A 72,089-nucleotide genomic window follows, 5' to 3' on the forward strand; every position below is an offset into this window, starting at 1 on the left:
TACACAGCCTGAGAGTCCCTGGGGATCTGTCCCGGGCCTGGTACTGCTCAAAATATTTTTTTAATAATTACTTGCATGAATAGAAAATTTGCTTCTTACAGCTGCAAATGATACCAAGCCGGGAGGGACTTCAAGTACTTTGGAGGATGGGCTGGAACTTCAAAACAATCTTGACGCATTAGAGAAATAGCCTGGGAAAAAAAACAAAAAACAAACAAAAAAAACCCCCGGCTGCAATTTAGTAGAAACAAAGGGAAAACTTGCTGCTTGTGTAAGAAAGTTTTGCTGCAGAGCACAGCTCGAGCAGGGAGCGGGTGAGATGGGATGCAGCAGGGGAAGGCAGAGGCGGCAGCGCATCCCTGCCTGGATCGAGCAGCCCTCCTCACCCTGTTGCAAAAGCAGCAACCCATGAGCAGGGACACAGCAACCTTGCCTGCAGGACACACGGAATGATGCTTTAGATCCACATGGCACCAGAAAGCCTTGGCTGGAGTATGTTGTCTGCTTGGGTACGGTGCTTTGGGGAGGTCGGGGGCTGGTGGTAGAGTCCAAGAGATGGTCAGAGCTAAGAAGTTGCAAAAAAAACCCACAAAAAACCCCAACCAACCCAAATACCACCCCAAAAAACACCCCGAAGGACTTGGAGTTATTTAGTCCAGAGACTTGGGCAAGAACTAGCCCAACCCTTCCTCAAATATTTAAGGTAGCCTTTTTCCTTCTACTTAAATATTTAAGTAGGAAGAAATCATTCTCTTCCTGACTGCAACAAGTAGTGATGGGCTTAAGTGGCAGCAAAGGAGCTTTAGTTTAGACATCAGGAAATATATACGTATTATTTCTTTTTATAGTGTGGATAGTTCAGGCAATTTTGGTTTTGGCACTTCGACTACAGAATCTCAGCGCTGGCAATTTTTACAAATAATTTGGATAAGAACTACTGTGACTTATACAGCTAGAGTTGATCCTGCCTCTGAGAGAGGATACTCTGCACAGCTGAAAAGGTCCCTTTCTGCTCCATTCTCTGGCACAACCTTTTTCTGAAAGGCGTTGGTTCAAAGCTGTTGATAGAAATGAAAGATGATCGTGAAATCTGGGCAGCTTCCTGCAGGACGTCCATAGGAAATCCAACACTAAAGCTGGATTTTTCCATCAGTAAGTGGGTTTTGGCCCATAGAGCTATTTTGATAAAAAAATTTGGGGTTTGGCTGTTTCCCCCCCTAGTTTAATGGGAAAAAATTAAGAGAGGTGTATTGCTAAGCTCAGAAGATCGGTAGCAGAGGCACGAGGCAGGCTGTGTTTTACACATCGTTAGCTCATAGTGCCAGGTTCACTGCTGTTGACCAAATTATCCTTAGACAGTTCTGGTTTCTGGGATAGCCGATCCTACCCAGCTCAGCAGGGAATCACATCTTCACAGGATGCTTGAGAGCTCTCCAGAGTGGAGAATTGCCCCAGATGACATGAGGGGGCTTTGGTGGTATGGAGAAACCAGCGTCCATCTCAAAGTCTTAGGTAATGCTCCACTCACCAGACCGTCTTCCCACAGCTGAGAACATCAGGTACTCGGTATCCTCCGCCCCTTGTTTTTTTTTGACTCCTTAAAATGAACAACTGTTTGTCACAGGGGAGAGGTTTAATCCTTGCAGAAGGGAAAAGTAAGGTCCAAGGTCAAGAGCTCATGGGCTCAAGGCTGATGCTCTTCAGCCGGAGCTCAATCACCACGTAGGTCCCAGCAAGCGGAATATAAGATTATCTAGCTTGTTCCCCCCAAATCATGCTGAAACTCTGGTGCCAAATAGCGATGCTGCTTGCTGAGCAGCTGCTGCTCCGTGCCAGTGATGAGGGGTGACAGCAGCAAGCTGTCACATGGAGGGCCCTGAGCAGCCCCATGAACTGGACACAACAGGGACTGACTGGTGCCTGCTGGGAAGACACTGAAAGCATGTGAAATGAAGTGACCAAGGAACCGCTGCTTGCTATGTCTCTTAAAATAGGAGCTGAGAACACTCAATGAAATTAGTAAACTACATATTACAGTAGAAAAAAATGAATTCCTCATCCCCAGTGTTCTTTCTTTAAAAGGTGGAAGCCATCACTAGACGATTCTGCAGACCTCAGCAGCATAAAGGGATTAAAAAAACCCCACCCAACATTCCCAACTGCTTTATACAGCCATTATTAAACACAGTGGTTCACACACAGCCGTTGCAAAAAGCCTGCTAAATTTACTGAGGAAGGATCACGTATTTGTCCTCTTGGTTTTTCTTTTCTTTGTACACCTGCAGCTTGGTTACAGCCACTGCTACACTGCTTTTACTCCAGGACCTCAGCTCGTTCATGCTAGGGAAGCTTTGCAGCTGGCTGCCCCCCACTTCGGGGGCTGCCCCCTGCCTGGGATGTATGTTCTGCACAAAGTGGCAGTGGGTTTGGCCACATCAAGGGGGCTGGGGGCTCCGAGGGCAGAGGTTTGCCAGGGAAGTGCTCACCTCACTGCCCCTTGAAGTTCTGTGACAGAATTTAATAATAATATATATTTACATATTTCATATAAACATAAAATTGACATAGTTACCAATTTAAAAAAGCCCAACGCTTGCTTTATAGCGAATATCTGGCCCTCTCACTGGAATGGGTTTTCTTTTTCATTTCTCCTTAATCATCCCCCTCCAGCCAGCGCTCGGAGCCCCACAAGCCTCCGCTGGCTGATCTCGCTGGTCGCTCCCTAGAGCCAGGTGCTTCTCCTGGACGTGCAGCAAACAGCCCCTTCCCCTCTCCATCCCCGAGCACCTTCCCGTCCCTCCCCTGGCTTTTCCTGGCTCGTTTTCCAAAAGGCCCCAGGAGAAGCTAGGCAGGTGCTGCCCGAGTGTCAGGCTGGGCAGCTGAGGCGCTGGGAGAAGGACTCCTCCTCAGCCGCTGTCGTGCACCATGAGCTGGAAGAAAAAGAAAACCCAAGAGGAAGGGCAGCCTCTTGTTCCTGGCTGAATTAGGGAATTAATTAAGGAATTAACGGAGGAATTTTGCAGCCTAAGGCCAGGACGGGAGCTACAGGTGTTCACAAGCCGCGTTGGGCTCGGCCCTCTCCATGTCAGCCCATCCTTTGGGTAAGGACACTGGTTTTCTTGGGCTGCATCGCGCTCTTTCAAGGACGGATCCACTTCACAGCAGAAATATCAATTAGTATCAAATTAATGCTCACCCCCTCTTTGTGCATCTGCTGTGACTCTGAAATATTACCTTCATTAAAAAAACAAACTCCCAAACTGCCACAGCTGTCTGATTTCACGCGTGCACTCCTATCTGCTTCAGAGGGATTACATGGGCATTAATTAATTCAAGACTGGGTCCCTTTACCAGTTTATATACTTTTTAAACAGTTTTAACTTACCACAGTCAAGCAGCTAAAGCATTTTACAGCCAGGTGGAAAATCATCATTGTTTCACCACCGTATTAAAAAAAAAAAAAAAAGTAAATTATTTATATGGCTGTTAAGTAGGGGTGGAGTATGCAAAGCTTTATCTTGTCATGATTTAAATCCCAGGCAGTGTTCAGTTTGGAAATTACACCAGATGGATTCCAGAGTGCAGCTCAAGGTCATCTAAATACTGTGCTCTGCTCCAAACCGTAAGCATGATCATCACAAACCACACAAAGCCATCAACAGAAATTTAATACACTGTCAGATACTCGGTGATCTTCTGAAAGAGCACTTACATGCTCCTTACCCTCGAGTGCAAGGACACAAATAGCCCTTGTTTAAAAGCAATACGGGAGGAAGGAAATCTCTCCGCGTGTCGGTATCATAGGAAAAGTGCATTTATGCTGTTGCTTTGTAAATAAATGCTTTATAAGAGCTGGTTGTTCGATAGCCAGATGGTTCAGTTAGTGTTGGCTTATTCTAGGCGAGTTAAGTCACTCACCTGCAACTGGAGACAGAGCGCTCACTCTCAGGAGTTACACACAGTATCCTGGGCAGTACGTACGGGGTAATCCATCACCCAAACAACCCAAAACACACAGACCTAACCCTATGGGGAACTTCCCCCTCCCTCTTTTTTTTTTTTGTTTTTTAATGAAACCATTTACACTCAACTAATAACTTTTACCAAACTGCGGGTTTTAAGACTTAATAGAGAGATGTCACTAATGAGTAATAGACGAGTGGGTGTCAGCTGCTCTATTTTTGCCATGGCGCGCCCCAGCACGGCGCCCTGCCTGCAGCCGCCTCCCCGCACGTGCTGCTGAGGCTGCCTCAAGGTGACGGTGCCACCGCTACGGCAGCAGGTCCGCAGCACCCGAGAGCAGCCCCGTGAGCCTCACGTTTAACTTCTGCACAGAATAGGGCGCTTTTTTTTTTTAAGCACAAAAAGCACCATTATGCATTTCAGAGAAAGGTGGTCAATGGCTTCTCTCTAACAAGGCGCTGTTTTACAGAGGCTGGCTAATGCTTCTGAACACTGTTCCACCTGCTGCCTTTGACACAGCCATTCACCCTTCCCCTGCCTTAAATTATCATTTTTACACCTTTCATCATTATAGCTTACATACACCTGGAGTTCCTACTTTTCTTGCCACCTCCTCAAAGGCAGTGCTCCAAAGTTTGGGAAATGCCAGGTTACCCAGATCACGCTAAAGACTAATATCAAACAAGGAAGCACTTCCACTCAGCCTTTTTACCTCCAACCAAGGCAATTCGCCTTTCTATTAGGACAAAGCCGGTATTTCCAACAAAACCCAGTTTTTCTGGAACACAAAGTCTAAAAAACTAATGTATTAGTTCACTGAGCCACTGCATCTGCTGACTCAAACTAATACCGCGTTTACCAATATGCTACGGAAATGATGTGGGAATGTGTACTTGGGGAAGAATATTTAGCAAAGCACTTAAACTCAGCACATTTAGAGATTTCCGTGTAGATCTGTTAAGTGTATCTTTTCACAAAGGATTGGAACCTTTTAAATATCTTGAGGAAATGGCAAGACCTCCAATCACTTTGAAATTTCAAAATATTTGTTCCTCCAATGACTATTATATAAACCCAGTACAAAGTCTTGCTGAGGAATCATTCTCTATGTAGGTCAGGAAAAGGAAAGGCAACTCGTATGTAGTCTTGTAAGGGACAGAAGCGGATACAGAAATCTAAGTGTATTTTTAATTTTCCTGCCCGTTTCCCTCAAGCAGCAACGGATTTTTCCAGATGTAGAGAAAACAGCGTTTGCAGATATGTACAAAAGTTTATTTTACAAACAGCAACTACTTTTGAATAACAAAATTGCAAAAACATAGACCAATATTAGAAAACCAGCTCAGGGGTACATTTTCTATCTGAAGCACAATTTAACAGACTTCACTAAGTAAAAATACTACCCCCCTACTTCTCTCACACCCCTCCCCAGCCATCTACCAGATGGAGTTTCTTTATAAAGCTTTGAGTCAAGATATGGTAACAACATTAGTGACACTGCAGTAATTTTGGACAACTACAATTAATTGATTTACTGTACTTTATTTCCTTTTCCTAGCCTTAGAAATAGAAAGTCAGCTCAGATCTGGAATAAGACTTAAGTCTGATTCTGGAGAAATTTTTTCTCCAGTAAGTGTTGAGCCACAACATTTGTGTTTGATTTTGTTACACCACTAGCCCACTAGTCCTATTTCTCAGTCAGGGAAAAAGCAAGTACTTAAAACTATGAAACTGCAACAAGCATTACCTTGAGTTAGCAATGAAGTATTTGTTCAGGACTCTGAAATGGCTGCTACTGTTAGAAACCTGTTTGTAAATGTATACTGACTTCAGTAATAAAAGTACTTAATGTTAAAAAGCATAAGAAGCTTACAAAATATTGATTCAAAAGGATTACGTGCACACATTTTTTCATTGAACTACAAGAGTAGCAGAGTGTGCAAGTCCAGAATTTTGGGTTCTTCTAGAAAGTGAAAAACCTGTATGACAAATTCAGTTTTAGGAACCTGTGTACAAATGTCTTACTCAGCTGTTCATGGACAGAAATGGAGGGCATCATTACAGTCTTCGAACTTCACTTTGAACTCGCTTTTCATGTTTCAGAAAAGTACCAAGAGCAAATTTGGGATAGCTTAATTCAATCAAAGACAGTATGAATTGACGTCTAAGCAAGAAATTACCACTTTTAATTTTCAAAGCTGTTGGGTCTTGATGAGATTTTTTAAAAAAATCATTTTTAATATTTGAAAACATTAGAGAAAACGAAAGCATCTCAAGATATTACAGAAAGTCAGTAATGAAAGCTATTATAATACAACAGTACTCATTAGCTGTAATAAAGCTGGGTTAGTCCATTTTTCACTATAGACCCCACTTTTCAGGTTACATTATGCCATTAAAAAACTGTTTCTTAGTACACAACTTTCTAAACACTGAAAAACTTTACAAATTGTTTTAAATTAACTCAATCAGAATATTGCAAAAATTTCTCAATGCTCTTCAGCTTAAATTGATGGGATTTTTGCAAACCATTTACCTGTAACATGGAGTAATTTTTGGTATTGAAGTTTACTTTGAAAGTATTGTCCATGCTTTTTATCAGGCATACCAGTATTTTTGTAGTCATATCACTTCAACAATATATAGTTCAATACCTGCAATATCAGTATCTGATATTCCCTATGGCAAATGGGATACATCTACAGACATTTTATAAAGGAACCATTATTGTTTGTTTTCTCAAAAAATCATCATCACATAAGTTTTCTAAAAAGTGTTTTGAACAAACTCATTATATACTCAGTTTACAACATTCAGCTTCAACATGTGTGTTGAAGTGTGCCAAGCACTGTAATACGAGCTGAACTGAAATTCAAAAAGCATTCAGAAACACTTTTTTTAGACTCTTAAGAACATTGCTGTTTATCAGAAAATTCGCTTTTCAGACAAGTCTGATATTACGATCAGAACTCATTCATCACACTTTTGCTCACTGCTTGTCAGTTTGACAATTCCCACCGTGTACAATCTCACCCTTCTCAGCAGACTTCCGTAACGTCACAGTACAGGAAGGATTAAGACAGAGTGGCACTCTTTGTTTTCATCACCTAGCTGTTGTGTATATACTGTATATAATGCAACAGTCAACAAACAAGACAGCATGGAACCCATCTTCCAGCATTAAAAAAGCATTTTAATAAACTAGAAATGGCAGCCTTTTTAAGAAATTTTCTTCACAGTTTTATAATTGCTAGCACATATTTAATAGTGACAGGCAGGAAGCCCCAAGGTGTTGATAAACATACTTGAAGACAGTACTGATTGCTGCATCCAGAAAAGTGGTGGCAGCAAATTCAGCTAAGTGTCATTCATGGCTTGGAAGATCCAATTCAAGGAAATAAAACCTTCCCCCCCACCCATTTGTAAAAGTAGCATTTGACAGAAAAAAGCCAACCCAAAATAATAATACTAATAAAAAAAATATCAGTTGAGTTCAGTACTTCTCTCCATAAGCAGTCAGTTGAATTGGTAAAGTTTCAGCAAACTCAGTAAACATCCTTCAACATCAGTTGTGACGCTGTCAAAAGAGTTTTTTCCTAACAGAATACTGAAAAAAAATTATTAAATACAGTTTCCATCGTCAAAGAAACCTTTTCAGCTATATCTGCTGCTTTCACTAGGACTTCGATTGTTGGAGTAACTGCGATCGCTTTCACTGTCAGAGCCATAAGATCTACAAAGAAAAGATTAAAATGCCTCAAAGTTGTATTTCGAGCTTCAAATTAAAAATCACATCACATAAAAAAAAATTGTCAAGACACATGAGACTAGAAGAAAACATACAGGTAGTCTTTTACAGGATCGTATTTCATATAACCGAAGTATTCATTAATGGACACTTAAAATTAATATAATCATTAACTCTATGCGATGAGAACCCTGTGTAATTCAAGTCAAACTGTTTGTAACGACAGGATTTCTTGCCTTCTCTGATACAGCTAAGAAATCTTCCAAAATAACCATTTTTCTAAATGCCGATAGCTGACTGAAAGTATATTCTAACAATTTATATTGCAAGCATTTCTCAACTAAGGTAACTTCACAAATCCTTGCTTTATATTACTGCTATTTTTTGTTTGAAGAAGGGTCTTAAGAATTAGGCCCTGTAACAAACAACAGGACTGTGTGAGCATCTGCAGAGTGGAAGCTATAGATTAAAATGTTTTGGCTTATCCAGAAGAATTCCAAGCTCAGCACCTGGCCAAACAGCAAGACAGAGTCCAGATGGTTTCAGACAAGCCACAGGACATATTCAAATTACACAGAATAAAATTACACAGAATAAACTTTCATTAGATTTTTCTAGCCTCCTGCCTGTGAGGAAAGCTTTCTAAATGGAAGGTGAGTGTATCCTAATCGAACATTGTTTCTCTGAAGCTTCCCAACATCCTAAACCAATAATTTTACAAGTCTATTTCCACACTCTGGTTAATCTCATTAATTTCTCCTTAAACACAAGATGAAAGTTGTCTACTACTGTCAGAATTAAACAGGGAAATGGGTGAGAGCAAAGTCCATTAAGATGTGGTACAAAGTTGTGGAAAAAATGAGTACGAGGACAGCAGAGGATGAAAATTTACAGTAGTCTTAAGAGATCTGCCAGATTTACCACTGACTAATGTGGGATATAATAAAAGGTACAAAAGAAATCACTGATGTTCACTATATGTAAGTGTGTGTATATATATATGTACACACACACATCCTGTTCCACTTCTGATATTTGTGAAATGTGCTCACTTATACCTATAATTATAATTCCCCCTAGACAGAACAGAATGAAATTTGTTCTAAATTCATCAGAAGCACAGTGGATTTGCAGGTCAAAATGTTCTTTCAAAATATGTTCCAGAAAGTTAAAAATTAATTCTGCATAGCACTGCAATTTTTAATTTCCCTTCCAGATTTTTTTTTTTAAATCCACTTTTGCAGTCTAAGCAAAAAACACTTTATCGGCCAATGGAATTCTTTACATACCAGGTAGCTTTTAATCCATAACAGGGCACTTGAGTCAAATCTTGAGAGCTAGTTCATTATAGTTTTTAAGAAACATTTAAAATTATAAAAAAACCCTCAAACATGCTTATTTTGAATGCATATATACAATGAACTGGACCCTTCTCAGATCTGTCTTACACCAATTTCTTCCCCATCCTCAAATTTAGTATGTCAGAAATTCCAATTTCCTCACTCACACACTTGCTCTAATTATTATTGGTTTTAATTATTACTTTTGGTAACAATGTATTTCATACGCTATGGAGAACCCCCCCACACACATTAGCCTTCATGAACATCATAAACATGTATTTAGCAAATCCTTTTGCATCAATACAGTGTCAAAGCCATGGTAGCAAAAACATACCTGGACCTTCTATCGTAACTTCTAGATCTTCGATAGCTGTCACTCCTTTTACTTCTACTTCTACTTCTGCTATAGTAACTATCATACGTGTATGACCTACTTTAAAGGGAAAAGGAAACTATTGTAAATCTACAATTTCTTGTCTAAAATGCTATTTACTATAAATGTAGGTTCTAAAGACATTTATATGCAGAGATGAGTGGCTACACAGAAATTACTTTGGAAGGATGTGGCAAACAATAATCCTACATTTTACAGAAGTTTAAACACAAGAATCTTCAAACCAACAGTAAAAATCTGAAATTTATCAACCTAGAAAAGACCTACTAAGCATTTCAAGTTAAGTTTAAACGCGCTAAGCTTTGTGTTCCCTCTACAAACTGTAGATGCAGTAAAAAAATCTTGTTTGCTAATACTTCTGAAAACAAGGAGCAAAGTGCTTCTGATACCTCAATTTTATTTTAACAATAAAAAGTAATAGTGAATACATTTCCCATCTCAGATAATCACCTTTAATGCCAGGATGATTTGGTTATTTTCAGCTTTTAAAAGCACCTTATGTTAATTTTGCTTTGATTCAAGTTGCTATCATGATATTATGTTTTTAAGTACCAGTGATAAGGAGTATTCTTATACTAAGTATTTTTACAGTAAGTGTATCTATTGTCAAGTTTGTATAAAACTATAATCCATACCTGGATCGACTGTGATGACCATAAGAACTACTTCTGGATCTACTTCTACTATAGGTTCGACTGACAAAAACAAAAACACAGAGACATTTTAAGTTAATCAGAAACAAGTGCTGAGAAGAACTCAGGGTAGAAGGGCAGTGAGAGGAGAGGAACATATTTTGCTCAGAATTCCTTATCTATACTACAAAATATTAAATGAAATAATTTTTCAGTTACAGAAAACATTGACGTCTGACTATTCTAGTTTGCACATTTCAAGCAGATACTTCAGACTGCAGTATGCATAGCTAAGCACATTTCCAACTTGCCCAGAGCCTGAAGCACTGGAATGCTGTGCCTAATTTACTGGTTTTGTAATACACCCCAAAACTATCTCCACTTATGTAAACCTACCTACGACTCTTGTAACTGTGGTAAGAACTGCTTCGACTTCTTGACCGATCTCTACTATACCATCCTCTGCTTCGGCTTCTTGTATAGCTCCTTGACCTAAAATCAATGAACAACTTTAAAAAGCACAAAATGGAATATAACGGAAGAGAAGAGCAGCAGAAAACAGGAAGCAAAAGTATTCTAAAGCCTTATCTTAAGCTAAACATTTATTGCATACTTGCTAAATGATACAGTGCTGTTTAAAAGAAAAATCTGAGTTGAAAAAGAAACACATGTCTTAAAAATATCAGAAACTCCAAGTTAGCACGGTAGGCTATAGGAGTAGCACAAACTTCTTACCTATATGAATATGTAGAACTTCGGGATCGACTCCTTGAGTGACTGTAAGATACGGACCTTGTTCTGTGTCTGGATTTAGACTCCGATTTACTTCGTGACCTACTGAGACTCCTGGAGGGGCTATTGTCATCTCTACTGGGAGATTCTTCCTCACTGGAACTTTCTTGGTTCCTTGGCCTTCGATTTAGCCGTGCTGTTTTTCTAACTTCATCAAACAGAGATCCAGGTCTTACTTTATTTTTAGCTTTTATTTCAATTCTTAAACCTGCTGGTTTAGGCTCTGATGCTGAAGCTACATTTTTAACTTCTGCAGCAGGACTAATTGTTGCTGGCTGTAAATTACCAACACCTTGCAACGGCTTCCATTTATTATCTGTCATATTGCTTTGCGTATTTTCAGTAACTTCACTTTTTATACTACAGTCCTTAGCACTAGACACAGGAGCAGAGTTATTTTCTTGCCTTCCTGCTTCTTTTTCTTCTTTAATATTAATAAAGTCTATAATATTGTTTCCTAGCTTGACAGTATCTTGTTCAGGGGTCTCAACCTGTAAATCTTTGTTTCTACTAGCACTTAAAGCCTGAGGTTTAGCAGAGAGAATGACAGGAGACAAAACGTCCACATCAACCTTCCCTGGTGAATTACGATCAGGAGTACAAATCTCCATGTTGTCATCTGTCTGAATAACATCTTCCAATCCGTTCTGGTTACTTTCCTCAGCCTGTTTAATCTCATTCTTGCAAGTGATCACATTTATTCCTGAGTTTAAAATACTGGTTGAAGCATTTATTTCAATGCTATCCTTATTGAGGTTACTGCGATCTGGTGAGGCACCACATGTAGTGTTTTTACCTAAAAGGTTTTCATCCGCACAAGCCTTTTCACCATTCCCCATTTTATCTTTGACTATTTCATCCTTTTCATAAACTTGCTTTTTATCCTTTATGTCCCTGGTAGGCTGCCTCTCTTTTTTATCATCACTGGTAAGTGGCTTTTCATTTATCTCATCATCATCTTCTTCACCAAACTCCAGAGGGGGTTGCCAATGAAACATTTCTTTTCTTTTCTGAACTTTGTGTTTCTTCTCCTTTTTCCCTTTTGATTTTTCTTTTGCTTTTTTGGAGTGTGATTTTTTAAGAGATTTTTTCAAGCCCTGTTTGTGTTTTTTTGACTTTCCTCTAATGTTTGTTGAGCTAGAACGAGAACTCTCAGATTCAGAAGATGACAACTGTTTGCTTGTCTTCCATGTACAATCAGAATCCAGAAAGCCTTCTGAAGAATTTGATTGCTTTTTTATCCTTTTGGTGACGCTAAGCTCTGTATCAGATCCTGATGTGGCCTCTCCTTCCTCTTTACTAGAGGAGGGTCTGGAATCTCCCCTATTATGTCTTGCCTCTCCTCTTTCAGAATTTGATTCAGAGTCCCATTTACTACCCGAATAGGATTTTCGTTTAGTTTTTGCACCACCTCTAGGCTGCTCAGAAGATTTCTCCTTAGCTGCTTTCTTTTTAGCATGATCAGAATCCTGCTCACACTTAAATTTCTCCTCCCCTCTCTCAGAACTTAAGCTATTTTTATCCTGCTTCTGAGTATCTCCTTCTAATCGAAAACGGCCTTCTTTTTCTTGGACTACTTTCATTTTGGCAGAACGCTCACTGTCAGTAGAGAAGTCTGAAGATGATAAACTGTCACTCTCTTTCAGTCCTTGAGAAGATTCATCGTAGTCTTTTGTACACTTATAAGGGAGAGTACTTTCAGAGCTCGTTTCTTGCCTCAGTTTAAGAGACCGAGCTTTTTGATCACTTGATATGGATTTTCTTTTGTTTCTGTGTCTATCATCATCACTAAGGGAATAGTAAGATGTTGATTCACTACAACCTGACCTATCACTGTGGTATTTACTCAGTGACGGTGATCTGCCAGAAGAACGAGATTTTGTCCTAGAGCTAGATGGACTTCTGGATCTCGTGTAAGATCTTGAGTATGACCTGCTTCGAGAGGACCTGCTTCTTGATCTCTGCCAACTATCTGAGCTTCTGTCACTACGATATTTGGAATAACCGCTTCGATCGCTATCAGAACTCCTTTGTTGCTTACGATATGAGGAAGAAGTGTTAGCCTCTTTAACAACTACTAAATTGTAATTAGTTTGTGTGGGTATTAAATGGGTTGTTTTAGCTTTCATCTCCTGAATTCTCTCATAAGATGGCTTCCATGGTTTCTGCCCAGGTTTCCACCTTGAAGGCGGTGGACTATCACTTAAGGGTATAACAGGGAGGTTTTCTGGGACAACTGGTGGTACGACAACTTTATCACTTGGGAGTATAACTGCTCTTACAGGCTCAGCAGTCTTGCTCAACTTATTTTCATTTAATCGTACTGAAATGTTTCGTGGAGAATTGGAAACTGTCTTTTGATGCCTAGGGTTAGAACTTGACCTTGACCTACTTCGAGAACGTGACGATTTAGAGGCTGATCTTGATCTAGAACTTCTTCGGGAATAAGATCTTGATTTAGACCTAGATCTGGACCTGTAGTATGACCGAGTCCCTCTGCTTGATAAAGTTGATGAGCTCTGATCTTCCTTATCAGATTTAGACCAGTCTCTTCTGGATGAACGTCTAGAAGACAATGAAGAAGAACGAGATTTCCTCTCATGATCACAAGATGATTTTCTCCTCCTGAGGAAGGAATGAGAAGATTCTACATCTGATGAGGCTGATGTTTTCTTTTTTTTCATTTGCTTGTGCGTCTTGAAATGCTTTTGCTTTTTAGATTTCTTTTTATGTTTCACCTTCTTTTTCTCTTTCCTGTGCTTTTTGTGATGGCTAGAATATCTCACAGTACTTAGATCAGAATAACCGTTATGTGACCAGGATCTTGATCTCCGGGATGCACTTCTTTCATCCCATCTGCTTGTACATGGGTCACTCAACCTAGAAAACAAATAAGCCCCACACTAAGTGAAGAGTCTAAAATTTTCAGATAAGCTAAGTATTTTCCCCACTTTCAATGCAGCTCAGTTTTAAAAAAATTAACATACACGCTCCCCTCCTTTACTACCAGACAACTGTGTTTTGACTGAGCTTGTCAGAGCTACTTACAGAGAGCTACTTCTCTGTAAGAAATGAATCAGCCAACATCAGCAAATTTTGCATATTGTAGAACCTGTGTAAAGAGATTTAGTGTTTTAACTACCTTAGTCCACAGGACTTTGACCTCCGCAACTACAGGATTCTTAAACCACATTTAAATACAAATTTTAAAACATCTTATTTGGTATTCTTTAAGGTGGTACACTGCAATACAGTGATAAACTGAATGCACTCAGGATATAAAAAGAACTATCAGAAACACATGCAATCATTCAATAATGATTTTTCAGTTTTCCTTTTGAGGTTTATCTATCATCATTTGATAGAAGCTCATATTTAGTATCAAGTAACCAGAAATTCCAGAGACCTGGCTTCCATCACAGAATTTGCAATTGTAGGGAGAACATATATATCTAGAACAATACAGGACTGATGGATTTGATTGTCTTGGTATCCAAAGAAGCCATATAACCAAGTTTGAGACTAAAGGAAATCTGACTTGACTAGCTCTATGGAAAGCAACAGGACACTGGACAGATCAGTTAACTACTTATTTAAGAAGTATCCAAGATGGCACCGTCAGAAACAACTCTTCTGATATTTTTCAGTGTGTGTTCATCTGGTGTCACATTAACAAAGTAGAAAGGTTTTAAGAAAGTTTTCCACTTCTAATTTTCAGAATTTAAATGGAATGTGTTAACCACAAAGATATTTACATTTTTTATTCAAACATGGAAGACATGGTATATCTACAAAATCTATTAAGGCTTCTGTAAAAAACCCAAGGTGTTTTAGATTTGTAGTAAGGATCTTACTTATCGCCTTTGCTCCATTTTTCTCCACTAGGTGGTCTGTACGTTCGTAATCTCTGCATTTCCTCTTTCCAGTGAGGAGGGGTCTCACTGCTCTCGTCATCATCTGATTCGGAACACGATCGTGATCGAGGGGGTGTGTGATATCGCTATGCAAGCAAAGACAGACAGTTGCATAATGCATTTTTCTTTAAAAAGAGACCAGTTAATTTAGATAAATATATGGTGCCTCTTAGACAGATTTTGCATGCATCTTGTAACACAGGCCAGTCAACATTATGCACACAGGGTCCACAAAGAAAACACAAGTTCTAGCTTTCCTGACAAAAACACCCTGTTTTGGTATGCATACATCCTTCGTGTGAGAGTGGATTATACAGCTAGCTGCCTTTTCATACTCTGCAAACATTTATCATAACTTGAGAGGGGCCAGCAGTTAACCCATTTTTTCAAAACACAAGAGGAAGAATCAAGGAACAGGTCATGGATTCCCTTCATGTAACCCACTTGGAAAAACACAATTATCGCAGATAACCAAGTGGTTTTTTTTTAGGATACTAAAGCACAGATGTTTCACTTCAGTTAGCAGACACTTAAGTGCTTGTACGAGTAAAGACAAGCCCTATTTCAAAAGTTACTGCTGTTCAGATCTTCAGAAACGAGAACCCAGTTTAAGACACTTCCCAAGGGGAAAAAAAACAACCCCAAAAATTCACAAAAATGAAGTTACATACTTAAATTATGCTTAGGCACAGCATTTAAGTAGGCAATAAGAGCTACTTGTGCAGCAGAGAAAAAAACTCTAATATTGCTAACTCATTATTTTCCATTACCCAGTTGGATATACACTTAGGCAAATTCTGTGAGGAAATTAGATGCTCCTTGACTCAATAAAGGAAAACATCTGGATTTTACCAATTATTCTGAGCCATTTTAAAAGCAACTAATATTTGAAGAAGAATAACATATTGCCCCCCAGAATAAAAAAAACTGAAAGATGCATGTATTGGTTTGTTCAGTTAATTACAGGCAGAAGTCTTTAAGACATTCTGTTTATATTTAAAAAAACCCAACACCACCACCTGCCATGAAATTTGGAGCTTCCCTATCCTTTGAGCTGAAGCAATGACTACTTAAAAACCCCCGAAGATTGTATAGATGAATGGTATACAATAGGTTGTGAAGGTTTTATGGACCTCCCTAATTCTCTCATATTATACTCAGGAGTCTCTCAGAACTTAAGAGGATTCAAAACTACAAATAAGGATTCTAAAAGGCATCAAACGGTTTCACCCTGGATAGAAACTGTTGCTAATCAGACTATTAGAAATGGCAGAAAAATGTTTCTTCAACTAGTTGCTATCCCTAAATTATTTATAGTATTACTGGGTTTTCATTCTTAATTCTGCCAAAAGGGCACCAGAATTACAAAAGCCAAGACAGACACCCAAATGCCTGGCAAAATCCAATTCCACCCAGCTTTAAGCTATTTTTTCCAAAAGTCTTTATTTACATAAATATTTCAAAGCATTCAATTTAAAAGGCTTCCTTTAGTGTATTCACAAGTATTAAATAAATAAAAGCTGTCAGATGCAGCGAACACAGCTATCAGATTTAACGTCAAGGCTGGCAAATAAAGAGTTGGTTCTCGGGTGAGGCTGTAATACTCCAACACCCAGGTCCACACTACAGCCACCTAAGCTGTTTATTTTGTGGCTGAAAATAATTGCATCACAGGGCTCAGCAGAAAAGTACTTCTTAAATCCAGTGGCTACCACATAAGAAAATCATGCTCAGAGGAGTCTCAGTTACGACCATGCTAACGAAGAGTGTCCTCAGCTATACAGATATTGATCTCTCTAGATAAGATATTTTTTTTTTGGTAGGACTTCCACTTGCAAAAAAACTTGGCAGGACCAAGCCTTGTTTTGGTTTATGGTTGCCCAAATGCTGCCTGCTAAACTGCTTGAGGAAAACATTCTAAAGGGGAAGAATACTCTCAGTCACGGTACACCATAATCTGAAATACACCAGAACCAAATGCACAATTACAAAAGCTTTTACTTTCTTCACTCTTTCCTTAACTGAAAAACAATAGCGTAGCTGTGCAGTGTTTTGAGCCTTGTATTGTGGGTTACTAGCGAAGAGGCAAGTGGAACTAAGGCAAAAGCAAAAGTCTTCAGGACACGAAAGATCTGAAGTACAAATGAAATCTGCACATAAACAGTGGCAGTCCTTCAGAGAGAAAGGTAGAGGGGGAAAAGAAAAAAAGAGTCTGCACATCCACAAAAATGCTTCACTACCAGCACTGCAAAGAAGCAACTTCTAGCCCATGCAGTGTCATCTGTGAAATTACACGGACTCGATCTCAGCCCGGACAGCTGACTAAATTTGACAAACTACATTAAGCAGCTAAAAAAAGGAAACAGAAAGGTGACATAAAATGTCAAAAAGTAAGTGATTCTGCCAAAGCTTACAACAAAACCGTTGCTTCTCTGCAATGTATGTGCAATCATGAGAAGATGCAAATACCAGAACTCAGGAAGACAGGCAATATAGGTCAGAAAGGGCTGTATACACTTTGGATGCTGCAGAACAGCTTTGTCTACTATTATGTGTTACAATCCTAAAGCTTAACAGAAACAGCAAGGAAATGCAATGAATGGAGATGAGTAAAAGCTCTTGTCACTTCATTACTTTAGAACTTGTGGCTCATGGAGGACAAATTTGGTTGAATTAGTTTTGATCTATAAAAATAAATAATTTTATTCTTATCTTTGAAGCATTCTCATAGCTGAGGATCAAGCATTTATTTTCCCAAACAATCTTTAAGTAACAAGACAGTAACAAGAATGGGAAAAAAAAAAAAAAGCGCGTTATAAGATGGACTACCTGACAACAGTATTTCAGCTTCTAAGCTAGAATCTGCAACATGTCAACAATCGTTAAATTGTCACACAAAGCCTCCAAGGAAATTCAAAGATCAAGGTCAGAGAAGATACTCTAGGTGAGAAGAAAGAAAAATAAAAATTGTTACATACTATTGTGCCTCTTCCTTTTATTTTTCGTCCAGATTTAGAGACTGATGGTTTCTGGTCAGTCAGAACTGGCGTAGTATCAAGAACTTTCCTACATTAAATTAATAAAATATGAGCTTACATGGGAAAAAAAAACAAAATTAAGTTAAGCTAATCATAAGTCAATCATGCAAAACATTAATCTTAATTTATTTTCAGATAGCAGACCTAAGAATTCAGTGAATTCTCCAAGAAATAAAGCAAGACATGCACAGTTCTGCAACAAAAGGCAAATCAACATATACTTGCTTGCAACCAAATGTGTAGCCTATCTGACTCTCTACCTGTAAATAAATGATAATAAGAAACTCGAAGTACTCTTAAGTGGTACGTGACTTTTCTAAAGAAATTAACTGGTGTTTGGTGCACAAATCATGAAGACAACACTGACAGAAGAGTTTCTTGACAGTTAAACGACGTCTTAGCACAGGGAATGGCAATTTACAATAGTCCACAGGTTATAAAACCTTGCGTCCTTCCTAAGCAACAAGAGGTAATTTGGCATCCTTTCTGCCGTTTGTGTAATATCCTCAAAAGTAGCAGTTACTAAGGCTTTGGAAACATGAGTAAAGTGTTTGAAGAAAACAGGAGACTATATCATTAACTGAAATGAAAAACCAAAAAGACACCAAACTGTTTTTAGAGATATCTGGCAATGTATTAGTTCATTTGAGTGCAAAAGGAAAGAAATTTCATAGGAAAAGCACCTAACCAAAACTTAGTAGAGGTACGAAAAAAAATAAAATTGAAAGCAACTTGTGAATTCATGACTTCCTTTGTATCAAAAGAGTATTTTCTCATATTCTCAAATATCGTAGACTGGTTATAAAATTCTGGTTGACTGATTTTGAACTGAAGTTTCTTCTTCAGTTTAAGAAAAGTGAAAAATGACCTCTCTCAATCCCAAGTTTCCCTTGCAAGCAAATATTTGCTGTGGTTTACATTGCAAAATATCTTCTGGAATTAGTCATTCTTTTTTTTGCATCATCTGTAATTGAGTTGAAGGTCATAACATGCATGATTCTTATGGACCAGTGAAATTAACTCATTAGATCTCACTGAAAAACCCTGACAGGTTTGTCAGGAGTATTACAAGGAAAACTATAATAAAGACAATTAAATCACCTCATTTAGAAATTCTGACATTACAGTTATCATTTGCCATAACTAGTAATAGAGCATTAGTGGGAAAATTTTTATGCATCGTTTCCATCCAGTCAATAGTAAGAAAGCTCAATGTTCCTTACGGTTCGGGTTCTACATTGACAACAGGCACATCTCTTCTTAGCAAAAATCTATTTTCAGGCACTGGGGGAATTTCTTCAGGACGTACCACAGGTTTGTCCCTCTTTGTGCTAACATCGACTGCTTTTTCTGTTATATCACTCTTGTCAGAAAGGCTGCTATGGGGAAAAATAAGTTAATAAATCAAAATTAACTACCAACTGATGAACACCACTTTTCAAAGTGAATTCCAAAATAAGCCCACATGATGCATCAAACTAAGATGGCTTAACAACCAAAACTTGTTTCATTAACAACCCATTTCAAGTTAAAGGAAGGATGGTGCACTATTATTGGAAAGAAGGGTCAGTTCTCGCTTTACAGCAAATAATTTGGCTTTTAATCTGCCATTTGTCATGAAATATTTTAAAACTATATTCAAATGTATATCGAAGATATTGTTTGCCTAATGTCTCACTTTAACACAGGTATACCAACTCCCAGATACTTCAGCATGCTGAGACTTACTTCAAAGTCGCTCTGGCTTCTATAAACAAAGATCTTAAACTCACACAAAAATCTACTCGCCAAACTCAGCTTTAGGTGGTTTTTTTTGTTTAGTTTGTTGGTTTTGTTTGTTTATAAAAATAAAGCATCAAAATCCAAACTTAATAAAAGCATTTTCATATTCAATTGCTTAAATACTTCATGAAAGCAAACCAGAATTTCTGAGATTTCTCTGAAATTCTTAAATTTAAGGCTAGTCACCGTCTTTGGTTTGAGGTTCGCTTGCACCTTGGATCCTCTTTCCTCCTCTCTTCTTTTCTTCTTTTTCTTGATTGTTTGGTTTTAGCTCTTCTTTTACGCTTTCTCCTTCTGCTTCTTTCATTTTCAGCTTCACTTCCAGATGAAGTTTCTGAAGAGCTTGATGCACTGGAGGAGGAGTCTGAAGCTTCTGAGTCAGAACATACTTTCTTCTTCTTCTCCAAAGCTTAAAAGAGATATTTTAAATTTACATTGTGTACATTTGTGTGTGTAATGTGTATATATATAGCATAAAATATACAATTTTGTATATGTGTATATATACACACACGTACTGCTTCAGAGCAGCTCTGTGAACTTTTTTTTCACAATGTGTTGCATTAAAATACAATAATAAAAATTTAAATAATTCTGTCTGGTCTAAACCCATACCATTAAAATTATACAAGTATTTTCCAGCAAAGATAGCTGCAAAAAAATTCCTTCAGTTCCTATGAAGTAACTGTAAGAACTTCCATGCGCAGCTTCCACCATGTAAGAACACATATCACTGCAAAACCAAAACCTTTTTAAGTTAATATACAGTAAGTTTATAATTGAAGCTGAATATTAACTTGTGCCAAGCTAATATAAATGCTGAGGAATAAGAATTTTAAGGCAGTTTCCCCCCCTTTTCTATTTTGAAAATGTTATTTTAGGTTATAACAATGAATTCACACCTTTGGGTTACAACAGAATACGCAAAGATCATTTATATTAAAAAAAACCTAATTTCTTTAGAAAGCAACATGCAGGTTACAAAACAAAGTTTAAGACGGTTAATCGCAGCCTCGGTTGTATATTTCTTATTCTAAAACTTCTGTCATTCTCTCCTTTCTGCATCCTCATATTTTTTACACTAGCTATACTCTTGACTTTCTCTAAAGGATGTAAATAACTACATTATCCTTAAGAAAAGTCAAAAGTGAAGTAGCAAATGCAAACTTATAATACTCCACTACTTTACAGTAAGTGTCCAAACATATATTCAAGATAATTTATTTGCTATGAATTCTCATGAAAACTATGTTGACTACACATACAGCATATAGTAACGTTACATGACCTTTAAACAAACCTTTGGAAATTGCACAAAATTCACCTTCAAGAAAAGCATATGTTTATGTCTCCATCATTCAAATTCAGAAAAATAAGTTCTAATTACTTTTTGAGTACATCACATTAACGTCAAACGTTAATTAACAAGAACAGGAAGCAGGCGTATGTTTTCCAAGGCACAAAGGTTTAGGTCAGAAAACCTTTGCCCTTGCTGTGCCTTCCTCACCTATACCAAGACTTCATTCTTACAAGCTTTTCAAACTTAAGATTCTACAGATTTACCATATGATTTTTAGACATTAGCAGAATTTTTATACTCTCCAAAAACAATGCCAACATTCAATTAACTTCAGGTATATGTATGCTTACCATCTTTTGCCGATTTTGTAACAAGCACTCCACAGTCAATAACTCGCACATCTGCATAGGGCCTACTTGCAGTATCAGTTTTCAGATTTTCTATTTGCTCTATTACTTCAAAACCAGAAATAACCAGTCCAAAGACAACATGTACACTGCAGAAAAAATATTTTGAAAGTACAAACATTTATATATTGCTGTAATTATTTTCCAATGAATGTCAGATTTAAAAAGTCATTCTGAAATAGAAACATACAGCTCTTAAAAATGTATTAAAGTAATAAAAATCGTATTTTTGAAGTTTTACATTTCCAACAATGCCAAAATTTCATGCAACATGAAACAGAGGCCCACTCTGCCTCAATTTGAAATACTTGATGTTATTGTATTCTCTTTGACATAGGCAGTGTAAACGTCATAATTTCTAATCTATCCTTCTATTTCTGAAATTTTATGTAATAGAGAGATTAAGAGTCTATATATAAACATGACAAAGTAGTGCAGTTTTCCTCAGAGAAGAAGCATTTATAGGTCTTTATAAACTCAGCGTACAAACTTGCACTGGCATTGCAGGGACAGTAATAATTAAGGAATCCCCAGTTTTGTTCTACAGTACCATACTGCTCTTCCCTCCTTCCATTTGCCCCATAACTTATACTTCCAGGAATAATAGATTTGGGGGATAAAAACATGCCACAAGTACTATCCAAATACATTAAACCTGACATTTTAACTCACTGATTTATGGACTGAGGGCAGCAACCAGCTTTAAAGAAATAACCATAGGATCTAAGACCTTCCAAGTTTTTGGCCAGATTTAGGAAGTAAGTTGTGACTTGAAAATTTTATAGAACCAGAACTTGTTTTCCATCTTGTTTTGTTGTATAATCTTTCACAGAAATAAGAATTTTCCTCCATTGTTGCCTACTTTTAATATAACGCATGAAGACTTGCAACCTTCAAATTTTAGCCATCATTGGAGAAACTATAAAGGATTCTTACCCATCGAGATGAGGAGCAGGTTTTGTTGTTCTGTTTGACAAACAGCAAGATGGTAAGATGGTAAAAAAAAATAATCAGGGATTCAGATGAAGTAAAAGAAGAGAATGGCACAGGAAAAAAAAAAAAAAAGAAGATGTGAAGGTAAGACAAAAAAATAGTGAAAAAATCCAGTTACATACATGGAATTAAAAAAACTTTACAGATCATAAACACAGGCTTTTTTAAACTTTTACATGGAATTTGTTTTTAGTTTAGCTAACTGCATAACTGAAAATTGTACCAAGTATCATTTTAAGCATGCAATAAACAATTTTCAAATAAGTGTCTTTATATACATATTCAAATATAACTCATGTTTTTAATCACAAAGAAGATACAATTTGGCAATACATATTGGGTAACTAATGGAATTTAAATGTTTCTGAAATTGTTAGGTTATTCCATTACAAGGACACTTTAAAGTCAGTTTATTTAAAAAAAAAAAGAAGAGAGTTATGTGACAGATTCTCTGCTTCACACCCCCCTCTCCACCCGACTTCTTTCTTACTCTCCATTTACTTGACTGGCCTCATGACTCTGAATACAAAGCAATACTTCTACGTGTAACCATCAAGACCTACAGCACTTCAGCTCGTAAGCTCCCAGGCTTCCCAAGCCCACAGCAGCACAATGCAAGCAGACATTACGTGTGCTACCCTGCAGTTTACTCAGTTGATAAATGCAGATTTCCTCCCTGTTTTTTGGCTTCCCACATTTAGCCATTTCTAGCCTGAAGGGGAAATGCAACTGCGTTACATTTTGTACGCTATCCTAATAGGCAGTTGGAGTTATGCCAAATTTCTGAGTTGACTTCCAATTAGAATATTCAAGGCTGTGTATATATAATTATACGTTAACATTCACCTTTTTGATGATAATGCTATGACCTAGCATCTCTCTATATCCTCTTTCAAAAAGGACAGAAAATTACTTCTACAAGTAAGCCTGCACTAAAGTTGCACAGGGAACCTTGCTATGCAGACAAATTCAGTAAAGAACATCAGAACATGCTTATATATTGGGGGAGAAAAAGACACCATAGAAGACAACATAATTTGCATTTGAAGTTATTTTGATATTTGAAAACATTCTTCATCTCTTCTCCCCAAGCAATATTTTGCCATTCTAGCCTTCTTCCAATAAACTCCCTTCTCTCAAAATGAGTAATCAATCACAGATGCTTTTTCTAAATTTATAGTAACACAGATGTGGTACAATGAAGTCAGTTTTTCACTGCTCTAATAAAATACTACTTGTTAAGCACATATCTTCACTCAAGCTCTGAACTATGAGGTCACAAAACACTGCAGTGCTGGAACACATGCCAAAAGATGGAACTGTGAACCAGGAGTGTTTACTCTTCATTTTTTTTAAGCTCCAAATGTCAACCAGACATTCCACTTCTGTAATACTAAATAATACAGAAAACTTCTTTGGTTTAACACAGGGAAAGAAATGCTATCAAGACGATATTTAATTTCTCAGAGGTAAGGGGTGTTCTTTGCTCTTCCCTTGCTAATACAACATATTGCTACAAACAGAAAAATTCTTATAGCTTTCAAAGTTCTTTAAGCAAGAGTTAACTGCATTTAACAACCAGTGGCCTTAATTATAAAGCTGATTTAAAGCAGTGAAAAAATAGAAGTGGGTTTCCTCGGTGAAACCAATAATAAACAAGACTTGGTGTTCAGCATTAGCTAGAAACAGCACTAGGTTCAAACACCAGCATACGGATGCTGTAGTCATGTGCTCCTGCCATACAGCAGCAGCGCTCGAGGACCAATTGAGCAAATTACCTAAGCATGTCTTTTCTTTAGACTAGTCCTCAATAAGCAAAGAAAGGGAGAGTTGGAACATTAAAACCCATGTAGAGGTTTCTTCCATTATACTGGCAATTTGATAAAACGGATAGGATTTTCCTCATTTGCTTGTTCATAAAGTGAAAACAGAAGGGAAATCATTATCCAAAAAGAAAACTTTTCAGATGCATGACAGAGTTAGGAGACTTAACAGACTTCCTATGGGAAGCAGAAACCCAACTCCTCATGGTGCTTTTGAAATTTTTTTCATCTCAATGTTACAGTTGGAACATGACATTTATTCTGCAAATGTGCACTTTAAAAGACCACTTCAAAAGTCTTATGCTGTGTTCTGCCTTTTTTTGCTTTGGCTTCAAAACTTAATCAGGAGAAAACCTACTTACTGCCTTTGCACTACAGATCTAGAGTCATGATGAGTGCTTTCCCCCAAATAATATTTTAACAAAAGTTTTCTAATACAACACTTTTATAACTTAAAACATTCAAAATCTGCCTTACAATATATACTGTTATCCAAGTTATTTACTGAAGGACAAATACCTTTCCTCGCTCAAGTTTAAAGTAAATTGGTAGTTAAACTGCTGAAGAAAAAAGCATCTTTTTGATAAAAGTGTGTTATCACCCCACCCACCCCAAGAACCTCAGTCCTAACAAAGGATTCAATGCACATAACAATATGATCAGAAAAAACAAGATAAATAAAAACAGAAAGAAAAGGAAAGGACACAGCCTTAGAGGAATGAGACATTACCTTTGGAGCGCACGATGTAACACTGTTTCTGTAAATTTTACACAAAAATGGCAGAAATAAATTGTAATACATTTTCAGACAAAACTGAGTCTATGTTTATTAAATACAAGTTTAAAATTAATATTAATCAAGTTGTATGCAGAACAAGGATGCCTAAAAGAGGGCTCTAAATTTTCTTTAGAACACAAGGTACTTTGAAAACTACAGTAAGCTCTCCTTAAAAACAAAAAGAAACCTATGGACATAACCTGCTGGCATACACTATTACAAAGATAAACAGTTAGAAAAGAGAATCCTCCCGCTCCCCTCTAAGTCTCAGTCTGGCAAAAGCCTTAGAACACATACACAACTTTAAGCAGACGAATAACTGATTTCAGTGGGTTTATTCACATGCCTGCAGTTACATAGGTGTTCAAATGCGCTACTGAATCCAATCCTACATATATGCTTTGTAGGATGGCATACAGTTTAAATGTTTTGATTTACAAATGAAATGTGTTAAGTCTATAACTTCAGATGTTTCATACTTAGCTGACATGTTCCTTGTATTATGAAGTGTTTCTAGAACTAAGAAAAATAGGTGTTCTCTCCGATATGTGCATTGCTATTGTTCAGAATCATAGAACAATGAACACACTGTAGATGCAAAAAAGACAAAAAAAAATTATGCACCAGCTAATATCATACTTTTGGTCTGGTATAATTCTGCACAGCAGCAATGTTTTAGAAATGCATTATCAGTTTGAGCTTATCCATATTTTCCCCTTCCAAATAAACTACTATTTCTTAATTATGCCTCTGCATATTCAAGCTTTGAAATGATCTGTTTGTTACTCATTACACATAAGAGCAGCATCCTGTGAATGCTTTCACACGGGCTGTGCTTTTACATAAACTTTTGATCAAGCCACTGGGACCTGCCTGTGTGATAACTTCATACAGACCACTTCTGCTCAAACACAACACAACACCAGCTCCTTTCATTTGAATTTTTTAGAGTTCTGTATTACTGTCAACTGTTCAATTAGCTCAAAGGTATTTCATTCACAGTACACACACACACACCCCAACTGTTTATTAGAAAAATACCTGTTTGGGACACCAAAAAGACTTAGAAATTAACCACTTTTAATAAGCTGGTAACATTCAGAAATTGTAAAATCAAAACAAGAGAGTCCTCACTATTGTATCCTTCATTTAGCAGATCAAAGTTGTTTGTTTGAATTTAGTAACTAGGCATGGCACCACATTAAAAACATTTTTAAAACAAAAAAGCTATTCAGTTTTGAGCAAGAAAGCAGAGGCTTGAGACACATTAAACCAACAATATCCTCAATATGGAAAAAAAATAAATCTAGCAGTAATAACAAAACAGCCTCAAGTTTTAAATAGCTTTTGAACACAGAGACAAGAACTCCAAGCATTTGAACCGATAAGGACCACAGCCTAGGACTCCTCTAAGTTGTAATAAGGACATATTCCTCAGTAAACTACATGGCTAAAAACCAAGGCAATAAATCAATTATTACACAAAACTTCCCAATGACAAAGAGGGTGGTTACTTTTTTTTTGCCTCCTATTGTTTTCTTTATGCTTCATTCTGCAAAGCCGCTTCTATTTCTCTAATAAGTGTAGCTTGACAGATTTTGGGTGACAATGGAAGCAAAGTTAAGCCCACACAAGCATTTGTAGGATTAGGAGTCTCATTAATTTTTTAGTACTTTATATACTTATTTTCACATGATTTGCACTTATTTTGTATTGCGACTTTCCTTACTAGCAGGTTGGGTATGGCCACATGCATGATGGGAGGTGCACTAAAGAGACAAGATACCATTATCAGATCCGCTCAACTGAGAAGCGGAATACATTACTCAAGAAGAACATCACCCAACAATACAGCCAGTGAGCTGGAACATCCAAGAACAGGCTGACTATTCCCCTCCCAACTCTAAATCAGGGACCTAAAGACATTAGCTGCATTTGTGCAATGCTCTGGATGCACTCCCCCAGTAACCAATAACAATGAACCTTTTCGGCAGCAGTTCAAAACAGATATTGGAGTATATAGGAAAAGGAAGAAGATCCTAGAGTGGTTTCTGTCAACCTCTACCCCATCCTAGGGATTCCATATATGAGTATCAACATGGAAACAGGACAATTAAAAAGATTAACACCCTCAGGTGGTGGTTAGAACACTACCGAAATAACTGATAGTTCTAAAAGAAATTAGTCCTAGAAAACAACCAAATTAAGTAGCAGTGCTACCTGAAAACACAAATAGCCAATTTATAACCTGTGCCTTACAACCATCTTCAACACAAGTCTGCAATAAAATGCTACAACAGATCCCTTTAGTAAAGAAAAGTGTAATTCCAGTATTTTTCACAAATCCAAACATTATACAAGGATGGTCTCTGTGTCTTTTCTGCTGGATTTCAACAAGATGCATTTCTTCAGACTAGAAAATGTTTCTTAGACATAAGTGTAAATAGACTTGGCCTATTTAAAGTACATGTGCACAAACCCCATAATTCTTCCTCAGCTAAACATTCTCCTTTCAATCCAACTGTTACTCCTATTGGAGTAAGAAAAAAAAAGGTGGGGAAAATCAGTCAACTAGCATTAAACAGCACTTCTGAAAAGATAGATACACACATCTCTGACTCTTTATTCTACTTTTGCATCTTGTCAGTTTCTACCAGTGCTTTAATTTATGTTCAATCTTTTACTGGTCTCACTGGCGCTTCCTAACAATACTTACACTGTCTCTTCCATGCTCGGCTCTCTATTGTTGCTTATAAATGCTGCAAGCTCACTCATGCCAGAGAAATTCCTGATGAACCAAGGCAAGCTGATGATACTTTAGGATTGGTCAGATGCTTGTTTACATTAAATTTAGTCTGGAGCTTCTATTTCAAGTAAACCTGATCATTTTAGCTCAACTTTTAACAATTTTTAGGCATTGCATAGAGTCTAGTTGTGACCAGTTAGTGCAGTCTGCCAAAAAAATATTCACTGCTTGATTGCGCTCTGTAAAGACTGGTTGTTCCAAATGACACTTTTCTGTGGGGTAATTAGGGAAAGCACTTCTGATTGAATAAGCAAAACTGTTATAGTCAGGGTTTTTGCTGTTATCTTAGTCCTGCTTGGACAAATACTTATATAAAAGAAAGTAACTTATTTACATCTCTTATCTGTTACATTAGACATGTACAACAGAAATAGTTTTCTCATCTCTGAGGTTACCTATGAAAAAAATGCAAACCGTTCTAAAGAAGGTCAGCTGGAGATGAACTACTTCCCTTTCTAAAATTCTAATCAATAAAATTCAACACGTTCAAATCAATAAAAAAAAAATATTTAAAGGCTGCCACTGAAGACCGCCTTTCACACATTTTCAGGTTATATTTGAAGAACATTTTTTCCCCAATGATAAATGACTGAATAACTGAGCATTCTTTCGAGTATAAGAAACATATTTGAACTTCAGCTTAAAGTGTATCACTCAAGGATGCAAACATATTATTAAAGAAAAGCTGTATAGATGCACAGTACATTCCCTAAAGTAATCAAACAAATGTCATGCAAGACTAACTGCTTTAATATACTGCATTTTAAAGTTCAGTCAGAAACTGCCTAAATAAAATCCTTAGTAGTTGTTTCCTACTTTGAATCTTGAAATCCAAACTCTCCATGTTATGAAGCAGAAATGAAGTACCACCATTAAAAAAATCGGTACAAAAAGATTGTTGAACTATGGGTTTCACCACCCATCCTTGCCTATTTGTAAACCAAGTTACTAAACATGAACCTGACTTTGTAACTCACTGCATACCTACACACATGCTGTAACAAGCAGCCTCAGTGGCTTCTGTACAGATTCTGGAATTGTATGGTATTCATTCCGAGGATCAGCTGCAGTACCAGAAGCCAAAAGTGGGATTCAGCTTAAATGCTTAAACTTTAACAGAGTAAAAGCATCCTCAGGTGAGGTAGGCATCTCAGCTGCTGGTCAGATCCAAGGAGAACACTCAGCTGCCAACACATAGGCATCTTGAACTGTACCCTGTCTGGCTTCCAGCCGCTGTTTCAGGAGTGCAGGGTGTCTTACAGGGGCTACATCATATTTGCACTCCCTGTCTTGGAGTTCCCAATGGTGTCTCAAACACTAGATTTCTGCATGCGGTAAAATGAAAAAAGCCCTTGTCAAGAGGGTCACAGAAGTCAAGAGCATTACATGCTTGAAAGACCTGACAGCAGCCTACCTGAACCTCACTGGTTATACCAGGAGTTTACCTCTGGTCTTGGTTCACTTGCCTGACTCTAGGGCAAGCTGGTGCTGTTTAAGACATTACAGGATATCCATGAAATCTGCATGGGGCAGGCAGGTAAGACACAAGACCTTCAGAACATCTATATATACTTCTCCCCTGGCAGCTGAATTCCAGGTTGGACACCCCAGAACCCCGAGGTCAGCTTTAGACTCCTACAGGCAGCTAAAGTGAATCTAGCTTACATGGAGACAATTATGTTTAGCTATCTTACTCTGCCTGAGTTCCCACCAAACTAACACTTTCTCTTTAATGGTGATTTTACTAAAAAAAACCTCAGAATGTTTGAAGAAATCTGAATCTTTCAAAATACTTCTGCATTCGATGAAAGTGCTCATGAATACTGTTCATTTTATGTCCCATGTAAATTACAATTTAGCATCCAACACAACCTTAGGTTGTTTTAGTATGTGGGGAGAGAAAGTGTTTATGTCTGATCAATCTAATTGAACAAGTAAGCAGAGTCTACTAGGCATAAGGGAAAGAAGATGACTTCTGAATCAAATCCAAGAAAGAAAAGAAACTTTAGAGCCCTCAAATGATAGCTTCTTGACAGATGTGACATCCATTAATTTTTCATGTATGCTGTTCAGATAAGCTTAAAAATGGAAAATTATGACAAGCAAACCAAAAGATAGGTAACCAAGTAGTAAATAGTGAACCAATGTCTTGCAGAGATCTTATTAAGCCAGAGGTTGGTTGGTGTGGGTTTTTTTAAAATATAGATTGTTTTCCATATGAATGTATATAAATACCCATTCAGATTTACTGTAAGGAATCACATAATTTAAAATTTAGTTTGAAGGTAACAGAAAAGAAGCTTTTGAGATTATTTCCTCTCTACGGAAAGTCAAGACAGTGGTAACTGTGAAAGCCTTCCTCTTAGGTTCCTATTAATTTTCCATTTTTAGGGCATTCTTTAGGAAAAGACCTAAAAATGTCTCATATCTGAACTTCATATCATACTGAAGATCTTTTTCAGGCAAAGAAAAAAATATTCTTGAGGACAATTTACTCCTTTACTGAAGACAGTGAAGCGCCATTCATTCTTATCCCCCAAGAAAGATGGCAAAGAAAAAATAGTTTTTCCAGTTAAGTAACTACACTATAATTTACTTTGGAAAACACCAGTGTTATTTCACAAAGTTCTTCTCAGCACAAGCCCAAAGTTATAATCCCAATCTTTCCAAATACAAACTGATAAACATTAACAGAAGACAATTTTTGAAAGGGAGTTACCAGGAAGAATAAATCACATAAAATTAGCAAGTTTAACAATACTAATACTGAACCTAGAATGTACCTACTTTAACCAGACGACCCTGGCATACCAGACCTGAATATTTATTGATGGTAGAGTCATGCAATTTCTACAGTTATAACAGAATATGGCTACACACTAGATGACTAGGTTTATTTTTACGTTTTTTAAGGTAATGAATGAAAAATCTGATTGTCAGCACATCATTTTACACAGTGTTGGTACCAAAGTAGTTGGTATATATGCACAAGTAAACAGAACTATGCAGCAGTATAGAAGAAAAGCATGTCAGGAACAAGCACTCCAAAATAAAAATGAAAACCCAAAACAATAAACAAAACCCCACTCATCCTCCCCATACTTCCCCCGAAACACCCAACTCCCTGCAAAACTAAATCATGGTATTTTAAAGATTTATATGAATCATTATATTTTAAAGAGCAAATGCAAAACCATACAACCAACCTCTAGATCTCATTCCCTTTTGCATACAATGCTCAACACTAATCTGCAGATAATCTGTTAAGATTTGGTTGTTGCACACACAAAGCCAAAGAATCTATTTTCTGGACACTAAAAACTTACTACATAAGTCATATTTTTAGGGTAAAAAGCAACTACCAAGGAACATCCATGTAGTACCAGCTTCTAATCCAAATGAATGTCACAAGCAATTTGTGATAACTAATGTTTCCTATTATAGCTTACATTGCAGGTGCTCACTTAAACCTATTTAAAATAAAGCGAGTAACATTGTTATAGATAATTTAGCAATACCATCTTTCTCATGAACAGCGCTTCTCTGTTTAAGAAAAGCTCAACTGCCATATTACATTTACTCACATGAAAAATTGGGAACCATTGGTATGTTTCCCTCGGTTTGCCATTGACAAAAGGAACGCTCTGTCATGTTTGAGAATAAAGTTTTCATCTGTTTGAAGAAAAAATATGTTTGTCAGATTTTCCCTGACAAGGAATGCAAATCTAATTTTCTTAGTAACTTATGGATGCTATAAGGAGAAATTCTGCTGCTGCTGAAGAAACACAAACAGGTTGGAAAACACCAAAATGAAGTTTAAAAAAGCCTCTCAAAAGCTACAGTAGAAGCAGTTATGAGACAGAAAGCATTCTTTCTTAAAAAGTTTCAGATACAGTGCAAACGTTGCTAATAAAACCCTTAAAATCATTATTAGTGTCTTAAAATTTAGATTCTCATAGACCTGGATTTAAATCCAGTATTTTTTGAATAAGAACAAGGTTGGTGGACTTACTGACACTCTAAAACAAGACTTTACATTCATGATACTGTTATTTACACAGCCTGCACCTCAGGTACACAGATCAAGAGAAAGAGGCATTTCCCTGGTATAGCACATTAAAAAGACAAGACACCTATCCATTCAAAACTGGAAGTCTCAAAATGTACAAGGGAAAAAAAAAAAACACCTAGACACCTGAATGAGAAACAAAAAACCATACTCTTCGTGCAACCTAAGTATAAAATCAATTAAGACTAAGCTAAAAGTGCATTTGCTATTCCAGTGAATTAAAGAGGACTTCTGGTTATACAGCATAATATAAAACCAGATCTTCTGAAGTTCATTTTCAAAGCTAGAAATAGTAATTTGAATGTAGAAATCCTTTTTGGTTTATGTAATCAAACCACAATGCTATCTGTTCAGCACTCACCACCTTTAGAAACAAACCCTAGTAACTTCTTAGGAAATGGAACTATTCAAGAGTTTTGTTTGACTGAAGGCTGTAATACTCCAACAGCAAACTATGTCTCTGTTTAAAACAAACTTAATGATATGCACTTAACCTTGCAAAGCTACTTGCAAAACATACAGAACCTGGGGCTGTTACATAAATACATATACTGCCTTTATTAATGATGAATACCACAGTAAGTACCTGGATTCTTTGCAGTAAAGAATTGTATGTCTTTAAACAAATACTTTATAAACTCACCATTTTCCTTCCAACAACAGATTTTTAAAAAGAGGTAAGTGTACATTTATTTACAAATTCTTTGCAAATAAAATAACTTCTGTAGCATACAAACAGAGCCAAACATTTTTAGAAGCGAACACTAAGCATACAAACCTTCAATAGGGAAGGGGAGGAAAGGAACATTAACAAAAGAAGAAATAACTGTTTAGAGCTAGAAATTATGCCAGTATTCTTTCTCAGAATAAGTCATCAACCCTCAGAGAGGTTAGACACAGAACTCTTCATTTCTCCAAGCAACACAGATATCCATCTACAAACGGACGTATCAGTTGTCTATATATTTACTAGGGAGGGTACAAGGGAACAGAGTTTGAATGAATGTGTGTTACTGAGCTTTTGTCTCTTACCTTTTCATTTTGCAAAAGACCACATTCTCTATAAACAAAAGAATATGTTGACAGTTTTAGGCAGGAAGATAGGAGTTTATTCATGAATAAAGTTGCCTAACCTCCATGCTGAAAGTCATGTTTAATCAATAATGTTAGCCTTAATTGTCAGCTAAAGTTAAATATTACAAAAAAATTATCTGAAAGTCATGCATATATAAAGAATTCTCATGCAACATTAGTTTCATGCAAAAGGTGATCTATAAGTAGACCTGTTTTCATTAAGTAGCTCAGGAATCAAGACTTATCTCAGAACTGCATAAAGAATTTGCAAAGACATATTTCCTCTTACCTTTAAAATAGCCACCATAAATAGATTCACCTCCTTTTCCGTTACCTATGCATTAAAAAGCATTAATTAAACCTTTTACTTTGTTTATGAAAAAAGCTGTATGTAACATTCCACTAGTTTATAACAATAAACCAGGATACTCTGAGCAGTTACTAGTATCTGAGCATAAGCTCCTTAGTTAAGAAGTCACAACTGTGCATTATCCCATTGACACTGAAAATACTGAGAATAAAGATTGCCTTAGTGCTTCCGAACACTGTAAAGTCTGAAACAGGGCTTCAAAGACTAATTCTCACTGGTACTTGCTAAAGCAACAGCAGACAGCAAAAAAACTGCAAGCAAGAAAACCACCCCAACCCAACAACAAAACAAGGAAAACCCAGACAACAAGTAGATAAGACCAACAATCTCTCCTGGCTCAAAGCAGCTGAGCTATCACTAGCGTGGATGAGGTAAGAGAGTAGCTAGCAGTTTTAAAGACAGTTCTACTTGACTCTCGAAACAAGGTATCCCCTCACCATGTTTTTTATCAGGTACAAGGTTTTAGGACACAGAAGATGCACATTTTGGTAAGGGAGGGTATGTCAGAGGGGGGCAACGGACTAAAGCATTATGTTGTATATATACTGCAGGGAAGGAAGCAAAGAAACTCTTAGAAGATCTCCTTTTAGAGACTGATCCATTAAACAGTTCTAGCTCATTTACTACTTTATTATTTTTAAACTTATTCAAACAGTTATGTCCCTGTATCAATACAGCACTACTAGTATCGCCTCTACTGCAGACACAACAGTGAAAAGCAGCTAAGACTACAGGCTGGATTTGAATTGTTTTAATAAGATAGGTATTACCAACTCCAGCAAGGGGTTGGTTTTCTTCTTCTTAACACATTTTTCTAAACAAATATCACTTCAGTTGCAACATTTTAGAATTTCAAAAACTAACACAAAATGGGTGATCTATGCTGTACCTCACAGCAAATGAGGAATTCTTCTGACATTGTAATACTTCCACAGCATTTTCTAAAATTAAATTACAACCACCTAGGTTATAACATTTCTGTTCAATTTCAAACATTTCAATTTTAAAAGCATACTTTACCTTCGCTGAAGTCCCCACCCTGAATCATGAAGTTTTTAACGACACGATGGAATGTAGTGCCTTTGTAACACAGCTTCTTTCCAGTAGTTTTGCCAATTCCTTTTTCACCTGCAAGGTTAAACAAAAAAGCATCTACAGACTGTCACTGAACAAATTCCAAGGGTTTTACCTCCCTAGTGCTAATGGATATGAGAGCCATCAGAAGAGCACAACTATAAAAGATAACACAGTCCTACCTGTTGCCTTTCCACCATCCATTAATAGCAGAAGGGACCCCCTTTACAAGGGGATTCTCAAGTGAAAATTAGGTTTCTTCTTAAAAAAAAATTCCTCCTCTCCCAAGGAGGAGTGTATTTATTAGCAATCCACTCAGGAGAATTTATAAGAAAACAAGAGTTCATAACAACTATGGGTTAACCATTTTCTGTGGTTGTATCTATGCTGCTATGTTAGCTGAAGCTTATAGCAGAGTCCTTTTCAAACCACTTACACATCTGGATATGCCAACTGAATCCCAGGACAGAAATCTGGGCTCAAAACAGGCTTCAACTCAGTTTCAATGCAATCCACTTGGAAAAGTGGGATTGGGATACTCCAAGCATGTGCCACATCTTCAACAATCCATGTGGTGTCAAGCTACCCCTTAATGCCAATCTGCCTGGCACCAACGCTCACCGTCTCAGTAGGAAACCTGCACAAAACAGACTCCCATTTCTGAAGAGACTGACAGAACAGGGGAACAAAATTGTTTATACAAGAACCATTCCAGGATGAACTGAAAGAGAATTGTAATGGGGGGGTTGGGGGGGGAGGAGAAATCGCCCAAACCCTGAATTGGTACCAGGGCCATTCTTACCCAGCAGCAGAGGCTAAGCCAGGCCACGATACTTGTTAATCCTTTCTGAGCCTGAGATTTCCTAAGAGGCACTCAGCGGGGTCCCAGTGCAACTGCAGTTCAAGCCTACTGGTGATTTTTCAGAAAGACATCCCAGAACCTCAAGCTTCACTAACACTTCTTCCAACTTTTAGGAGAAAAACTGCACTGGGCATGTGGATGAGGGTACTATAACTGGCAGGGCAGAGGTCCTACACAGTAGCTTCATGAGGGGTTTATACTGGTCCAGCCAAGGGACATACAAGAGACACTGACTTCAGCTTCCAAGATGAGGGGAGCTGGCAGAACATGACGATTAAAGAGTAATAGGTATATTTCAGCTGTTGCACAGGGTATAATCTGATGTAAACCACATGTGCATAAGGTATTCTGCAGTGATACAGGTCAAACAACCCAACATTCAGTTTCATCCCACCACTGATTATGGAACAGGCATTTGACACTCAGTGAGAGGACATTTAACCAGTGTGTATTGTATCATATAGTGCCCTTAGAAACGTATGTGTAATACGTACGTGTACTTGCTATCCACGGCCAACACTCCCCTTTTGCCATCTATTGTTCCTCCACCCAAAATTAACTGATGGCCAGCTCACCCCAAATTTGTCATTCCAAACAGCCCATCCCCACAAGGATGAGGGCAAAGAGCAGTCTGCAGCACAAAAACCAGTCATGACATTGCTGTTTATCATACTGTAGAAGCCTTCACTCTTGAAAATACAACTTGTTTTCCATTACCTAGACTCTCCATACCCATAACCCATGCCTCCTCCTACCCCATTTTTATTTTCCACAGAAGTTACCTGCTATGGTTTAACCCCAGCTGGTACCTAAAGTACTAGCAGCTGCTCACTCAATCCCCACCACCAGCTGGATGAGAAGAATCAGAGAAAAGGTAAAACTAATGGGTTGAAATAAGAACAATTTAATAATTGAGATAAAATATAACAACAACTGTAATGAAGAGAGAAATAGAAAGGAATAAAACCCAAGGGGAAAAACCACCAAGTGATGCACAATACACTTGCTCACCACCCATTGACCAATGGCCAGCCAGTCCCCCAGCAGCAATTGGTGGCTCCCAGCCAATTCCCCCCAGTTTATACATTGAACATAACATTCTATGGTATGGAATAACCCTTTGGCTAGTTCGGGTCAGCTGTCCTAGCTTTGCTCCTTCCCAGTTTCTTGTGTGCCCTGCTCACTGGCAGAGCACTGGAAACGTGAAAAGTCTTTAAGCACTACTTAGCAACAAGTAAAAATATCAGTGTGTTATCAATACTATTCTCATACTAAACCCAAAACACAGCACTGTACCAGCTACTGAGAAGAAAATTAACTCTACCCCAGCCAAACCCAGGACATTATGCAAAGCTATTCATTACACTTCATTTCCCCCCCAAACATGTACCCCTCTGCTACAGCAATGGAAATCCCATACCAATCAATACCAAAAAGTACCTGCCTACATTTTTGGTCATGTTTCAGCACATCCCTCAGGTTATGGATAATCCCCTTACAGAATGGGATTCTGCATTGTACTTGACCACATAATTGAGCTGATACGTTGAAGTGAGTGGTGAGCTTTAGACTATGGTCAGAAGTTGCAGTCCCTTTTTTTACTCTCCTTTATGGTATCGCCAAGACAGCATAGTACCTATCATAATAAATAGCCCCACCTGTAATGTTCCCTTCTTTTCATGCATAATATAACTGTGGGCAAAATCACATAGCTCCACTACTCATTCCCCCATAAGCCACAGAACTTCAGACAATGCACTGAAGCTGCTAGCCCAATGGCAGATGGCTAAGTGGCTGCACAAGCTGTACTATGTCATTCTGATTTGCAAAACCAGTCCTTGAACTCCCAGTCAGGCAAAAGACAGAGACCAGTTGTTTCACTGGTTAGAGCTGCAGGCCTTCCCTAAGCTCTGACATTTTTCTGCAACAGCCAGTACAAAGCCCATATGCTGGGCTTCTTTTTTGTTTATGGCCAAATACTAGCCTTATTCTTTTTGTCCTAAGTGTGCTTGAATTTTGTCTGAAAAAAAAAGGAAAAAAAGTCTTTGAGCCTCATGTATTTGCACTCTTCCTGCCTAAGCTGTCCTTTCCATATGCTGCAAATTACTTGGGAATGGGATGGTGGAGAACTGACATAGTGCTTGCCAGGGATAACCCATTTAGCTGAGGAAGGCACAAACACAAGGGCCGTTATCAGAGTGCCCTTTCCCTTTGGCTGGTAAGCTTTGCTCTCATGTTCGATTAAGACCCTGCGCTGCCAACCCCATCTGAGGTATTTTCACTTAGGTGCCCAATAGTGGTCTCAGAGATTATGAGAAAGGAATCTCCTGACAAAACAGCAAGGAGCAGATGGGCTTGTGCTTATTCAATAGGTGGACTGACTGAAGGACCTGCAAATGCCAGTTTGCAAGACCAGATGTTTTAGTTTAACTGCAAAGAGCCTCTTGCTGTCAAGGCAGACAGCGTACTTTCACAGTAGCCAGGTCTATTTCTGACAACAATGTCAGGCTGCAGGAAGGCAGCCAGAATCACCCTGTCCTCCTCCATCTGTTTCTGACAAAAACATCCTGGCTTGCCTCACAGAGCTTGCAGAGGGAGCAGCAGACATGACAGTGGTCACAGTGTTTCAAACACTGGACTCCGGTCTTTCTCTCAGGGTGTACCACCTTGCCTTGAGACAGGTGAAACCACTCTTCACAATGACACAACAGAAATGCACAGTCCAAAACTCCCAGCATCAGTCAGGACACATGGTACTCTGCAGCTGGGATGCCTTTATCAGCTACAATGCTGATGGTTACCCATACATATCTAAGGAAAAAGAACATGCCAGATTGGTCTAGCACACCAAATCCTGAATTTATGTAGTACAGAAGTATACAATACCTACAGTCTGCTGCTAAGATATTCCATTACCCAGACTATATGGTCCAGAATGGCATAGCATGCCCTGTCTACTACACAGCTATACATCTCCTTAGATGAGCGCAAACCTCGCATACAGCTACGAGAAGGTGTCAGCACCAGAAAGTGATGCTGCATTGAGTAAATCTCCAGTGATTCAAAGATTCCTTGCAAAGACCAAAAGATGAAGACAAAAGATATACCTGATAGGAACTCACACTTCTATAATGACTCAGGTTCTACCAATGGATCTTGCTGTGAAAGGTGGCAGGAGTCAGAGGAGCCCAACCTCTGGAAGCAAATGAGTTATTCAGTCTCTGAAGATGGTATAGTAGCTCAGAACTCTAAATATTTAAAGCAACCCTTCACATCTCAGTTCTGGTTGCCAGAGATCAATGCCAGTATAGCTTCATCTCTCATCACAGAACTGCTGCTCTTCCGAAGACAGGCTTTGTAGGTCCTCTAACAATCTAGGCAAACACAGAAGCAGTAGCCCAACCAGAATCCTACATCGGTCCATGGGGACAGGGGGAAAGCACCTACCAGAGAACTGCTGGATCCTACTGTGAAGAGTGTGGATGACCCTAAGCCTGGCCTGCCACTCCTGGCCACAGTTGTCATCTGTGGTACCATGCAGGAGACTGCATCCTTGTGTAGATTATTCATTTAGATGCTGACGCAAGTTGAGGTTCTAACAGCACAAGGCAGGAGGGCAGAGAAAATTGCATGCATAATGCAGGTAAACTAGCAATAATAAGTGCACTGGAAGAACTTGTCAAGCAGAAGCAGAAAGGCAGAACAGTTGATAAGGAAAAAACCCCAACACCTCAGGTGTACTGAAAAGTAACACAGATGTGATTAGTGCAAATAAGAAAAGAATTAATGTTAGCCACGCAACTCTAGCCTCCAAGCGCAGCCACCTGGAGTCCAAGTTTGAGAACTACCAAGGCAGAAAAGAGACGGCTTCTGGCAGCAAAAGAAAGGAGCATAACTTAATTCTCTTAAACATTATATTCACCAAGAGAAACTACATCAGGTTCTTCTGTATGTTTTCTCTCCCCCCACAGAATTCAATTATCATGGGTTTATTAGCAAATTTTTAAAGATATCTGTCAAATCACTGTTCTATCCAATGAGTACACAGTAACAAACACAATTTGCAAGAAAAATGTTTCAGGTAGCTTTTAAGTTTGTGGGTCTGGCCTCAAAAACAGACCCCCTAACTTTGTGCTTACTTTCAAATACCCTTCCAATTACAGACAGGTTCCAGCTGAAGACATCAATGAAACCTGTATAGCCAACTATAGAACAGAATTCAAACAGGGATGAAATACAAAGAAGTCAGACTTTTTTTTTTTTTAAGCTGTTCTTTTTTTCTGCTTGTTTGTTTCATTCCTCATCTCCAGCACCTTTTCCCTCCTTTGTCTCCACCTCACATTTTTCTAGCAAGGCTCCTGTAAGGTTTTCAGCAATCCTTCAGAGCTACAGAACATGAGGCTCAGACATGATGCTATTCAGTCTGCTACTGCATGTTATTTCTTATCTTTTATAATCTATTCCGATTAAGGTAAGCTTCAAACGAGTTCCCATTTTCCTGATAGTTGTATCATTCTTTCCTATTCTCAGTCTGCCCTTAGGAATCTCTTTAGTAAGCATAAGTGATAAATGAAATCAGAAAGTAGAATCAAAAGAGGGGGCATCAGAACACAGACCTCAAAAAAACCCCAACAAAAACCCCATACTGTACCTTTCACAAGTTTATAGTATTATAAAGCTCTTTAAATTTTCACAGAGATTATTCCAGAACACATCACATTCTGGGATTTGAGCTCTAACGATGCATTTTAAGAAGTTAATACATAAGGATATCAAATTTGTTTAACATAACCAGTTAGCTAAAAGCTGTTCACTAAAGCCAGATTTTTAAATGCTGTCTGGAAAGTCTTGCTGGAACGTTTTCATTACTTGGAAAAGAGTTACTTCATATACAAGGTAGAGGACTCACTGGTGCAGTTAATTCAAGGTATATTGCAAGCTGCTGAGCATTCAGGTATAAAATACCAGGAGATCACCAAGAGACACAGAATGCATTCTTTGCATAAATAACACCAATTTCTCTAATAACCTAATCAAGATTAATCTTCAACTTTTTCAGCTGAAAAATCCCTGAGGAACACTGCAGACCAAAAAACCCCACCAAACCCTTACTACACTTACTCTTCCAATCATCAGAAAACTTTTGTAAAAAGTTGTCCTGCTTAAAAACCAAGGGGTTAGAGGGTGCTACATTATAACCAGACATTCTTTTGATAATGCTGTCCCTTTCACTCCACAGATCTCCCCTCTCTCCCACTAAACAATCGCAGGATCTCTAAGGGACCATCTTATTCCCTTTTAGTCCCTCATTTAACTTAAATCTGAGAACTCTCATTTTTAAAGATGCTCCTGTCCTCTGATCCCTGTGTAGCACTTCTATGAACCTGAAATGCACTCAAAATTGCATTATATATAATTATCATTTTATATAAGATACAATTTATATATATTCAAAGTTGTATGTAGTGTCCCAAATTATACCTCACCCATACACTGTGCAGTGACATTAACACTTAATGTCTCTCCTGAAAAATCCTAAAGAATTGCTTGCCTTTATCACATTGGTGTAACTTAAGTGATCAATAATCCCAGCACAGTCTCAGCTTTGTCAAGTACTTCTACCTAAAGGAGCCCTATATTAGGGACAAAAAAAAATAAAAAAAATTGTTCCATACTTTCAGTTTTGCATTCTGTAATCATGTATTATCTCCACTACTCTAGCTCAGTCACAGTTATAGAATACTACACTATTTCCTGCTATGCATTATTCAAATGTTCTTGGGGCTTACAAGTCACAGCTCTGTTTTTACCAGGAAAAAAAAAATAAATGATCAGCACTATTATTATGCTGTGGTTTATACTTGCATCAACAAATAATAATTGTAAGAAACATTAAAAATCTTAAATATAATCATGCAACTTACCTGAGCACAAGCAAAGGAAGTTTTTGCAAGTCTTCGGACATATGTCTGAGAAGAGCTGAAACATAATTCGGCCAACTACAACATAAAAAAAAAAAACCCAAACATTTTATAACTCTTTATAATGATATAAGAAAAACTGCATATAAGTAAATCAGCATGTTTTGAAAATATTTTCTGAGAAAAAAAAAATTACTGTATCAAGCAGAATAAGAAAACATTTCACATATGCATATATTAAAACAAGTGTCAGGAAAGAACAATACCATATTTGTAAAGAAATGCACATCAAGTAGTACAATTACATCTAATTCATGAAAAAGCCTAATGATTCCATTTTGATTTGAACCTGGAAGGCCAAACTGATTTACTAAAACAGTTTACAATGTCAATTCATTTCTGTCTTGGGAAAAAAAAAAAAAAAAAGAAGAAAAAAGATTTGCCACAAATACAGGCCCTCAAAGAACTGGAGTAATTCACTGCCCCCTACAAGTACTATTGATGCAAGAACTATTTCCTTTAAAGAAATATGTAAATATCTATAATGAAAAACAAGAGGTCAAAAGAATTTAAAACTCTTTCTTTAAAAGAAAATAAAAAAATTAAGAAGGATGTTAATCAACCCCTAGGAACAGTTAACAAGACATGGCCTTGGCAGAAGGAATAGTATGACACCATAAATATGTCGAGCTAGGAAAAAACAAGATAAGCTCAAGGAGAACCAAATGGTTAATAAGGCCAAACAGAAATCTACTTGAACTGTGTGTGAACTATCCTAATTAGCATGTTAAAAGATCCACCCTCGGGTAGAGAAAGCCCCTTCCAAACAAAGCCCCCTCCCCACAGAACATGCGCAGTGAAAAGAGAGAGCACTGTACCTTTAAATGGAGCCGAGGCTCACAAGAACCAAAGCGCATAGGAATCACTAAACGTGATTGTAAAAGAATTGATGATAACGGTTGCTCAAAATATATAAAATGTTTTACCACGTGTTTGTTAACTGGTGCGCTAGCTGTGTGCAACTACCGCCTAGCATCCATCTCGGCTCTGTGTGCGGGTGGGCTCCTGACACCGGGCCAGGAACCCAGGTTTGGGACAACACTGCTTATACAAATACGTTAGCAATTATATTTCCACAGTTTTCCCTGTGATCATTACCTAAAAAGTCCAGCTGACTTAGCTCCATACTGTATTAAGGATTAGAGATGCACTGGCACTCTTGGCCTAAAATCCTTTAATTTTAAAAAAATAATAATTAAAAAATAGATGAACCAAATAGGGGAGATGAAAGGCAGGCAGGACAATACCAGCAATTTCAGGATAATGTTCCACTTGCCAGATACTATGAACCAAATACTACTTGAACTGAGTCAATTCTTCAATTCTCACTCTCAGTGCAGCAACCCCCACGCTGTTGGTGGCAGTCACGCTATGTACCTTCCAAAACTATTAAAATACTGCTGAAGAGTCCTTTAATATAAAGACAAAATAGTTTACAACTGATCCCCATTTTCTTTTATATTTTCCAAGATACTGGGATGTATAACATTAAAGAAAAAAACCCACCAACAACCCCCCCCCAAAAAAAAAACCCAAAAAACAACACACAAGAAATCTTTAAGAAATATATAATTAGCAAAGAAAAACTTGTTATCTCTATAGGTTGTGAAATAATCCATAAAAGCCATACTGTTGGCCAGCATTACAAGGAGACCAACAATCTGTCAACGAGCACTACCCTCTAGTGGTGTACACTGGGAAGACTTCAAAATTAATTTAAACAAGTAACTACTCCAGGAATTACTTCTCTTTTCCTTTCCTTAAAGAAGGAAAAAAATAGAAACTGAAGTTCAAATGTATTTTATTCGATACTTTGTCACTAAGAAAAGTTCTGAGTGGCTCCTGAGAAGCTGCATTCAATTTTAAGGCTTGGTCCAAACATATACAATTGACAACAAGGTGAATTATTTGTTCAAAAAGGGGAGAAATAAAACAACAGAGAGACCATCTGTATTTTGTACTCTTAGATAAAAACGCAGGATGCCTTCGGCTGTTGATATGTCTGCTTTTCATTAACTGCAGGAAGAATGTTCTCAGCATTCATCATTACAGCAGAAAAATCTAAAGAAAATGGGGAGGGACAGTCTCTAAAGAATGAAGGAATAGTGAATATTCAAAGACCCTGCATTAAACAGTGGCAGGTGTAACTACCACTATGAAAACATAGCTACTTGCAAGCAAAGAAACCATTACAAGCTATGTGGGTTGAAGACTATTACAGAGAACCCAAGAGAGAGACAGATTAGTAAAAGAGTCAGCAATTTTCATTATAAGCACAGTAATTCTGGAAAGAAGTCCCATTCTTCCACTTGCAAAAGCGCTGAACTGAACTACGGGCTTTAGAAAGCCACCTGCAGATAGCCTCTTGCATTTGCTATGTGCACTAACACACGGCATCTTTCAGAGAAAAAGTTGTCACTAAACCCATTCTACTAAGAGTAGAGAAATACAGACCAGCTGGTGATTTACACCAAGGTGACAGCTGCCAAATAACTAGTAGTTACTGCCTATGGGCTCCAGGAGGGACTTTTGCTGTCACGCATAAATTGGAGAAGCCTCCTGGTTGGAAGTCCCTGTCCTACATCTAAACCCCACAGTTTTTAGCACCACTTCTGTTTTCTGGTGGAAGAAAGTCATCTGAAGTTCTTGAAGATGTCAAGGCAGAACATGGAAAAAGACCTTAATAACTGAGGTATGATGATTTCAACAGTATCTTTCACTAGTGCTTTGTCAATAATCTCCGCTAGCTTCTCATGCCTTTCAACTCCTACAAACTGTTTGCAATGCATGTCTCCAACATCAAAAGACTACAGATCCAGTTTAAAAGATAAAGATGTCTCTCCTCCATATAACCTAAAGTACTGCTTACCCGGTTACAGCCAGCTATATAAAATGTTGCAGTGTGCTTATAAGACACAAACTACATACTGTGCATCCATCTGGTGGGTTACTATTTGTATTTTACCTAAACTGCATGAATGCCATTATCACTGAAAGGTGGTATTTTCCACTGACACAGTCAATTAAATGTGCCACTGAAAGATCAAACACATTTTCAAACCTTGATCAGATAAATACATATGAAATAACAGCTGTTAATAAAAAAATATAAAATTCTATATAAAAAGTATGCTTAGAACCTTTGATTTTTTCTCTTACCTCTTCCCTAAAAAAAATAAAAAATAAAATCTCATTTTAAACTTGGAGCTGAGGTATATGCTGACATAACAGATAAAAACGCCTTTGAGATGCTACTAATTTCCTTAGATTTAGACACCTCATCTGAAATGACCCACTTTCACTGCATAAAGAAAATTTCCAACACTTTCTTCAGCTTCCTTTTCCTGGTATAAAGGTTATCTGATGACTAACTATAAGGCTCGAATAGTAAATTCAAACAAACAAAAAATTGCTAAGAAGAGTTATTCAAGTGGGTGAAGTCTGCTCAGAAACCTACGCAGGCTCCTCTGTCGGCTTTAGCCAAGACACCAGCCTGCAGAGATGCCTCACTTCTCACCTGCAGCAAAACATGCTGTGATTGTATTTTTAACAATGAAACTCTCACCTAACTAGAGATGCAAATCTTCCAGTACCACAAGTTATATGAACAAATAAATTCTTCATTTTAATGCATCGGCAGGCAGGACATCTCTGTAATTTTAATTTAGTGCTGTTCTCAATGGAAAACTAATTCTCACCAGCTCACAGCGATGAAGACACGTTTGTCTGTAACAGCGTAGATTTTACAGCCCATTACTGTTATGTTTTGTGCTAGCTAAAACCACAGTAAATTATCCAACCATAACTTAAATCTGCCTATTATTTGTAAAACAATACTTAAAGTATTCTTATTTGTTAGCAGGCTTTAAACTTGTTTTTTAAAGATATTTTTTGATAGAAATTGAAGCAAGTGATGAAAGAAGTATTTACATTACTGGTAATTCCATACAGGAAGTGATGCATAAAGTCTAAGATGTTTTGAAGTTTGATTTCATAAAGTGCTATCTGTAGCTAATGAGCTACACCAATTAGAGAAACTAGAAGGCATAATGACCAGAAATAATGCAATTTCAGAACTCCATTTTCAAACTGAAAGTTGAAAACTTTTCTTCTTTTGTTTTGTTTTTGAACCTCTGATCAATTTTTCAGCTGAGTAAGAACTAGTACTTGATTCAAATTCACTGGTAAAAATTCAGGGTAGGAATATCCATGCTGTATTGTAATATGGGCTCCCGCTAGCAAAGTTTGTTAAAATGATCATTGATTTCAAATGTTTATCCAGTGAATTTTTCCAAGTAAACACACCTGAGATTTTAGAAACAACCTTGGGAGTCAAACACATATGCTTGAATGTATTTTCCATGTAAGATAACAATGCAGCAAAACAGTTTGGTTATAGATCATAAAGGTGTCAATTTCAAATCGACAGTCCCAAAATAAATGTCATTATTCAAAATTAAATTTATATACATTGGTTTTGATTGTCCCAATTTCTTAGAGCAAACCAAATAAGAAGCCACTGCAACACTCTTCCCAGTATAGCAACAGGAATACGTTGCCGGAGAAAGCAGGGATTACAGCCATAAAGACAGTGATGCATACCCCTTACAGACCTAGACCAGGATGCCTGCCAAAGGCCCAAAGGCTTAGAAAGATCTGCGTACAAGTTTAAATAACAGCTTGCTAAAATGACCGTATTTTAATTTTATAAATTTATTTATCCCTATAGTTGTGAACACTAAAACATATAAATTTAAAGAGAGTGCTTTAAAGTAGAAATGTGGCTACAGTTTTCAGAAAAATAGCAGCTTACCGTGGAAAAAGAACAGGTTTTATTTAAAACATCAGTTAAAAGCAATGGGTATCTCCGCTCCCCTGGGTAGGGATCTACAGTCTTGACATACTAACACTTTGTTAATACTTTCTTACCCCACCCTACACACTTTGCAAGCAAAGCCTCCATAAACTTCTTCCCCCAGGTCTCTACTAAGCCCAGTCTTCCACAAATACTACCTGAAGCTCCCCCCACTCCGATCTTCCGTGGTCTCCACAAAAGAAAACATATTTCAGTACTGCACACAATAAAAATTGACTGTCTTCAGTTTCATAGAGATATGCAAGTGAGAAACTACACTTCATCTTCTCCTAGCAGAAGAGACTGATGTGTTCAGTTTTCCATTTACTAATCCATTTTGTTCTAGACCTCAAGGTAAGTCTTTGGGGTATTTCATTCTGCACTGACAATTCTATATGATTGATTAGATCACAATTTTTATTAAACCAGTTCCCTCTGAATCGGTATCTTACCCCCCTTACACACCCCCTGATAGGGGTGCCCTGTATCACATGCCGCCTTGGCTCCTGGTTGTATCGTGCTCGCCTGGATTGCCAGTTGGTACCTAGACAGAGTCGAAGTGCTGATCTGTTTTCTGCCAATCTACAACTTTTTGGCTTCAAAGGGCTAAACGTTAATATGAAGCCAGTTGAGAACAGTTTCTGTTTTCAGGAAGGGTAACAAAACCCCCGTTAAGACATCCCTGGTTCTACTAATGCAGGCACAGCACGACAGTGACTTTTGTAGTGCAGTTTATTTCACATAAATTCACAGCAGCTGCAATCCTAAAACACACCGAATTTTAGGCAAAAGTGACTAGAAGGATAAAGGTAACGAAAGAACAGACTGACTTATAAGGGAAGGGACGTACCCCAGGAAGGAAGGAAACTGAAATGGAATGAAAAGGTGAGCAAGGGGTGAAACAATAACAGAAGACAGAAGGAAAAAAAGTTTAAAAAAAGATGAGAAGAAGGAAAATCCTTCTGTGATTTAAGAATAAAACAAAGCAAAAATTAATAAATATAACACACTTTATGATGGATAAACCAGCCTGAGGGGTGGGAAGATGTGTGAAAAAAAGTCTTGGATGGCCACATGAGCTGCTACAGCAGCAGATTACGTATGTGACATCCTAGTCAGACATCTGTTCTAATTATCACGGTACCTGAAAGACTGAAGCTCCACACAGATTTTGCATCACAGAGTAAAGACAGAATTATTTAAATAGGCATCTGCTGCCATCTCAGATTCTTGGAATACTGTAAGTAGTTTACTTGTACGTGCATGCTGTATGCATCCAAATCCATTGGTGAGGGGACCCAAAAGAAGGGAGAGGTACTGTCTGTGCTAATATCAAAATAAATGCTTATTGCTGATTAATTCTCCATTCACTCTTGCAAAATGATGAACCACAATGTGCATTCATAAAAATAATGCTTAACAGGCAACTTATTAAAAGCAGCCTATATTTAGACTCAAAAACCACTGACAATGCCTACGAAGTTTGACCCACTTCAAGAGGCAAACACAAGCAGACATCAAGTTTTTTCCCAAGATTCTGTAACTAAAATACGGACACAAAAGCTATAACAAAGCTTCTGAAAGCACAACCTAAGCTACAATATCCACTCCTGTATTTTCTCAGGGATCTAGCTGGAGAGAAACTAATTCAGACTCTGCAGTCCCCTCCACTTTCGCATACATGCGCACCACCTATTGCTGCTCCTTCTCTTCTAGTCTGTGCGCTGCTCTCCGTGTTTTTAACTGCTACAGGTATCTTGACAAACATTGGGTAAGCAAAGTCTGTAAGGGGAGATCTAAGAGTTGGCAGCTGCATGAGGGAAGATTTTTGGACTCCCAAGCATTCTACAATGTTAAAAATCACACAGTTTTGTATTCTGCAGGCAGAGATGTCCCCAGTACCATGACAGGCATGCCCTCTTACTCCCTGCATTTTGTGCAGAGACATTAGTTCAGCTTTTCAAGTGCAGACAGGGTGGGGGCAATGTCTTTATTTCTTGGCTTGCAACAGCACGCAGGGTTGTTCTTTTCCCCAGTTCTTTCTCCCTGCAGCTAATAAGAATGATCACACAGGTAGCCTTATTTATCAAAGTAAAATAAGCAAAGCGTTAATTTAAAAATCTGCTGGCAGTGTAAAAGTTAAAATTAGTATCTCACTAGTATCAGCAGGAGAGTAAGTATATCTCCCCGAGTCAGTGCTCCATGTCATCTGGAAACACTGCTTTATCATTCACACTTGATTCAGCTTTTGAAGGTCATCTCACAGCTTAAAGAGCAACATTTAAGGTTTTCTAATACAACCTTAAATCCCGAGACATAGTTGCATAGTGAATTAATAAACAAGATTATTCTAGAATAAAGTAGTATAACCAGATTACCCACAAGTCCCAGTATCAAACTGGCCCATTTTACGAACTGGCCAGTTTTCCTGCAAAAATACAAAGCATTAGTCAGGTGCAATAAAAACAGTAGGGCTCTGAATCTGATATACAGCTGTGAAATTCCTGTTAAAGAGAAAATAAACACAGCCAGCCACGAACAGAGCCGAAGCCCTGTGTCTACCCCAAATAACCAAAGCTCTGCACCATCAAGAACACCAACGCTGCAGTTCCTCTCTGACACCACTATCAGTCATCAAACCCAAGTAGATGGAAGGGAAAACAAGGTAATCCACTTTCACTCGTAATGCACAGCACAAGGCCAAGGAGGGGACAAGGCAGGCAACAAGAGGTATTATGAAATGGGATCAAGAACGTGCATGTAAAGAAAAAGCAGAAGAAAACACCGCAGGGAGAGATTCTTCAGACGGAGAGTCAAAACAAAAAAACCCTAACAAAGATTAAAAGGAAATGAGATGAAGAACAAATTATCTTTGCTGTAAATCAATCTCATCAAGCCATCGCTCCTAAATGGGAAACCTACCCCAACCCAAAACAGTTTTAGTAGTCTCATTCCACAGTAAATCTGAATTTAAAGCAACTGAAAGTGTTAAAACTGCATTTTCATAAACATTTTTCTCTTCAATAAAAGTACTCAGAAAAAGCACTGCTAATTAAAATAAGCAGGAGTTACACTAGCAAGAAATTTATAGATATGCCCTATCAGGTCACTGAAGTTAAAATTGAATCGTTCTTTTGAGATTTTGGTGAAAATAAAAAGGAAGCCAAATGGGTTACAGTTACATCTGAATGCAACTGAAACTTGAAAACACAGAAATATAAACCCTGATTTCAAAGGCTTTCAGAGAAACATTGAAGCAGAAAATGAAAGTGAAAGCATAATGAAGCCATCACATTTATTCATTTTTCTGAGACAAATAGTACCAATATAAAGCACTGAGTATGTGAGACAACTAATATGCCTCGATAAATTCATGTTCAAAAAGATGGGGAAGTAAATCTGTAAAACCATTTTTACAGAGTGGGTAAAAGAGAAGAGGGAATCAAGTAGCTGTTCCAGGATTAAAACTCACAGTCTACCACTTATGGCTGATTACATTTGCCATAGGGAAAAATGTGAGTTAAGCGATTGATTTATTTTAATTATTATTTTTCTCAAACAGACCACCTGGTGAGATATTCTGTGATTCTATGGCCAGTTCTCCATGACATTCACAAGACTCCTTTTGAGCAGAAGGAAAGATGCAGACGAGATGACCTCCTGAGGTCCCTTGCCAGTTTTAATTACTGCAGGATTAAAAATACTTCTAGGAGCAACTCTCCAGTTTCCTCGCGGCTTGCCCCAGTTTTCCATAGTGTGTGGGGCTGTAATGGTATAACAGGTAACCTGACAGTACTTCTAACACAGAATGCTTTTTACCTTCAGGAGGGTGTTAAGTTAGGCTCATCGAACCTCTCTCCTCATGTACGGAAACAAAAATCAATCGCAAGAGAGAAAAAAAAGGCATCCAGCACCTCAGTAAACATCAAAAGTTACTACAAACTCACTCAAACTGCCCATCAACGGCCCAGCTCATTGCTAACGGCTCGAGTCAGTTATTATGGTAAAAACATGGTAAAAAAACCCCAAACAACCAAGCAAAAAAACCCGGCCACAACTCCCAAGCCCAGCACTGTAGCCGAACGCCGGGGCAGGAGCCGCAAGCCTTACCTGGCTCCCGGTTGATTTCGATCTCGAAGAAGCACTGGGGCCGGTCCTGCACCCCCATGGCGGCGGGCAGCCCCTCGCCACCTGGACACAAAGAAGAAGCGCCCTGAGGAGCGGCCGCGGCCCGCCCGCCCCGCCGGCTGCAATGACACCGCCGCGGCGCTGCCCGGGGAACTCCGCGGGCACCGGGCCCCTCAGTCCCGGCGGGGCGGCCGCGGGGGAGGCCGGCGCTGCCGGAGGAGGCCGGCGGGGGGATAGCACCCTGAGGAGACTGTTCCTCTCGCAAACAGCCGGTATGGGGGGGTGGGGTAGGGAAAGGGGGGGAGCCCCGTCAGCGCTGCCCGCCCTCTCCCCCGGGCAGGGGGCAGCAGCGGCCGCGGCCTTACCTGGCAGCTCCGGCGCTTTGTTCCCTCGTCGCGCCGCGCCCGCCTCAGCCCCCCGCACCCCCACCCCCCCGCCAGGAGGCGCCGCCGGCCCCCAACGCCATTAACAGCCGGACTCAACGGCCCGGCCGACCGCCCCGCCCCGGCACGGCGCGGCACGGCGCGGCCCCGCCTCCCCCGCCGCGGCCCCGCCTCCCCGCCGCGGCCCCGCCTCCCCCGCCGCGGCCCCGCCTCCCCCGCCGCGGCCCCGCCTCCCCCGCCGCGGCCCCGCCTCCCCCGCCGCGGCCCCGCCTCGCCCGCCGCGGCCCCCGCCTCGCCCGCCGCGGCCCCGCCTCGCCCGCCTCGGCCCCGCCCCTCCACCGCGGCTTTGCCCCTTCCCGCCTCCGTCACGGTTTCTCACCGCCCACGCAGCGCTGTGACGGGACGAGGCGGGAAGCGGCGAGGTCGGCTCTTTCCCCTCAGGGCTGGCCGCTCTCCCCCCTCAGGGCCGGCTCCGCTCCCTCCTGGGCGCCCCGGGATGAAACTCACCCAGCCCCTTGCTGTGGCAGAGGGAACCGGCGCGGAGAGGAGGAAGATGCTTTACAGAATAAATAACATCGTGAGCCTCCTGTAAAGTGGGCATTCTTCCTCACCGCCCTGACCCCCAGCCATCGTGCCCCTGCAGGGCTGTGGAGCTGAGCAATCCACTCTGTGCTTCGCCCCTTTAATTCAAGAAGCCTGAGTGGTTTTGCAGAGATGTCTCCCCTCTGAGGGGAAAATATTTTTATGAGCACAAAAAAACCTCAGAAGATTTTGATGGGAAAATGTTCACCACAATGCTTTTGTCAGAGCTGTGGCAGGACTGCTCTGGTTCTTAGCACAGAAACAAGGCTGTTCCGGGGGCCAGCCTGCAATGGTCCTCGGCCCTGCTAAATGTATCCAGCCTTACTTTAGGAGCCCAAGAAAATTTAAACCAAAGAAATGTAAATTGTTGCAGCAGACTATAGGTTATTTTTTTCAGAGTTTGGGATGTTGGACCATCCCAGAGTGTGGAAGTGGTAACTTCAGCAAATGAAGTGTCAGACTCTTTAGGAAGGAGTATTAAATCTATGAATCCTCAGTCTACGACATCCTTCGAGCCAAATGACTTCATGCTGGGGATGTACAGCAAGCTTAAACCAGCTTTTCGTGTAGCCCCTCATATTAATGTAATTTATGTAATTACTCCTGTAATAGTAACTTCATTCTTATCCTTACAGAGATGGGTTTTTCTGGGAAGGCAGAGGAAGGCAGCACTTCCAGCATGGTATACACCCTGCACACACTGCACCATCCCTACAGCCCTTACATAGTTTCCAGATAAACCAAAGCCTCACTGCTTCTTGCAAAAATATGTCTTTTATTACTTCCAGAAAGAAGTTGTTGCTTTCTAAGCAGTGAGAATGCTCTCAGTCCTCACCACCTGAGAAGCAAAACGTTTCTGAATGCTTTCCAAAAGTTGTACAAACCAGAACTCATTGAGGTAATTTTACCTGGCAGCAGTATCTGCAGTTACTCCTTGTCCAAGGAGAAATTCAGAAGCCTTAGATTAAAGAATAAAGAGTATAAAAATAAGAATAAAAAGTAGCAGTATTTAAATCAAAGGATACTTTAGAAGTTTGGAATGCAGCAAAGTGGGATTGTTGTGATTTACCTATAGCTTTAATGGCTGCTGTCACGACAGGATTTGAGCATGTCATGAAGTTTAACAGCCAGGTTCTGTCATTCTTTATTACCTCTAATAACACGTGATTGTGCAAGTGGTCCTTAAGGAAGCCTGTCTTCAGAGTTGTCAGATAGGTTTACTGGTCCTTTGGGGATACTTGCCTGGTAAGCTATCACACAACGTGAAAAAAATGTAGCACAGTCTGGCCCTAAATTATTTAGCTGTGAAATGCTCTTGTAAAGTAGAAGGGTATTATTTGCTTCACCTTGAAATAGTAAACCAAGAAAGAAAGCTACTGAGAAGCTGGGTTACAGTAGGTCCACAGAAATTCCTTTCCAAAATTAAAATCTGAAAACACATCTTGAGTTCCTTAATCTTCCCAAATAATAAATATATGTTTGAGGGTTTATGGTTATGCTATTTTTTTTCCTCCTGAGCTGAAATAAACTATTAATTCCCTTTTACCTGCAGTCTCTTTTATGTTTTCAGAACACAAACTTGCTAAAGGCAGATGAGCAAATAAATAAGCAAAGGTCTCAAAAAAGACATGGAAATGTGCTACTTGCTCTTCATGCAAGTACCAAAGATTGTGAGAAATAATAAAAAAAAAGTTAATTTCAAGCCCTGATTATTTTAATAAAGAAGCAAATTAGAAAGAAGTTCTGATCCCCTGGGAGATAAGCTCTTAAGATCATCTCTAGAACTAGAGCTGATAAATATGCAGCTCGGTGGAAGAAAGACATGCCCCAAAAAAGTTTCCAAAGCACATCTGAGGCCAGTCTTTTGAAACATGGAACAGTTAGTTACAAATGAACATTTTTCCTAGGGTTCTTATCTGGGAACAGCTGCATATGCTGCTCTGGTGACATCCTGTGCCCATTGAAACCAGTGACAAAGTCCCCATTGATTTCACTAGCGGTGGATGGAGGCTGTTTGAGGGGGGTTATGGTCTGCCTGGCAAAGCAGTATAGTTATGAATGATTGCTTCTGTGTAACGCTAGTCTTTGATAAGCCATAAATTTGCAAAATGACCCTTTTTTAGGCTTAAGTTTTCCCCGACTATGTTGCAACGTTATAGACAACTTTTGCATGCACCAAGACCAGCAGGCCCACTTTATTCTACCTCAGATCAACTTTAGAGATTTCTTAGTGGTGCATTTTATGCCTAAGAATTCATGTTGATAGATCTTGGCTACAAGTTGCATTCTTTTCTGAGATACAGTGTGCTTGGCTGCAGAGGTTTAAAAAGTAGGAGGGTGCAAAAGCTACTGCTGAGCAGTTATGCAACCTACGTGCACATCAGGGTAAAACTGCTTAAATTAGGACGCAGTATTTTCCAGTGTGTCTTTGATTGCCTTAATAATTATTAGTCTACATGTGGCCATGAAAGCTTAAGCTAAGCAGCTTTTGTTTAGGTATTTATAGAGGCTCTTCTTTATCATTTTTGCAAATTCCATACATAGAAGCTGCGTCTGAAGTGGGAAACAAGATTTTGTGTTTAATGAGCAACAAGTTGTTGGTCAGTTCATTCTCACGCTATTTTAGATGTTGCCATTGCAGTTACACGTTGTCAACTGTGATATTCTAGAGGTCCCAGTGTCTGAAAAACCTCTGGTCTGCTCCTTGGATGCTGAATATTTTCTTCCCTAATTTGTGATTCTCACGCACATTAGTTATATAAGTTGGAGAAGGAATTTTCAGCATAGCTTTTCTTTATCTGGGGCGTTTGGGTTGGGAGGTGGTGCTCAAAATACTTCTGTGAGACAAATTCAGGGCTGCTTATTTGGGATCTCGCTCTGAAACTGCTCCGTGCAGATTCTGATCTAGCAGGAACGGATGTGAAATGTTGACACCAGGAGAAGAAGTGACTCAGAGCTGTTCATGAGGGTCACTGAAGTTTCGAACACTGAGACACAGTGGATAAAAGAGCCAGAACGTTCTACAGTTAAACTTAAAAACTTGTGTCACTGAAGAACAGATGAGCACCTTCAATCATTCAGTCATGTGTAAGCGTTTCTCTGGTATTTTTCCTGAAGAACAAATATTGCAGACCAGAATAACTGAGAAAGGGGTTTAATTATAAAAAGCCTCACTGCTGAGCAAACAAGAAGTTAAAAGCTGACAGGCAGTTCAAACTTAAACAGTGAAAAGGTGCTTAGCTAAAAAACACCCATGCCAGCATTTGAGTGCAAAGTTTAGAGTGTTACAGGGAAGTAAATGGCTCAGGGATAAGCAATGAGCAGTAAAATCTGTCAGCTCTAGGCTGCTGATCAAAATCCACACCACAGCAGTAATATCGGACATTTTTCCACACATTGAGTGCCAAGATGTTGAAGATCTGTGCATGGCTAACGAGAAGCTCCTGTTCCAATGTCATGGTTTAACCCCAGCCAACAATTAAGTACCATGCTGCTGCTCGCTCACTCCCCTGCCACTGGTGGCATGGGGATGGCAATCAAAGGTAAAAACCATGGGCTGAGATAAGGACAGACTAATAATTGAAAGTAAGTGCATGATACTATTACTAGTACTAGTATTAGTACTAATATTATAGGATAATAATAATAAAATAGTAATGTAAAGGGAGATAACAAAAAGAGAGAGGAATAAAACCCAAGGAAAACAAGTGATGCACAATACATTTGCTCACTACCTGCTAACCGATGCCCAGCCAGTCCCTGAGCAGTGATCAGCAGCTCCCAGCCATCTTCCCCCAGCATGACACTCTATGGTATGGAATATCCCTCTGGCCGGTCGGGCTCAGCTGTCCTGGCTCTGCTCCCTCCTGGCTCCTCACTGGCAGAGCACGGGACACTGAAAAGTCCTCGGTTTAGAGTAAGCACAACTCAGCAGCAACTAAAACATCAGTGTGTTATCAACATTATTCTCATACTAAATACAAAACTTAGCTACTGAGAAGAAAACTATCCCAGCCAAAACCAGGACACCACATTACCAAAACCACTAAAACTCTCAGCTTTTATTGAGCCTTGGAAGCAGTTAATTGTTCCTATTTTAACAGGACTGCATAAACTAGGAACTAAAGGACATAGAGAAGTGAATGGACCAAGTGCAGCAGCAAGTCTGGGGGCTTGGACAGGTAGAATTTCACTAGCACCTACCTTCAACAGCAGCTTTCCCACTTGGCACCATGCGCTAACAGCTACTTAGTGAGTCTGTGAAGAAGGTTCCTCAAGAAACTATCTGTTACCCTTATGCTGCCCCTGAGCCCACATGTGAGCAGTCCAGCAAGCCTGCCTGTAGAAATGGAAAGCCAGATCCTTGAAATCACCCTTTCACCAAACATGAACTTTAGGTAAAAGTAAAGGAAGATTTTATTTACTGTAATTAACATACTAACAAGGTCATTAATAACTCCATAGAGAAAGGGGCACAGAAGTAAAATAAAACCAGATTATAGTCACGCATACACTGGGCCAGCTCCAATAAAATCCCATCTCTTTTGCTCCCTGACAAACTCTGAGGATGCTTACCCAGCTGTCCCATAGCTGAAATTCATGTCTCAAGCAAAACCTTTGTTCTAGGATTTGCTTTTGCTGAAAAGGAGCATTGACGTGGGGGACACACATATCCTCGGACAGGTTATGCAGATATTTGTAACCTCATACATCCAAACACTCCCTGCAGTTCTCTTCATTCACACTTCCCTTTGCCTAGGGATTTCCTGTGAACTGTAACCCAATTAATACCTGAACCATTAACACAGTTCCTAAAGGATTACTGAGCTTTCCCCCATCCTGCCCTAAAGCTTTAGGAGTGTTTCCATCCCTGGTATGAATAGGTGGAGCCATCTGCTATCCAGGCAGCAAACAGAATTTCTTAATGACTGCCCCAGCATGACAGAAATATAGGCAAACCATCAATCCATTATGTTGTAAATTGTTTAATGGGACAGAGTATATTCCTGTACGTACAGCTTCTTTAGCCCCTGAAACCCATATTTCATTTAAACCAGTATATTGGACTTTAAATGGCCAGAGTGCATGCAGGTTATTATTAGCAGCTTGCTGAGACTAGAAATAAAGTCAGCCCGTTGCTGAGAGGCAGGTCATGTTTGGGAGACTTGCAGTCTCGTCCTCCAGCTGCCTGTGCTCTCCCTGGATATATAAACAGCTTCAGTCTCTCTGGCTGATACAGCATAAATCTTAACAGTGCCAAAATCTCATCCAGAAAATATTCAAAAGCAAATGCTGTCAAGAAACCTGAATATGAGTGAGTTCAGAAGCTAGAACATAATTTAATGTAGTTTTCTGTATAATTCTCCCAGCTGCTTCAGACTGATTCCTACTGCTACAATCTTCCCATATATCTAGCTGCTTATTTGCTCCCCTTCATCAGTATCTGAGCTCTCCCCAATTTTACAAAAATATCTCCATTTCGCTCTTCTTTCACTGCTTGTAGAGAAAGAAATTGATGATGTTATATTTCTTTAACCAATAAATGCCAGATGTCTTGACGTGGGTTGTGTACTGTGTACGTCTCAAGACCACATTTGGTCTGATCCAAACCCCAATGCAATTAATTTTTTTCTTTCATTTACTTCAAGGATGAAGTAATACTCCAGGCTATTGAAAGAAAATGATGTCTTGCTAGTAATCAAAACCATTCTTTATCCAAAGTGTGAAGCCTACTATTTGATATCAGACTTAATTTACCCATTCAATAATACTTAAACTAGGTCAAAAAAAAAAGAGATTAATGTATACGGCACATGATTAACTGGTGAAACTTGGTGCCGCAGGGAAATGCAGAAGTTAATGATACGTTGTCTGGTTTGGCATGTGGAGTCTTGTGTTGAAACCAGTGAGTGGGCCACGCTACATAACAGCAACACAAGTGAGTTTTTTCCCCTCACAATAAAATTAGACTGTTTGTGTTACCGTGTTCTTGCAATCTCCCATCTGTTTCTCTGTGTCTGCTGTCTCTTGTCTTGTATTAAGTTATGAGCTCTTGGAATGGATGACAACAAAGGTCTTTTGGTAGGTACTTTGACAACCTATATCGGTCTTAAAAAATAAAAACCAGCACTGAAAAAGTAAAAACAAAAGAAAAATCATACATATTGCTGAAGGCAGCTAACTGACCCTGTAAGAGGCTTGATATGAAATGTAATATCCCCAGGTTCACTCTGATTCAAAATAATGTTTAATTAATGGCTTTTTGAGGGAAAAATGGCATGATGATTCCTTTCCTCTAGTTTTTTTTTTCTTTTTCTTCCTTTTTTTTCTCTAAAGTTTAGTTTCCCTTTTTACCTTTGCATTAAAGATGTATAAACCTCAGCTCAGCATTCCCACCAAGCACCATCTGAGAACACTCTGTTATGCAGCACAATAAGCTTGGAATGCTTGAAACTGAGTCAGCTCAGGTACTTCAGAGCTTGTTAGTTTTAGCTCAGACAGTTTGGATGTTTCTGCACTGTTGTTGCCAGCACTGTGGATTGCAGGAGGGTTTTTTAATTCAGCTGCGATGCAAATGTATGCAGCCAGAAGAGGTTCAGGGCCCTGCCCATGTTGGGGACCGTGGAGCAGAGACATCAAAGTAGCTCTGCAGACCAGTCTACCACCAGCAGAGATTCATCGGAGACAATCTGCTGTGCTGAGCCAGAAATGACTCCGTATACTGCTGGTGGGACACCTTGTCACTGTCCTCCCAAAGTTACTGTTTCCAGAAGTGTGACATGTGGCACAAAGGTGCTTGAGCTGGTTCCAGGCAGAACCAGCTGAGCTCTGGCAGGGGTTTACTAGCCTAGGTTCAGCACCATTTCAAGGCAACTGCATCACTCCTAGACCCAAATTAGCCCCAGAACAAGTACAGCTCCATTTGTATGCACTGCTGTTCCTGAACCAGTAAATCATACTGAAGCCACGCTGACTCTGCACAAAGCCATCTCAGGTACATCTAAATCTGAACAGCTGGCAGTGCTTTAAAAATAAAGAATTCAAGTCACAATGCAAAGGTAACTGGGTGAAATGTAGTGGCCCCTATGAGCTAGGGGGTCAAACTAATTGATACAGCGCTTTGTTCTGGTTTTAAAGCTGTGAATCTGCAGCTGAGGCTCCAAAGCAGAATGACGATAACAGCAAGAACAGTGCCAATAAGGATAAAAGCTGAGCGGCTGGCAGAGCCACAGCTGCAGTGAGGCAGGTAATTCTCAGTGGATCTGAGTAGGCAAAAGTGAATGGCTACACATTCCCATACCCATACCAAAAGAACAGAGGGCCCCGCAAACAAAAGAGGGCAGAGAGAAATTCTGGCTTGGGGATAGGGCAGAATCATTGGGATGAGGGAGGGGGATGGATTCATGCAGGGAGTTCCTGCAAAGAAGGGGGAGGTTGGGAGGTTTCTACAGGAGAAACTTGCTGGGGAACAAAGGATTGCCAGGAGTCCCTGGTAACAGCATTAGTAATAACCATCAAGATTAATGTTAATGTTGATATAAATAAAGCTACATGCAATTATGATTTGATAAGGTCAGGAAGATACTGTTTTTCTGGATTGAACAATTAAGTTCATTGTGTGCACTTATGGACAGAGAAGGTTGGAAGGGGAGGATTTATATTCTCCTCTGAAACATTCAACACTGACCACTGTCAGAGACAGGATACTACATCGATCTGTCTGGGAATGATGATTGTTCTTTTCTGCAATAACCACAAAATATTTGTGCCTGGAGTTCAGAGCTTTGGCCTCACTTAATTTGATACTAAAAGATTTTGGTGGACAGAGATATATAAAACTGCCACTGTGATCTAGTGAGAATCTTATTTATGCGTCCGCACAGGAAGAGTTTGTCTTATGATAAGGCAGGAGCTTAAAGTACAACCTGAATGTAAACATATAAATAAAATGGCTTGGTATTTACCCTAGCTCCCACTTGAAATGCAGGCTAGAACACCATAAGTTTGTTCTAGTTCAGTGGCATGCTAATAACTGCAGATATACCATCAATTGTGCTGGCATATTCATTTAATGTATTGCAACTGTTGCTGTAAACAAATGGTAATTGCTTGGGATTTAAAATATACTGCAATTGCAATTTTAACATTGAACTTTTGTGATATAAAGATGGTAATTACAGCACCTTTCAGTTTGATTGGTTTAAAATATGGGGGCAAGGGCAGTTTTGCAAGGAAGACCAAGAGAAATAGCAGAATGCTTTAAGTCAGGGAGCAGCTAGCCTCCAGTTCTGCTCCCCTTACAGTGCACAACAAAACTCCCCTCCCAGTGCAAGAAATTCGGACTGGCCACATATGAAACCACATAAGAGATTTCCAAAATGAAGCCTTCACGTTTCTGCACATAAATCAAGACTTTGGTTGGTACAACCACAGTGGATTTGCTGGCAGAGGGCACAGAGAGGAGAAGGCTGATGCCAAGTTTACATGAGGAGAGTATGGCTCCAGTTGCAGCAAAAGTGTAGGCAGAAGTCTCCCCGAGCACTAACCTTTCCATCGGTCAGTCTAGGTTTTATGTGGATAAATAGCCTTTGCCTTATACCCTTTCTTCTGATACATCTGAAGCGTCCATGAGACGAGAAGGCGGCTCTTCCTAACTTTCTGCACTGAACTGAACTCATCCTGTAGTAAAGTTTCCTAAAATGGGTGAGCCTGTCTAATGTCACCGGCACCTATGGCATTTATCTGACCATGAATAAATAACTTAAACCAGCAGAAAACTGCTAAACCAAAAGAAATAAAAGATAAAAACAAACCCAAAAACCTACAACCCCACCAAAACCAGATTTTTCTTTGCTATCTAATGAGCTGGGAATGAAGGAGGAGAGAGCAGGACCACCACTTTTGGCACGAGCAAGCTGCTAGAGGCTCAGGAATGTCACAAAACTTCACCTATAGGTGCATCAGGGAGGTTAAGTGGGATGAACTTGAACCACAGGGGTGTAATCTAGGTGAGGTACCATGTACCTACAGCTTGGCAAAGGAATCCCGATTGACTTGTGTGCATTTGTCAGTCGAAGAAAGAGAAATGTTGCTCTTCTGATGGAAGATTATAGATCAGCTGGGAAATCAGTTGTGGTACATTCTGCTACACCCTATTAGTTTTAGTCCTGGTGCTCAAATCTGTCAAGTATTTATCTGGGGTAACTGCCTGGCCTTTGTGAGAGAAATAACGAATAACTAAGCTTTTTACTGTCACAATAATAATGAAGTATTAATGGTGAGTTAAGGATCAGAATGAGAAAAAATCCAGCCAAGCAGCCATTGCTGCTAGTTAACATCTAACTGGATAGTCAGAGGTGGAAGTGTTAATGTATCTGGGTAAATGAAGAAGGGATATAATCACACAGTGTCTATAAACATAAATCAAGACCAATAAAAACACTGGCTGTACAGATTCAGCCTCAGATTAGATTCAGCGGCTTCAAGGCTAGGAAATTTAATTTCCTGGTCACCTGTACCTTTAGCATCCTACTTGTATATCCTAAAAATGCCTCAATACCTTCCTGTACCAACGGTTGCACCAAATTTCTGAAACTGCATACATGTATTATAGGATAAAAGATGTTGAGCTGCATCAAGGATGGAGTGGGGAAAAAAAAAAGCTTTACAAGTTAGAAAACCTTTAACTTCAAATTATCCATTTAATGTTCAACTTATAATGGAAAGCCACAACAAAAATCTATAAATCTAGTTGGTATAAGCTAATCAAGAAACAGCTATGAACCTATATTCTTGGGCTTTCAGATCTTGGCTGCACTAGGAAATGTTTCTTTCACATTCTGTAAAGTTGAGCTTCAGTGCTACTGGCCAACATCTGCAGAGCTGGCCAAACTGAGGGCCATGCAGTAGAAAAAGGTTTTGAATATAATTTCTGACCCAATCACTGAATACACTTAGGTCTCGTTAAAATATACGAGCCTATGAGACAAGGACAATCATTGGAAGACTTCATTAGAGGGTATTTAATCACATCTCCATGGCCATGTTTTCTTGTGCCTGCCCTGCTGGCATTGACAAGCAAGATTCTGCTAAGTCAGATTCTCCCGGCACTGTAAATGGGAATAGACAGTGTCCCCTAATTCTCAGGTGAAAGCAATTCATTTCTTGAAAAAAAACTGTGTCTCTGCCTTAATTTTCTTCCTATTTTCCCTTCTGCAAGGGTACTACATCAATCATTTTCCTTCACTAAAGACAGCCTCTGCTGTTGACTTGTCTCAAACAATTGCAGGATGAACTTGCTGTCAGAAAACACCTTCTGATGCCTGGCTCGACTGAGCTGTCAGTGACCCATCACATCAACTCCATCACACCCTCTCTCTCCACTGCTTTTCTGCTTTTTTGTTGTCCTGCTTACAGGGAAATGAAGGGGAAAACCATAAAAATAATGAGCACGTAAGCAACGCTGCTGGGAAACAAACAGCTTAGAGAAAGAGTGGTGAAAAATCATACAGAGCAGAGAAAGTCTCCTGAGATAAATGTGAAGATTTAGGGCAGCCAAACAGTAATTACAGTGTTTGTAAAAGTCAGTGTGCATGCACCGCATTATGTACAGCAAACATCACGTTCAGTCGGCACAGCCCGTTCTCTGTTCCTGAGACCAGAGATTTTCTTTTCTTTTGTTCTCTCCCTGTTTGTTCAGACTTCCCAAATAATTTTCCTGACACTTCGGCCTCTCATTTGCAGTTTTATAGGCACTGTTGATACCTGATGTTCTAAACCTGAGACAAGTTAGTTAATTTGGATTAGTCATAACAGGAGTGCTATAATGCCACAGTTGGGTAAGCTTTACCCTAGAAGGCAGGTTTCTAGGACAAACAACATTTAGGAGCACAGGCATCATTTGCTGAGGGCAGTGAAATGTGGGCTCTTTGGAGGAAGACTGAGGACACTTCTGAGTCTGGGTCCCTGACTTCTGGAATTTGTATAAATGTAAGTGCATTGTTATTTTCTACATTCTCCCCTGCTTAATACCTATCAGGTATCCTCCTGTTTGGCTAGTATTTGTTCTGCAGCATGCAGGTGGTGTGTGGGTATCATTCAGGAAGCAGCTGTCTCCATCAGACTACGCAGACATCTTAACTGATGCAGAAGCAAGATGTGAAAGTTTCACTCTGTTCATATTCAGATTTTGGGCTGGAGAAGGAAGTTTTGGCAGAAAAGGTATGGAGAAATACTGATGGGGAAGAACAGTATTTTTGCAGGAAATCATGAGATCAGTATAGTTTTTGTACTCAAGTGGTTTGTTCCCAAGAAAATCTACTTGTGAGTGGTTTAACCTGTGTTATTTCATAGTTCAGGCCATATTTCCCATCCATTCTCTTGCACATCTTTATTAAGACCAGTCTGTAAACCTGATGCAAGGCTGCTCCTTTCCCCCATCAGCAAAGGTATTAACTGGGTAGTAGATGACTCTCCTGATGCACCACTCCCAGTGTACATCTGTGATACCATCGTCTCCAGATGCCCATCTCCTGAGTCCAACCCCAAATAATCCTGAAATAGAATTGAAGTCTACGAGTATTTAAAGCAAAGAAGGTTGGGGTGCTTTTTTAAATGCTTTTGAGGTTTCACATTTTTGCTCTATTCTCCTGTTATGAGACCTACAAATTAACTTTGTTTTAGAAAGCAAGCTGGCTTTTCTCCCAGTTTCCCATTATTCTGTAATTTTGAACCTTAAAACCTCATATTTCACAGGCTGTGGTAAAAGTGATGAAGATGATCGCAGTTCTCAAAATATGCACTTCTAAATAGCTTCTTCTCCCTAAATACCACAACTGTCTAATTTTCAGACCACCTTTCATGTAACTGGAATGAAGAGGAAAACCTAAATGACTGATTGACAGAATGGATCTTTCCAATAATATCCGTAAGGACATACCTGGGATTTGGGTTTTATGGACTGGATATGGAATGGATTGGGCTGGGTGGACAACACACAGGTTGGGATGAGGGCTTGGCTGGAAAGGGGTGCTGCTGGAGGGAAGGTTTCTCATCCCTGCCACCCACATAAATTCTGCCTCTGCTTATATGAAAGTGCTCCAGGGATACTCAGAAGCTGCTATTTTCTCTGTCTCACCAGTGAAGGCCTGTAGATGCCTGCAAATGGATGTGTGCCCAAAACCTGTAGGTGTACTTGGGACTGGTTTAATCTAGTTAATCAGGGTATGACAGTAAAGGTGGTTTGGTGGCACAGCCTTTTGGTGAGATACGGCAACCAGCTAATACACTGAGTCCCTGGTGGGTTTATGTGGTCTGTACCAAAGGCGACATTACTCTGTTCCCAGGGTAAACTAAAGCTGTGTTGGAAGATACACATTTCACTTAGGTGTGTGGCAATCCAGCCTCTAATTGCCATGAAGTCATGCTCTGGGAATGCCCCAACGTGCTCTCAGTGCTGTGTATCTGGTGACGTGTGCTATTCGACAGGAGGAAGAGATGACATCTCAAACGTTGCATCCCTCAGGACTGAGTGCAGACATAGGGACGTGAAGCAGAGGTGTGCAGTAACACCACTGTTACTCTCTTGCTGGATGTGCAGGGTGCACTTCACCACATAGTATCGGTATAGGTGCCACAGTCCCTCCTCCTGTGTGAAACCTATCCTTAGGATTCATTAAACAGTGGCATATTAGAAGGGATGTTAGCTCTGCTGTTCCTGGCTGATGCTGTGAGACTTAAATTCCCCCTGTAATTATAACTGGCCACTTTTGAAAAGCTTTTTTCAAATGTGCAGTTCTCTGTTCCTGCACATTCAGCATGACTGTGCTACAAGCAGGGTGTATACGTGGTGGATGATGTTTCTCTAAAAGGCTAATCCTAGACATCCTCAGGGGAAAAAGGTTCTTTGAACATTATAAAACTGCATATTTGCCTACTGTTAATTAGGCAAATATAACCTCCAGTTTGAATCTTCTTGGAGACTGGGAAGAAGAAAAATACCCTGAAAGCAGGTGGGGAAGGGTTAACAAAGGAAATTCAGGTTGTGAAATTGAAATATTTTTTCTGGCTCAGAGCTGGTAAGCAAAAGTGCTCATCAAGCACAGAGTCTCTTTATCTGGTATCTGACAGTGCCACAGGGGACAGCGAGACGCCTGCAAACCAAGGTCATTGCCTCTATCATTGAAGTAAAGCGTTCCTACATACTGGCACAGAAGTAAAAGCGGGACCTCCAGTGCAGCCAAACCGATCGAGTGACACAAGTCAGGCAAAAAAGTGTAGAAAAAGGCAGAAGTATCAGCACCCAAATCCTCAGATACTGAGAGCTAAAAGGGACAAGGAAATTATCCTATCTGACCTCATTTGTGATTGGATTTTTCCCCAGTTTTCTCCATAGAGTCTGATAACTTGTCATTTAAAGAGGAACTAAAAGGCAGCAACCTATGGATGGTAGGTAAATTAAAACTCCCACTTTTTGAGCTGGGAACCAGAGAAGAAAATCAAACAGTTTTTAGGATCAAATTCTGCAAAGAATTATGCACATACTTACCTAAAGGGCTAGATGGACATATATAAACCAGTAAAGAAAGGAGAGCCAGAGACTGGCATGAACACTTGTCTGTGTCTGTCTATACTGTTCAGTTGTTGGCATTGCTCTTGGTGTGACCCAGGCATGGTCTTAGAAGGTCATGGGCCAGCAGCTCTTCCTGAGCACCAGAAGGAAGAAGCCACCCTGTCCAGGGCGAAGAGAACAGGAGCAGCATTCAGCTGTATCAACAGGAGCCCCGACATGACATTTGACCTCAGAGGATAAGGCCTGACCTTTTTTATTTATGGGTACAAATATAGTCAATTAGCTCGTTTGTGGGCCAAAATAATGCCTAAGCTTTTAAACTACCTCCTGTCCAAGCTTTTTAGATGCCACAGCATAACCTGAGGAGAAGGAGCAATGATGGCTCTTTGGAGGAAGATCTGTCATAACATTCATCTGGAGCTGAATGTCCTGTTAGTTCCCAAGAAACAGCAAAGCTCTCCAGTATTAAGCAGCTGTCACCTTTTAAAGTCTGAGGATGTTGTGATTTACAGTGCAGGTGGAGGGGGAACAGAGAGAGGGAGGCTCTGTGTTAAGTAACACAAAGCTGCAACCAGCTCCCTCGCAGCCTGGTCACCTTTAGAGGCTCCTGAGATATGTCTGGTCTTAAATGTTAATATAGCGTGACAAGAGGATGTAAAGAACAAGAGGAGGCTTTCATCAGGGTCTTGTACGCACCACTGAGCTCTACAGTCTCCTCCCTTCCCCCCAAGAAGGGGTTTCTAGCTGCTTGTGCTGGAAGGGTTAGGCCATAGCCTTGGGTCAACCTGCTGCAACATGAGTGTGTGGGGTGACCTGCTGTGAGAAGGCCCATTTGGGGTCTTTTTCCCATATTTCAGGAGCTGCCTTTAAGCTCACTGCCTTTGTCTGAGAGATCCTTGAGGTCTGTCTGTGCCCTGCCCTGTTCCCTGCTGATCCTGGACCTGCCTTGGTGCTATGGACTCGCCTGGCATTTGTTGGACTCTTGGCTGGACTTGGTTACTCTGAATGGACCTGCTCTGCTCTCCTTGCCTGGGTGCTGTGCAACCAAGCCCATGCTGGGAGGCTGCTGCCACCCTCACCTCCTGGCTTCCTTTCTGCAGTGGGGCAGCCCCACTCAGGTTGCCTCTCCACAGCTCCTGACTGACCTCCAGACCCTGCAGGGGATTCTGGCCAGCCCTCAGAAGCAGCTTTTGGCCTTGCAGGTTCCTCTGACATCTCTGCAGCCATGATGGTCCCTATCCTTCAGGCCCTGAAATGTTCAATGGGCATTAGGCAAGGCTATGGGGTTTACTGGTCAGATGCAACTAATCCTGGTCACCTATCCCACAGATTTTAGTTGTTTAATGAAAATATCCCAGATCTCAGAGAGGTCCCTGGATCGGGTCATGTGCTATACTGATTGTCAAAACCCCATAGTAAAGGACCCTGAAACTGGTCACTGATCTGGGTCAGTTTTGGGGGCTATCACCACCTATATTGCTGTGGCTAAGGCTGTAGCCCCACCTCACAGTATTCCTTACTATCACCCCTAGGGTGGGTGCACCATTCAAACTGCTGCTCTGATGGACCTGGGGCATCCCATAATTTTGTTGCTTCTGAGTCTGCCAACAAAATCTGGATGTCTACCCAGCCCTGAGCCACCCAATGACTGCCACTGCTCTTGGTGGGAGGAGCACCCACCGGGGGGCCCATCACCCAGAAGACCATTCCCCTCCAGGTCACTGCAGCACGATTGCTCAGGCTGTCCTGCCCTATCCTGCACCCCCAGGACTATGCCTCTGCTCCAGCACAGGATTCCCCCCCTTCAGCCCCAGTCCCAGATGTATGCAGTGATTGCCAGCATCTTTGAAGGGGATGGCCACTTCACTGCCCGTGTGGTTGCCCCATTGCTTTGATCCCAGCCAAGGAAGAGTCTGTAGGGACCATCTGCCCAGTATTGTACCCTGAACTGGTGGCCTTTGAATACTTCAAGGTGAATCTGGCTAATGTCTGCACACTGGGCATTTTGCAACACTTGCTCCTCTAAAGCTGGACCTTTGTAAGGTGTGTGGACCATCAGTGGTGGGAAGGGAGGTGGCTGTCACAGCGCTGAGTGCCCAACAGGTTCTGCAACCTCTTCTCTGGCCCTCCTAGGGCTTTAGCTGCTGGGGCTCAGGGTCGGCCCTGATGTAGGGCAGCTGTAGCCCTGGATTAGGCTGCTGTGGAAACTGCAAAGTTGGAAGAGTGAGCTAGAAGTCCTGTCTGGTGTCTTTGCCCATGAACCCTCTGACCCTGGGCTTGAGAGCTGCAGTTCAACACAAGCCCTTGCCCTTGTTCCTTGCCTGATCTGGGGTGCAGGTATGGCTCTGCCCTGCCCTGCCTTGCTGAGTAGTTCTTTCAGCTTCCTGGCGGAGGGAAGGAGCAAGAAGGAGGTCAGAGTAATATAATAAAAATAAAGTTTTATTCCCACTCTGCTTATGTCAGTAAGTATTAAAATGGTGGGATTCTTTGCCAGTATAGATGCATAATTGATTATTACTTCCCTTTGCAGAGGCATTGTGTCATTTAGTCCATGCTTCATGTGGACCACAAATGGAGTACAAAATGAAACCGTGCTGATTGGGCTGCATTTAGCAGAAAGCACAGCTGGCTTATTGCTTATGCTGTTCAGGCTTTTAAAAGTCAAAGTACGTAGGGCTCCCCGCTGATAAAAATATTCTGAGTTGTTGCTTGACTCAAGGGTGAACGCAATGTGAAACCTCCTCAAAGCAGTCAGCGGTATCACCTTAAAACACTCTCACCGTCCTCCTGCGCCACTCCTTTGGTTGCACCAGCCTGCCCGTGGGGCTCTGCTCTGAACTGGAGCAGGGAACTGACACAGCTTTTACAGAGAAGGAGGTGCATCACCTCTTTTTTCTTGCTCTGTTCTCTGATCTTTCTTACAGCTGTCCTCCTCAAAACCACCGCGTCAGTGCAGGACAGGAATGAACAGTGGGGTGCCAGAAGACTTCAAGCCAGTTGTGTCACTTTTACATCCTGTGAAACCTGGGCAGAAAGTTAAAAGCTGCTGTGGGCTGCCTCGAGGATTGGGCTGCTTGCTTTGTCCTTGAAGCGTTAGCTGGTGAGTGAGAGAAGGAGGAGCACTGGCAATGGGCTTGTTCAGGGTAAAGCAGATAGTGGTGGTGAGATGCTTCGTGCAGCTTGTGCCTTCATGCTGTAGTGTCCTCATACATTCCCCTGGAGTGACATTACTGGTTATTGATGAAGTCAGGCTGTTCCTCTGGATAGATTGAGCTGATCCTGTCTGATGACTCTGATATCAGTTTCTGAGTAACAATATAAGCTGTGAAGTGTGCGATAAGAACTAAAAAATCGAACATTTTTTGGTAAGACTCTGAACTATATTACACCCAATCAGTATTTTCCATTAAACATTCAATTTTAAATCTCTGGTCTAAAATTTAATGATTTCATGTTTATTTATTTGATGTCTTGCAAAGTTCACTACATGCCACTTCAGACACTTCGCTACAAGCAATGTTAAAATGAGATGGGGCTGGATCTACAGAAGGAATTTATCTGGTGATTATCATTCTTGAGGGAATAAAACTGATTTTTTAAACTGGGAGGTAGTTGCAGACTGTGTAGGAGCAATGGAAATAATCTGTATGTAAGTCATGGTAGCATCAGAAATACAGGGGAAGTCAGGGTAAATCCATGATTAAAAGAAAAACAACAAACGTACACAAGAAGGTCAATATGTATTTATATATTTGAATATAAATACAGAGGAAGAAGAGATGGTTCTTCATGCTAATGACAGCTGAACTGTAGAACTCCTTGCCAGAGGCTGTGGATGTAGAAAGTTCACCTGGGTTAAAAGGGAAATGAAGACAGGATTTTAGAGAGAATAGATCTGTTGTTGATGACCAAGTAGACAAACCACATCAAGTTCATGAAATTCTCTGAGATAAAAGTAGCTGGAAACTCTAGTTGGTGGGGCAAGTACCACTTACTCTTTCCTTGACACCTGCTTATGGACACTTTTGGAAACAGGGCAGTGGACTACTTGTGCATTCAGTCTGAATCAGTATCCCTGTTCCTTTGGTCTTATGGTATTTTTTATTTATTAACAATAAGTTGTTTAACATGAACATGACAAAGCTGAATAATTTTTTATTGACCCTTCTCATATGATGCTTAAAACAAACCATATAACCTGAGAATACTTATACAAACCACATTACTTTTCATAAATGCATGTAATGGGGTGCATTCAGTTCAGTGAGAGTAGTCAGATAAATAAACCTTCCATGTATTCATCAAATGCTCACAAAATTGAGGATTTAGATTACAAATTATGACATGTTCTTCTACAATAATGTAGAGCAAATAGAAGGCTTTATCTCCTGTTACAATATTAAATAAGCTAGTCTAGAAGCTAACAAATCTACTTTCCAAATTCCTAGGAAATGAAAATTTAAGACTTTGCCTCTTATGTTCCTCCATCACGGATGTTTTGGGAAGCAATGAAATCAGCATTATAGTGGGATTCAGACACTGGCTTTACTACATGTTTATACTTGTCTGAATGGAGTGCTCAGCCAGTGCCTTATGCTGATGTGTTGGCAATGCAAAATGTGTAATGATGTCCCTCATGACAGCCTGTCACCCTGCTGACAGTGTGGGAGAGAAATGTGGCAGCTGCAGAAGAGACACTGGCTACAGACCAGGGTCTTCAGCTACCTTGCCTTGCCAGCCATTATCAGAGGAGCATCATGATCCACTATCTTGGGTAAGACATCAGTTCCCCATTCCAAAAATGACTAATCTCTGTTGCGACGGAAGGAAGACACAGTCACTCAATATGAGTGATCAGCAGACTTCGTTTATTGTACCTTACAGTCACCTTTTATGCCTTGTTATAATTAGCTCATACATATTACAAAAGTTAAGCTCATTATTGGTTAGTTGCCTAAATACCAAGCCTGCCCCTAGTTTCTCTTCTGTAGTTACCTGTTCCCACCTGCAACATTCTTTTCCCAGCGCAATCTTCCTGTTATATTTTTGCTTTACTTCAGATAAGCTGAGAGCGATGTGCATTTTTGTCCAGCCAGCTGGACTATGTCTATGAGACCTTTTTCAGCTAGCCAGTTATCCACAAATCTCCTCAAACATATTTTCACTGCGGCTGTGATTATGGACATGTGTAAAATTGAGCATGCCGGGAAGTTTTTAATCTTACACATACTTTCCCATTTTGCAAATAGTTCGGATTCACTATTTGCACATCCAAGATATAAAACAGTAGTTTAGCTCCACTATTCATACGCACACAAGGTGTATCCACATACCATAAATAAGTGGTTGTGAAAGGCATTAAGACTGTAATTGCCTTCAGGTTAGGTATACCTTTCTTTTTAAGCAGAGCTGTGTGCTATCAGTTGAGTAATTCACAATTGTTTACCTTGGAACCAGTATTGTGGCCTTGTAAAACCAGGATTTGTGTCCAGCACTCTTGCTCACTCAGGAAGTATTGGTGAAGCTCTAACAAGCAATTATATCTATTTTGTTTCTAACAGCACTGTCAAATGCCAACTTGTATTCATCCAGAAAACTGTCAAGGGTTTTGCATGTCAGTGTGTTTTCTATTTTAATTTAAAACTCTTAGTGAACGTTTTAGTATTTGCTGTACTCTGTTCTTTCCCAGTCATGGCTATAATCATTAAATCCTAAGAAAATCCCCAAGGCAAGGAATCTAATAAAGCAGCCCTTTGTATTGTGGCTGGCCTGATAATTCAAACAGAAGGTCACTCAAAAAACCACGCTTTTCTGAATGCTGTGGGGAAATGAGTGGATGGGTACCCTGCCTCTAACTACCACACCACAGCAATAAGAAGTGAATTTGCGTTTAATGCAAGAGATGAAAGTGTAAAAACTCACTCAGTGAAATAACAGCAAGTTATTTTCACAGCAAGGCACTGCTCATGTTGGCTGGTACTTCAACAGCTTCCTGGGGATTTAGGGACTACTGCACGATTTTGATAATCCACTTGGCTGGGCTGCCTGACCCTGAATGTGGCATGTCTAGTGCATGCTAACCCCACTCCATATTACCTTGTGGAAGGAAACCTTAAAGTATATTCAATTTACCTGTTTTGTCACCTCTTATGAATGTGACCATCCTCATCACCTTGCATTCAGCATCAGTAAACTGGACTAGTCATACAGCAAATTAGGAGCTGCTCTGATTTCAGACTGTGCCCTGGGTTTAGTTGTTTTGTTTGGTTTGGGGTTTTTAATATTTTATTTAAATGTCTAAAAAATATCTTTGTTACTTCAAGCATGAAGTAGAAAAAACTGAATAGTCTCAGTAGTGGTAAGTAGTCTTCTGTCTGGTTTGGTTTTGCTGACCATTGCTATCCCCACCTCTCAGCCAGTAGGTAAACCAGCTCTTCAACAACTGAGGTTTTCGTGCATTGTCAGTGTAGTGGTTAACATAGGAAGATTCTTCAAATACTTTAGTATTCAGTGGTGGATGGTTAATTTTGCTTTCTTTTGCCCCAAATACTGAGTCAATGCTTTACTCCACAGTTTTGTCATTGACATGAGGATGTGCTGCTTTAAAATGGAAACAAAGATTGGCTTCAAATTCCCTGGCAAAGCTTCTCATGCAGGATACAGATCATCTCAGCTTATCTGGTTCAAGCCTGTCTGCATGTAACACTGTTTTCTTTAGAAGTTCAGTATTGTTCCTGTGTGCTTCATTGTTCTCATTTCTTACAGTCAGACTTGTGACAAAAGAAAAATAATTTCTTTTCTCTTCAGCACCAGTGGGTAGATCACTGCTGATGTAGATGGAAATGTTTTTTTTCTTACAATTGTTTGGACTCAACCTTCAAGCTTCTTGTCCCTGATCCACTGTTCACTGCAAAGAGGAACAATATTGGGTGACTGGTAGCAGACTGGTGGAGCAACTGGGAAGATATGGAGCATTTGGTGATATGTGCAGCCTTAGTGACAGAGTGGCACCACTTCAGCATTTTTACTCGTTGGGCTCCTCGTTTTCTCTGACAGCAAGTGCTGGGAAAGAACCACAGTGGCTCTGCTGACAAGAAATTGCAAGGCGTTGCCTGGAGGAACCCTTACCTCCCAATCTTCTGGCCACTCCTGCACTACAGCTCGGTGTAATCAGTAGGATGGAGCCCTGCAGAGCACTGGCTGTCACTCATTGGGATGCTGCTAAGCTACAAGGGCATAAGGAGTTCACTTCTGAACATACAATGAATTTGTAGATCAACCCTCCAGTCTCCATAAAGGACAGGAACCTTCCATTTTGTACTGCGATGGGAGAAGTGGGTAGCAGGAAGGTTTTTGTCACAAGGGGCATAATCAAACATAACCTCTGCTGTGCAGTGCTAACCATGTGACACAACTGCTATCTGCTTA

General features: G+C 39.8%; 1 protein-coding gene across 9 annotated transcripts; it reads right to left on the reverse strand.

The window, feature by feature from the left end:
- Window positions 1–5,213: 5,213 nt before the first annotated feature.
- Window positions 5,214–50,578, reverse strand: NKTR (natural killer cell triggering receptor). 9 transcript variants are annotated; one of them, XM_055707482.1, is made up of 17 exons: window positions 50,492–50,578; window positions 50,109–50,189; window positions 41,087–41,161; window positions 34,247–34,354; window positions 33,146–33,190; window positions 31,298–31,385; window positions 22,250–22,279; window positions 21,257–21,402; window positions 19,820–20,015; window positions 19,048–19,200; window positions 17,765–17,852; window positions 14,727–14,872; window positions 10,816–13,752; window positions 10,477–10,572; window positions 10,084–10,143; window positions 9,389–9,487; window positions 5,214–7,696 (listed from the first exon to the last, which is right to left on the reverse strand). In XM_055707482.1, the coding sequence occupies exons 2-17, from the start codon at window positions 50,164–50,166 to the stop codon at window positions 7,618–7,620; spliced, it is 4,404 nt and encodes a 1,467-aa protein (XP_055563457.1). In that variant the 5' UTR covers window positions 50,167–50,189; window positions 50,492–50,578; the 3' UTR covers window positions 5,214–7,617. The 9 variants fall into 9 exon arrangements, with proteins under 9 accessions (XP_055563457.1, XP_055563456.1, XP_055563455.1 ...); XM_055707481.1 differs by having other exon boundaries at window positions 19,048–19,203; XM_055707480.1 differs by having other exon boundaries at window positions 9,389–9,484; window positions 19,793–20,015.
- Window positions 50,579–72,089: the final 21,511 nt, after the last annotated feature.

This window comes from Falco cherrug, chromosome 4 (assembly GCF_023634085.1).
Source record: "Falco cherrug isolate bFalChe1 chromosome 4, bFalChe1.pri, whole genome shotgun sequence".
In the NCBI taxonomy this organism is placed as follows: domain Eukaryota; kingdom Metazoa; phylum Chordata; class Aves; order Falconiformes; family Falconidae; genus Falco; species Falco cherrug.

Bases quoted from the DNA above. Each gene is read 5' to 3' on its own strand.
- NKTR (XM_055707476.1), bottom strand. From the start codon at position 50,166: ATGGGGGTGCAGGACCGGCCCCAGTGCTTCTTCGAGATCGAAATCAAC. The intron at 34,355-41,086 runs GTAAGTTGCATG...TTAACCTTGCAG, and splicing joins CTTCCTTTGCTTGTGCTCAG to GTGAAAAAGGAATTGGCAAA. The intron at 10,144-10,476 runs GTAGGTTTACAT...TGTTTTTGTCAG, and splicing joins CACAGTTACAAGAGTCGTAG to TCGAACCTATAGTAGAAGTA.